This window comes from Papio anubis, chromosome 11 (assembly GCF_008728515.1).
Source record: "Papio anubis isolate 15944 chromosome 11, Panubis1.0, whole genome shotgun sequence".
NCBI lineage: Eukaryota > Metazoa > Chordata > Mammalia > Primates > Cercopithecidae > Papio > Papio anubis.
The window spans coordinates 49,086,515-49,158,603 of NC_044986.1; the positions used below are offsets into that span (position 1 = coordinate 49,086,515).

At 35.4% G+C, this 72,089-nt stretch overlaps 1 long non-coding RNA gene across 2 annotated transcripts; it reads right to left on the bottom strand.

Annotated features, from left to right (window-relative positions):
• Positions 1 to 18,584: 18,584 nt before the first annotated feature.
• On the bottom strand, positions 18,585 to 36,829 carry LOC103887616. 2 transcript variants are annotated; one of them, XR_002524355.2, is made up of 3 exons: positions 35,861 to 36,829; positions 22,143 to 22,334; positions 18,585 to 18,730 (listed from the first exon to the last, which is right to left on the bottom strand). It is a non-coding gene; the product is annotated as an uncharacterized LOC103887616 (long non-coding RNA). The 2 variants fall into 2 exon arrangements; XR_002524354.2 differs by lacking the exon at positions 35,861 to 36,829 and having other exon boundaries at positions 22,143 to 24,258.
• Positions 36,830 to 72,089: the final 35,260 nt, after the last annotated feature.

Consider the following 72,089-nt stretch of genomic DNA (forward strand, 5'->3'; position numbering starts at 1 on the left):
ATTCTCATTTTTTAACTTTTAATTGATAGGAATTGATATGAACATTTCACATTACTATATGGTATTGATAACTGTCATTTTTAATGGTTTTTTTAACTAACATTCTGCTGAAAGAAAATGCCAAAATGCAAATAGCATTTACTTATTGTTATATACTTGGATTATTTGAATTTTTAGGCATGTAAATTATGTTTTGACAAACAACTTTTTGTCCTTAATTTATTTTTTTATATTTGAATTAGAGTTAATGAAAGAAAACTCTTATCCTTTAGTATAAAGTTACTTTTCTAGTGTGTTATACTATTTTTATATGCTCACAGCAATATTTCAGAGTCATTAAAACTTAATCATTGAAAACTTGTAAACACAGAAATGACATAATGTTATTCACAATTTAGATGAAAGAAACAGTAGGCAGAGCTAGTTAGAAATTGAGTGCAGCGGCCGGGCGCGGTGGCTCAAGCCTGTAATCCCAGCACTTTGGGAGGCCGAGACGGGCGGATCACGAGGTCAGGAGATCGAGACCATCCTGGCTAACACAGTGAAACCCCGTCTCTACTAAAAATACAAAAACTTAGCCGGGCGAGGTGGCGGGCGCCTGTAGTCCCAGCTACTCGGGAGGCTGAGGCAGGAGAATGGCGTAAGCCCGGGAGGTGGAGCTTGCAGTGAGCTGAGATCCGGCCACTGCACTCCAGCCTGGGCGACAGAGCGAGACTCCGTCTCAAAAAAAAAAAAAAACAAAAAAAAAAAAAAAGAAATTGAGTGCAGCAAATAAGGCAAGAAAAATTACGTGAAAACCTAAAAATATTTAATAGCACAAGCAATTACTTATGTACACACACACACGCACACGTTTTGTTTGTTTTTTGAGGCAGATTCTCACTCCATCACCCAAGCTGGAGTGCAGTGGCGTGATCATGGCTCACTGCAGCCTCGACCTCCCAGGCTCAAGGGATCCTTCCACTTCAGCCTCCCAAGTAGCTGTGACTAAGGTGTGTGCCATCACTTTCAGCTAATTTTTTTTTTTTTTAATAAATATGGGTTGCCACAATGTTGCCCAGGCTGCTCTGGACCAATATTTGTTTTGTAAAATTTTCTTAAAATATGTTCAGCACCTAGCTCAGTGATGCTCCTCCTGCCTTGGCCTCTTAAAGTACTAGGATTACAGGTATGAATAACTGTGCCCAGCCTAAATTATATATTTTAAATACTCTGTTCTAAGAATTGTTCTAAACTCTCTGGCAGGTTCTTGAGACAAGGTCCAGATACTCTCTTCTGAATACATATAATTAAAATAGTTTATATATATAAGTGAACTTGAAATATTTAGAGCATAATGGGGAAAACTTGGTGGAAATGACTTCATTTTCAGGCTTGGTGACTAAGTGAATGATGATGTTATTTTTTTCACCCTTTTTGTTGTTCTGTTGTTGCAACATTCCCCTCCTTCCTCCATCATTTTTAGTGCCATCTCAACTAAATGACTCTTACTCGTTTTTCAGGACTAGGAAGGATGTCTGTTCATCCAGGAAACCCTCCATGACCTAACCACATTTAATACAATGCTGCTCCTTGGCGCTTTCTTATTCCCTAAACAGACAGAGGAGTGGTATCTTTTATTTACTTATTAAATTTCAGTACTAAATTATTCTGTTAGTAATATCAAGTTCTATTGTTCCTATAATTCTGAAGGAAAAGAGTGGCAGATCAGAAGAGAAGAACTGCAAGCATAAGAAAGCCAAACCACCCTGACATTCATAGGTTTCAGTCATTTCCTAAGAAGCATTTTTCCCTCAACCGTCTCTTCAATGACAAGGTCCAATATAGAATAGCAGCTTGCCAGCTTGACATGTACTTATTCTTTGCCTTCCTCACTCTCTCAGTTAACAAGTTCCTGTTATTTTGCTCTTCCATCAAGTCATAGACAATATTATTATGTGGTTGAATTAATTTAATGTCATGCAAGGTCATAAATGGCTATACAAGCGTCATCTTGTATCGATTTCTGCACCATTTGCCATGAGCTTGACTCAAAAAATTCATTTACTGCTGTTTCACTTCATTTGGAAGAATCATAACTGCTTAGATCTTTTAGAATGGATAGTCTCTTAGGAAATAGACTGAGGTGTATTTTTGAAATTCAGTGCTATAAAATGTATAAACTAAATCATCATGTAATGCTGTCTAAAAATGGTTTGTTTTCCTTGAAAAAAAACTATTCTTCATAGTTAGAAAACAAAGAAATTGTTTTATTCTACCACTTAGTTGTTTCTACATAAATTTCATAGGTGTAATATTATATGAGTATTTTGCATGTGGCCAGTGCTCTTAAGGGCTTTTCCCACAATCGTAATTTATCTCTCACTGAATTTTCTTAGTCATGACAACATTCTGAAATTATCAGAAATCTCATGAAAATAAATTTATTTCTTCATTTCTTTATGTTTTTAAAGTTTCCTCTCAAGAAGAGAAAATGTTTTATTTTTGACAATAATATGTGTACACAGCCTATATTCACATCTTTGCCATTATCTTATTTGGACACTGAGACAGTATCTTATTTTCAATCAACTCTAGATGTCAAAGTATGTGAATTCACATTCTATTGGGAAATAGAAAAGTAAAAATGTAAAAATTCTTTAGACTGAAGATTCACTTTTTTCTAACTTCTGTGTTCTTTATCTTACCAATGTCATCTTGCTCTATAAATTTTCACAAAGATATAATTATCATTATTAATTTTTCTTTGTTTTGAGGTGAAAGTTTTTTTATAGGTACTTTCAAACCTAGGAACATTGGAAAAATTTACAATATTTGCTTTGTAAAATTTTCTTAAAATGTGTTCAGCACCTAGTTCAACAATATATTCTCTATGAATTTCTTCCCAAACTGTTTAGCTAATATTAACCTCTGACTTCTCTGAAGTTCAGGATGCCAACTTCTTCCTTTGTATCATCTACATCAGGGATCTGTACAGTTCTGTAAAGGGCTCATTATTAAGGGTCTTTGGGGATTATATGATTTTGTTGTACCCATTCCAACTTAAATTGGGTGTGAAATCAGCAATATGTAAGTGCATGAGCATGATTGTGTCCCTGTAACACTTTATTTAGAAAAACAGTTGGTGGGCTGGATTTGGACAATAAGCCATAGTTTACAGACCTGTGGTTTATAGCAAACTCTAATAATGAGAATACCCCCAGTGGCTAGATGGGTAGCATGAATGCAGCAAGCCAGGTGCATTCCTTTGACAGATTACTTTGTTTTTTCTATTAAGGAAGTGGAGTTTCTATAAGAAAAATATGTGTTTTACTGATTTTTATAAATAGATGTGTTAGTCCATTTTGCATTTGTTATAAAGGAATAGTTGAAGGTGGACAATTTATTTAAAAAAGAGGTTTATTTGGATCACAGTTCTGCAGGCTCTATAAGAAGAAAAGTTCCAGCATCTGCTTCTGGTGAGGACCTCAGTAAGCTTCCAATTAGGATAGAAGGCAAAAGGGAGCTGACAAGTCATGCGGGAGGGAGCAAGAAAAGTGGGAAGTGCCACACTCTTTGAAACAATCAGCTTTTGTGTGAACTAATTGAGCAAGAATTTATTGCCACAGGGAGGGCACCAAGTCATTTATATGGGATCCACCCCTGGGATTCAAACATCTCCCACTAGGCCCCTCCTCCAACACTAGGGGTGGCATTTCAACATGATATTTGGCAGGGGAAAATATCCAAACTATATCAAGAGACTTTATTGTGTTTTCTCACATCCGATAGAAAGAGTTGACAAAAATAAGGACAATGTCACAATAGACTCTATGCTTTGATATAGGTAGAGCAGCAGGGAGTACTGAGGACTATGGAATAGAAATAATGCCATATAGGAGAGAGGCACAATGTTTCAGATATTCCAATTTTTCCAATTTAAAAAATTGCATTAAAAATTCCCCCAAACTTAAGTGTTGTAAAATAATTTTAAAAATTGTACAGGTCAAGAAAGTGTGTTTTGTATAGAACATTTCTACAGGCTGAAGTTGAACCAACTATTCACAGGATTGGTCTGACAGCACACAGCATAAAAATAGTGTGTGAGAAACAGATGCCAGTTTACTAGTTTACTATGCTCTGTCGGGGGTCATGTGTTAGATAACTGAAAAAATATGAATCCTGTTAAAAAGACTAGAAATATCAAGTATCTTATTTTCTCTTATAGACACAAACTAGTTTATCAGTTGATCACTGGCCAGAAATGTATGTCTAAAGGGTTTCTTTGATCAGAACCTATGTTATTCAATTATTGTCACTAGAGGCGGCCTTCATGGTTTTGTTTGGTAGCACTTTACCTGCTCATTCTTTAATATATACATATCAGTTATTTGAGCAGATAAGATCTAGTTGATAATCACAAGTGCTATTTATAAAAAAAAAAAAAAAAAAAAATCTCCAAACCTATCCAACTGTGGTTAATAGTGAATGTTGGTGGCCGGATGTGATGGCTCTCGCCTGTAATCCCAGAACTTTGGGAGGCTGAGGTTGGCAGATCACCTGAGGTCAGGAGTAAGAGACCAGCCTGGCCAACATGGTGAAACCCTGTCTCTACTAAAAATACAAAAATTAGTCGGGTGTGGTAGCAAGTGTCTGTAATCCCAGCTACTCGGGAGGCTAAGGCAGGAGAATCTCTTGAACCCAGGAGGCAGAGGTTGCAGTGAGCTGAGATTGCACCACTGCACTCCAGCCTGGGTGACAGAGTGAGACTCTGTCTCAAAGAAATGGGGCATAGCCATAGCATGATGTTGGGTACTGATGGTTTGACCACAGTTCAATAATTAAAGTCCCAAGATTCTCATTTTTTTGAAAAGGGACTGGGCAGGGGCTATCTTCACTTGTGCATTAGATGAGAAATAGGATGATGAGGGTTCTACTGGACATAATGAAAAGGAGAAGAGTCCTCATCTTGAATAACAGAAGACCCTAAGGATGGAGGAACATCTGTTCAAAGCTTAAGACCAAGTTGATGCAGAAAGCTAATGTAGAAAGAAGAGACAAGAAAATGACCATATTGAGTATGCTGATAGGTAGACTTGAGAGAAAAGATGGATAATAAAGTTGGGTAAAAAAAGTATTAAAAGATCAGGATTAAGGAGCAGATGAACTGTGACTAAAGATAAAACTCAAATGAGCCTAGAATTTGCCACAGATAATACACAATGATTTATTGTCTTATGGGGAAAGATACAGACATACAAATTAAAGGTAAAAATCATTCACTAGGAGCCTAGTGAATTCTGTGGCAGGGATTTAAAAATGGTTACTTCATCGGTTTCCTAAACCATTATCTCTTCAAATGTTCATGAAGAGAAACGAGCCATGCCAGAAACCCAGGCATTAGTAGCCAATCGTAATGAGGAACTCAGCACGAAGCATTCTTCACTGGGGAAAATCCTAGAAATTTCTAAGTACTTTGACATATTTGTAAGCAAGAAAGCAACACCACTGTGAGCAGTTACCAGATGCTAGTGAGGCTCCAGGAGAGCTGGAACGATGATGGCCATGTTACAGCTCCGCAGCCAAGGCAGACAAGATACAGGAATATTTTACTCTTTGAATTTAATCTAATTAAGAAAGATAAATTTTGTTCTAATTTTTTCCCCATTGTAAGAAGTTAACTACAACTCAACTTGATCCAGGGCAGATTTGGCACAGCTTTTGGATGAGTTCCTTATTTCATATGCCTAGTAGCAACATCGCTGGATGAGTTCTCAATTGTATTGCAGGAGGGATGTGTGACTGTTCCAGACTAAAGTTGGGTGCAGCTATTCATAGTTCATAAGTCTTTGGAAGGTCTAATAATTTGTGTAGAGTGAATATATTAACACAGAGAAATTCTCTGAGAGTCTTTTTATGCATTGCATTTTGTATCCATAGGTTTTTAAGTAGATTTTCTTTCCTGCCTTGTCTTCCTCTTTTCTTCTCTCAGTAGCAATAGCTATGATCCAAATATGGCAGGCACATTTCTTTGAATATGCACATTCATAAGCACAGTTAGTGATGAATGACAATATTGAATGAAGAGTTTATTTTTTTAAACGCCCACTAAAGACAGATGATTAAAAACTTCAGTACGATTTAACATAAATTTGTCAAAGCTATATTTTGAAAATACTCGTACATTTAAATAAGAAGCTCTAAAACACCACAAGAAGCCATTTAATATTTCACATAGTTGCAAATGCATATATTATTTGAGGTCAAATTAGGCCATAAAATATAATAGTTAAATTGTAAAGGAAGCATAAAATTCCATCCTAGATTGATTGTATAATATCTTAGCGGAAGACAGAGGTATGTGATCCAAGTTCTGATGAAAACAAAGATTTTTGGTTTTGATAAAGATTCTTTGCCTGGTCAAACTTAGGCTCCTGAAGCTTCTCCTAGGTCCATCTGTGCCTTTCAGGTTCAGTAAGAGCCCTGCTAAGTCATTTTAACAAGAAACTTTCCCATTGTCAATATTTGATTGGATTTTCAAACCTAGCCTTCCCCAGGTGATGTTTGGTCTCCCTGGCTTGCCTTAAGCAAGAATGCTGTTAGGTTGGTTTGACAAGAGTCCCCCAAACTAAAAGCATTGATGTTTGCTAATAGTAATTTTCTATCCACTCACCCCCTCTCCCACTACTCCCAAATCCTCTCTTCCTTGGTTATAAATTCCTACTTGCTCATGCTATATTCAAAATCGAGCCAACTCTTTCTCCCTGAATGCGAAATCTCATTGATCTCTATGCCTATTGTAATGGGGCTGAACAAAGTGTGCCTAGCCATGCTTTAACAAATATCACTGAATATATATATATATATACACACACACACACACACACATATATATACACTCTCTCTCTCTCTCTCTCTCTCTCTCTCTATATATATATATATATATATATATTTTTTTTTTTTTTGAGAGCAGAGTCTGCCTTAGCTGCTCCAGGCTGAGGCAGTAGCTGGGATCTCTGCCTCATGTAAGCCTCCCATTCTGCCCTCCTTGTCTACACCATTCTCTGCCCCTGCAGCCTCTCTCAGCCTCCCTAGTAGCTGGGACTACAGGTGCCCGCCACCACACCCAGCTAATGTTTTTGCATTTTTAGTAGAGACGAGATTTCACCGTGTTAACCAGGATGGTCTCGATCTCCTGACCTCATGATCCGCCTGTCTCGGCCTCCCAAAGTGCTGGGATTACAGGTGTGAGTCACCACACATGGCCCACTGAATATATTTTTTAACACCTGCAAGATTAACAAACAAGTGGAATCATAGTGTAGACCATTTTGAAATTATAAGAATAAATAATCTACAGAAAATCTGTGCATGATCAGAGATTATTTTTCTAGGTGTTGTAAATTGGTTTTGAATTATGCTAAGTATGTTACAGATTATTCCATTTTTTTGTTTTCCCCACTTACATCGTGCAATTAGGATACAAATTATCAGTGAAAAGGAAACCAATTTATTGTGTATTATAGAGGTATGGAAAAGATAGTGTATCATTAATCACCCATCTACCTGTTCTTTGACCTCTTGTCTAGGTAAGGAATTTCACAGAAGAAAAACTTTTTTCTAAGGGTACCTGTGGCTTGGAAGGCATTGCAAACCTATTCGTTTGACTTGTTCTCATAGAGAAAATTGTCAAGGTTGAATTCTGTCTCAAAGTATCTTCTCAGAATCAAGATATTCCCTGAAGAAGTCTCAAGGGGTAATAACCCATTTGACCCCATCCAGCAGAGATAAACCTTTTCTTGACATTAAAAGTAGGCTTTTTATTTAATGGGTAGTTTTTCTTAAGACTTGGAGCATTTCAATTACTATTTTACCTTTAAAAACACCCTTAAAAAGAAGGTTGCGAAATTTAGCAATAGTACAGGATACCCAATTAAATTATTCGTAATTGTCTGTGCATATGCTAAATATGATAAAATTAAAATATTCTATGAGCCACACCTCTATTAAAAATTATTAATGTGAAATATGTCTCTAAATTACATACGTCTTCCTTCATTTGTCTGTTGATTTCTCTCTCCTTAATAGTTCCTTAGTTTTCAAAATTTGCTTATAAAATTTTATGCAGTTACATGTGTTCCATTTACATTGTAACATATCTTCTACAGTAGTCACATTCAATTTATTTTATTCCATTGCCCATTAAGTATTTATCAATAAGGAGACATGTCAGTATTAGCATTATGAGCCAATATACTGAATATATCTTGGTTTAAAGTTAATAACACTGAAAATTGCTCTATAAATTTGATTTATTAATACATATAATACCACCTTTCATGACATAATTTGTTTTTCCATTCAGTGGAATTATAGTGCATCTGTTGATCAATGACCTTATTAAATGGTGTCCACCAACAAAAAAGAACACTGTTATCAATTTTTATCCCTATATTCTTTTACATGACACATAGAATTAAATACTCTTCCTTCCAGCATGTTATCAAATGGAATTATCATGTGCAATTTTGATAAAACTACAGTATTTCAAATAAACTCAAGTGTCTCTCAACTATATTTGTTAAAGAGAGCAAATGGATTTTTAATGAAAGAAACTGAAAAATATTGAATGGCAACACAAACACAAAAATACTTTGCTAAGTTTTAATCGTAATTCCTGAAAGAGGAGAAAAATTTTATGATAATAATGTCAATGTCAATTAAAAGGACATCAGATGTTCTTTGAGTCACATTATGCAAGATATGGAAAGGACAAACAACACCTTCCATAGAATGAATCATGCTTTGTTTCAATTGTGAATGAACATGTCTGCCTGTTTACATAAACATCCACCACAATTTTATTATCTTTACCAAAAGCAATACAAATTTTCTCATTAACTTCTAGCTCAATATGAGAGTCTCCACAAATATTTGCTATTGTTTCTGGAGTCTCATATGGATAAGATTTTGTTCACAATATCCTTATAAGAAGCCTTCTTCAGAAGAAAAAATATTGCACTACCAAAATAAATAATGACTTCTGCATTATTATTACTTGTACCCTTGAACGTGCCAGCCATTCAGATATTTAGTAGCATCTGTAATAGTAAATGGAGCTATCATCCTTTTCTGTTTCAGTACATTTCTTTCTGGCAGTTGAAAACTTGATTGCAATTTTGGAATTAAAAACATTTCTGGTAGCAGTGCATCCAAACAGTCCCTTGAGCTGAAAGGCTGATAATATTATACAGTACAGAAAGTTATTGTATCTTCTTCACCTGAATTAAACTATCACAAATTCTAATTTTGGTAAGGATGTGAAAAAGATGGTGGAATAGGAGGTTCCTTGATCACAACCCATCCCTGCAGCAATAATTTTGCAGCTATTTATAGACACACATGTTTTGTGGAGTTTGGGGATTCAGCTAGAAGGTTATAAAAACCTAGTGGAGCTCAAGACCTAGAAGGGGCTGGGTGCAGTGGATCATGCCTATAATTCTAACACTTTGGGAAGCTGAAGCAGGAGGATTGCTTGAGCTCAGGTGTTCAAGACCAGCCTGGGCAACATAGTGAGACCCTGTCCCTATGAAAAAAATTACACACACACACACACACACACACACACCCCTAGAAGGGCTCTTTTGAGAAGACAGACCTGTGCCCAAGTGGCAGGATCACCAACTGTGGTGTTAGCTCCAGATCCAGAAATGGCCCCATCCCACTGTGAACATAGTTACGGCCAGGTTTTGTCTTGGTCTTGTTACCAGAACTATCTACAAAGAAACCTGGGAGGAGTCACTCTCATTTCTGCCTCAGGTGACAGAGCTGCTGATGTCGGTACCAGTTGAGGACCCTGAAAAGGCAACTTGACTCATGCCACTTTTAGCTGAAGTTTGAGAGCAGTCCTGCCCACAAAGGGTCCAGGAGAAAGATACTCTTGTTTGAGTCCCTGAGGCATACTTGCTAATCTTGGCTCAGAGCAGATCCTAAAATATCCATATGAATGATTCCAGCCCCTCTTAGATGTGGTCTGAGAGCAGTCCTGCTTGTACGGGTACATGCCAGGAGACACATTTGTCCAGTGCTCTAGAAAGCAGGCCTGCAGACCTTGGTCCCAGCTGTGCACCCTGAAGCAACCCTGTAACTTTGTTCCAGCCCCTCTCAGCCATACTACAGCAAATACTGCCTGCCCAGGGATCCACTGAGTGACACAACATACACTCTCACAAAGTACCTGCAGGAAGACACACCTGTGTGCACACCTAGTAACAGTCCATCTGTCTGCATACCCTCATTCCAGGACCAGCCCTACTGACCAAGGTCCTATAAGCAGTTTAGTTCACTCAGTCCAGAGAGGATTCACTCCCACTTAGGCCCCCAGTAACAGTAGTGACAACCGCAGAACCTACTCTGAACCCAGCAGCAGCCATGTGACCTGATTCTAACACTACTCAATGACAGTACCAAAGGCAATCCCAGTATTCTAGAAACACGACAGAATAAAGTCTTTACCTTCCAAAAGGAGTATTTAAAGATTGAAAGGAATGTTATTTCCCTTCAAATGCACAGACATTAATGCAGGTCTATATGGATAACAAACCATCATTTGAAATTAGCCAACAAAAGGAACAAAAAGAAAATTAGAAGAAAACATATGGAACCCATGGGACACCATGAAGCATATGAATATACAAATAAGAGGAGTCCCAGAATAGAAGAGAGAAAAAGGCAAAAAAAAAAAAAAGTTATTTAATGAAATACTGGGTTAAACCTTTCTAAATTTTGAGAGTGATACAGACATCCAGTTTCATGAAGCTCAAAAGATCTGAAGCATGATAAACTCAAATAAGAATATCCTGAACACGTTATATTCATTTGTCAAAAAAAAAAAAAAAAAAAGAGTGTCTTGAAAGCTGCAAGAGAAAAGAGATTTGTCACATGCAAGGAAACCCCTATGAGGTTATCAGTAGACTTCTCAGCAGGAGCCTTGCAAGCCAAGGAGAAATGAGAGGAGGTATTTAAGAACTGAGAGAGAAAGAACTGACAACTAAGAATACTACATCTCACAGAGCTATCCTTCAAAAATGTAGATAAAGACATTCCTAGAGAAACATAATCTGAGGTAGTTCACCACAAGGAGACCTCCATTACAGAAATGCTAAAGGGACCTCTTTGAGGTGTAATAAAAAAATGCCAAGCAACAACATGAAAACATATTTAAGCATAAAACTCATTAGCAAAGGTAAATGTATACTCAAATTCAGATTACTCTAGTTCTGTAAGGGTAATATATAAATAACTGTTTACATTAGTATAAAAATTCAAAGACAAAAGTATTAAAAATCACTATAGCTATAATACTTTGTTAGTAGATACACATTATAAAATGATGTAAACTGTGATATCAATAGCATGAAATGTGGGGGAGGAGTAAAAGTGGAGTTTTACATGTGATTGAAGTTGAGTTGTTTTCAACTTGAAATAGAATGTTTTAAGTATGAAACAATTTATGTAAGCCTCAACATAGCCACCAAGACAAAAACCTCTCATAGATACACAAAGGATAAAAGAAAAAGGAATACAAACATATTATTATAAAAAAATCAAGTAACACAGAAAGACAACAAGATAGGAAGAAAGGAACAAAGGAACTACAAAACTGAAAACAACGAAATTGAAATAATATGTCTTTATCAATAACTACTTTAAATGTAAAAAAGTTATATTCTCCAATCAAAAGACACAAAGTAATTGAATAAATACATAATAATAATAATAAGATACATCAATATGCTGCCTGTAAGAGAGACTCACTTAAACTTAAGGACACACATTGGCTAAAAGTGAAAAAACAGAAAAAGATATTCCATGAAAATGGTAAGCAAAAGAGTGCAGGGATTACTACTATACATATATTTAAAAAAAAATTGACAATCAGTCAAAATTTTTCACAAGACACGAAGAAGGTCATTATATAACGACGAAATGAACAATGTATCAAGAGGAGGATATGAAAATTCTGAATATATGTGCACACAACATTTTAGCACCTAAATATATAAAACTGATATTAACAGAACTGAAGAGAAAAATAGCAATACAATAATTGTGTGGGACTTCAATATCCCACTTTCAACAATGTTTAGATTATCCAGGCAGAAAATCAATAAGGAAACTGCTTACTTGAGCAACACTGTAGACCAAATTGACTTAGCTGACTTTAAAATTCCATGAGAAAATCAAAGTATTTTCAAGAATTTTTCTTTTTTTTAAATTTTTTAAAATTATACTTTAAGTTCTAGAGTACATGTGCACAACGTGCAGGTTTGTTATGTATGTATACATGTGCTATGTTGGTGTGCTGAACCCATTAACTCATCATTTACATTAGGTAAATCTCCTAATGCTATCCCTCCCCTATTCCACCATCCTATGACAGGCCCCAGTGTGTGATGTTCCCCATCCTGTGTTCAAGCATTCTCAGTGTTCAATTCCCACCTATGAGTGAGAACATGCAGTGTTTGATTTTCTGTCCTTGTGATAGTTTGCTCCGAATGATGGTTTCCAGCTTCATCCATGTCCCTACAAAGGACATGAACTCATCCTTTTTTATGGCTGCGTAGTATTCCACGGTATATATGTGCCACATTTTCTTAATCCAGTCTATCACTGATGGACATTTGGGTTGGTTCCAAGTCTTTGCTATTGTGAATAGTGCCACAATAAACATGTGTGTGCATGTGTCTTTATAGTAGCATGATTTATAATCCTTTGGGTATATACCCAGTATTGGGATGGCTGAGTCAAATGGTATTTCTAGTTCTAGATCCTTGAGGAATCGCCACACTGTCTTCCACAATGGTTGAGCTAGTTTACAGTTTCACCAACAGTGTAAAAGTGTTCCTATTTCTCCACATCCTCTCCAGCACCTGTTGTTTCTTGACTTTTTAATGATTGCCATTCTAACTGGTGTGAGATGGTATCTCATTGTGGTTTTGATTTGCATTTCTCTGATGGCCAGTGATGATGAGCATTTTTTCATATGTCTTTTGACTGCATAAATGTCTTCTTTTGAGACGCGTCTGTTCATACCCTTTGCCTACTTTTTGATGGGGTTTGATTTTTTCTTATAAATTTCTTTACATTCTTTGTAGATTCTGGATATTAGCCCTTTGTCAGATGGGTAGATTGTAAAAATTTTCTCCCATTCTGTAAGTTACCTGTTCACTCTGATGGTAGTTTCTTTTGCTGTGCAGAAACTCTTTAGTTTAATTAGATCCCATTTGTCAATTTTGGCTTTTGTTGCTGTTGCTTTTGGTGTTTTAGACATGAAGTCCTCGCCCATGCCTATGGCCTGAATGGTATTGCCTAGGTTTTCTTCTAGGGTTTTTATGGTTTTAGGTCTAACATTTAAGTCTTTAATCCATCTTGAATTAATTTTTGTATGAGGTATAAAGAAGGGATCCAGTTTCAGCTTTCTACATATGGTTAGCCAGTTTCCCCAGCACCATTTATGAAATACGGAATCCTTTCCCCATAATCCCAATGGTGTAAAACTACATACCAATAATATGGTCAATTTAAAATTTTTAAATGTGTAAATTAAACAACACACTTGTGAGCAAGCAATGAGTTAAAGAAGAAAGCAAAAGGGAAATAAAAAATTATATCTTAAGGGAAATGAAAATGGAAACACAACATACCAAAACTTTTTTGATACAGCAATAGCAATTCAAAGAGAAAAGTTTATAGTGATAAATGCCTACATCAATAAAAAGACAGGTGGGCGCAGTGGCTCACGCCTGTAATCTCAGCACTTTGGGAGGCTGAAGCACGTGGATCATGAGGTCAGGAGATCGAGACCATCTTGGCTAACATGGTGAAACCCCGTCTCTACTAAAAAATGCAAAAAATTAGCCGGGAGTGGTGGTGGGCACCTGTAGTCCCAGCTAATCGGGAGGCTGAGGCAGGAGAATGGCGTGAACCTGGGAGACAGGGCTTGCACTGAGCCAAGATTGCGCCACTGTACTCCAGCCTGGGCAACAGAGTGAGCGAGACTCAGTCTCCAAATAAATAAATAAATAAATAGATAGATAGTTAAATAAACAACCTAATTTTATATATCAAAGAATAAAAAAAAGAACAAACTAAGCCTAAAGTCAGCAGAAGAAAGGACATAAAAAAGATCAGAGAGGAAATAAATGAAATAGGGTCTAAATAAAAGATCAATAAAATTAAGAGTTGTTTTTTGAAAAGACTTAGTTGGACTAACGAAAAATAAAAGGAGAACAGACTCAAATTAAATTATAAATAAAAGAGATATTACAACTGTTACCGCAATTGTTAAGTTTTTCTTTGAAGAAATACAAAGATTCATAAGAGACTACTGTAAACCAATAAATGAAGTTTTATGCCAACAAATTAGATAACCTAAAAGAAATGGATAAGTTGCAGAAACACACAACCTATCAAGACTGAGTCATAAAGAAATAAAAAATCTGATGAGACCAACATTAAGGATATTGAGTCTGTAATAGAAAACCTACCAACAAAGAAAAATCCATAACTAGACAGCTTCACCGGTGAATTCTACGAAGCACTTAAAGAAGAGTTAACGCCAGTCTTTCTCCAGAAAATTAAACTCTTCCAGAAAATTAAAAATGAGGGAACACTTCCAAATTTATTGTATGAGGCCTTCTTTATACCCAGACCATAATATAACATCACAGATGTTATATGTATATATGAATCATTGAGAGTTCAGAGATTAAACTCTCTTTAAAAAAAAAAAAAAAAAAATCTATTTTTGTTTGGAGCAGAGGTTGCAAAACTGTGATGCCTAAATAAAATATTGTGTATAAAAGCTCCAAAACCAAAACTTAACCTAAACTGGCAATAACTGTGACTTAAAAACTAGATCCAATTAGATCTTCACTGTGGCTATGCAACTTTTTGCTTTGTGGCCTGAAGGTTTTTACTGAGGTAACAGCCTCTTATCTCTTGCCCCTTCCCTCCACCACAAAAGCAGAAACAAACAAAAACCACCTCTACAGCTTCCTTCTTCCTGGCTGTCTTTGGCAATGCTTCTAAATCCTGAAAGCAAAAGAACCTACTGAAATACATGGGGAGGATGAAAACACAATATGCGATGTGTAAAAACCAATCTAAGAGTACCAACTCAGAAGGAAATTACAAGAAGGAAGGCTGAATAGAGCCGTCCACCCTTAAGAAATACAGAGAAAATTAAAAAATATATATATATATAGGGAGGCTATTACTCCTCTGGCCCTTCTTGCACATTATCTCCCAATTAGAAGAGTGTGGAACCAAAAATTTAAACTCTGAAAAGGTAATGGCTTTGGAGGAGGAGCTAGGGAAGTGAGTAAATTATAAAGAAGTACAGCAGTAGCTTTAGCTGTCAATAAGTTTCTTTGCTCTGGCATTGGCAATGTCAATAACAATCTTTGTTGGTGTCAGTGAATAGACATTTTTTTCAAAGAAGACAAACAAATGGCCAGAAGATCCATGAAAAGGTCCTCAATGTGCAAATCAAAATAACAATAAGATATTAACTCGCATCTGTTAAGATGGTCATTATAAAGAAATAGAAGTGATAACAAGTGTTGGCAAGGGGGTGGAGAAAAAGGAAGCCTGCCATTGTAAACTGTTTGTAGAAATGTAAACTAGTACAGACATTATATATATATATATATATATAAATAAAGTATGGGAGGTTCCTAAAAAAAAAATTAAAAAACAGAAGTACCATAGGATCTAGCAACCCCACTTCTGGGTAAATATCCAAAGGAAATGAAAGCAAAATCTCAAATAGATATCTATACCTTTCTTCCATACTCATTGAAGCATTGCTCATAATAATCAAGATATGAAAATAACTCATTGAAGCAGAGTAAAATGGTGTTTGCCAGGAAATGAGGAATGGGGAAATCTGGAGATGATTGTCAAAGGGTGTTAATTTATGACTTTTTTTGGTACTAGTTGAATAGATCAGGTATCTCTTATGCCTAGCTGTTAGTATATGCTGGTTTATATATTACTTTCCACCATTTTTGATATTGAATGATATTAAATGAACAGTTGCATATTATACAAATTGCTTCAAAATAATTTTTCCTTGTTTAATAAATGACCACCTCTTAGGTTATTTGTCCAAACATTTACACTTATTTTTTTTTTCCATTGGGGGCTCGAATATGCACAATTTTAGGAGTTCAATGTGCTATCTATTATACTACAGAGGCACCTTCAAATATATACAATTAAAAGAAAGTTAACAGTAATTACCAGAAGAAATGAAGAAATTAAATTTGCTCATCTCACAGTGTCTGGGGAAGTCTGTCACTCACAAGTCTGAACTCATAAATAAATGTAAACAGGGGTTGAACTGTCAAAATATTGGAAATATGTGAATGAATAAATAGAATTCACATCTGATGTAAAAAATGAACTTTCCATTTGCCTGCAAGGGAGACCCATTCTTGGAAGGCACAGCTTTGTTAATTTTATGTAAGGTTTTGGGAAGGTCAGTGTTCTAGAATTGTCAGATTTTCAGGAGCAGAAGTGTTTAGGGATTGACAGATATGCACCTGTGTTAGTAAGGTCTTGGGAGAAAGGCCACTCTTGATGGCTGACTTTCAGTAATGCGGTCACCGGAGCGAATTACTCATTGGCTGACTTTCAGAAGCTTGGGACTGTAACTGATTTGCTAACTTTCCAAAGTATAGTTATTATTCTGAGACTGCTGCTGATTGGCTGATTTTTGGGAGCAGATTTACTAATCTGAGGTTATCTCTAAAGATGTTTTCTTGTTCAGAACCTGGGATTTTAGCCAAAAGAATGGTCATTTTCTTTTTTGAATATGAAAAATTAGTACGTTTAATTCTTATTCCTCCATTTGGTTTTCCCACAACCAAGTTTGCAGGAGAGATCATAAGGAATTGTTCAAATTTTTATTTTCAGTGGTATGATATTCACCTAGTGTTGCCATCTTTTAAGTAATTTAAACTCTAATTACTATAGTCTAAAAATAACTCTAACTGCTGACTTTTTAAAAAAATTAACAGAACGACTGAATAGAGGGCTTTTAAAGCATTCTGACAAAGTCAATATAGGATACAGGAAAATATCATTAATTATACAGCAGGTCCTGTGTATATACAGGATGTTCTGCAACCCTACTTACAAAGTTATTTCTCTAAATAGGTTTTATGTATATATGGGAAGCACATCATAAGGGTATTCTGAATAGAAAAATACCCAAACACAGATTGACACCTGCTTCAAACTTTTGATATTAATGTCACAGTTATTTTTTTAGATTTTTAATCAGAATTTTAAGAAATGTCCTCTATTTCAGGAGATAAACACTTAAGCACCAGCAAAGTTGATGCAGAAGGTCATTAGTCTCCAAGCAATTCTAAGCTTTTTGATCCTGGATAAGAATAACAAAAAATTAACGCTGGAAGAGACCGGAGAAATTTGAGGCCCAGATAAGAAAAATAATCTCTTCTCAGGATCATATCCTTAATATTAGTGTTAGGGCTGAGTTTACATTCCTGGTGTCCTGGCTGTCATTCCAGGTTGCTTCTTCATACTGTAGTTTAGTGAATGCCATGGACTTGACAGTTAGACAGTCCTAGTTCAACACTTTCTACTTCATGAGTATGGGCAAGTTATTTAACATTCCTAAGCTTCAATTTCGTGTCAGTAAAATAGGAATAATATGTTTTCCTCATGTGGTTTGTTGTATTAATTGAGATCAATCACACGTTGTGCTTGAAACTGCTTGGTATATAATCTATATTCAATGCATTTTAGCTATCATTGTTATTTCCTCGTATCATATTACACTATTATATAAGAAATCAGCATACAATAAAGATAATGACTCCATGGCAGTTGAGTTTATGTGTGTAACCATCTTTCTATTTATGGTAGTAAGGTCTGTTACACACATTTATTTGAAAATCATCTGAATCTGAGAGTAATGATTTGCCTACTTTTGGGGAGCTATCTGGGAGATGGACAGGGTCTTACTCTGTTGCCCCAGCTGGAGTTCAGTGGCGCCATCGTGGCTCACTGCAGCCTCGACTTCCTGGGCTCAGGTGATTCTCCCAACTCAATCTCAGAGGTAGCTGGGACTATAGGCACGTGCCACCATGCCCAATTAATTTTTTATATTTTTTGTAGAAACAGGGTTTTGCCATGTTGCCCAGGCTGATCTCGAACTCCTGGGCTCAAGTGATCTGCCTGCCTCGGACTCCCAAAGTACTAGGATTACAGGCATAAGTCACAGCATCCAGCCACCTATGTATTTGTATTTATTCATTTTAATTGACACATTGCAATTGTATATATTTATGGAACACAAAAAATTTTATGCTGTGTTTTGATGCATACCTATGTTGTATAATGATCTAATCCGTTTCTGCTGCTTGTTCTGTCTAATGCACGGGTGTACAATCTCTTGGCTTCCCTGTGCCACACTGGAAGAAGAATAATTGTCTTAGGCCACACATAAAATACACTACGACTAACCATAGCTTATGAGCTACTAAAAAAAAGTCACAAAAAAACCCATAATGTTTTAAGAAAGTTTATGAATTTGTATTGGGCCGCATTCAGTGCCATCCTGAGCTACATGTGGCCCATGGACTATGGGTTGGACAAGCGACTGGACAATCCCCTAAGGTCTTGGAGTCTTCCACTGGGTTCTCAGCATTTGACTCTGCAAAGAAGAAGGGAGAGAGATCATGAATGATTGTGCAGGTTTTGCAAAGCAAGGCCTGAGAGTGGCATTGATCATTTTTGACAGTGTTCTCATGCAGAGAATACCGAGAAATGTAGTCAAGTTGTGAGCCCATGGGGTAGAGAAATAGAATTTGGAGATCATGGCCAACACCAACATAGAGACTGTAACATGCTGATTCATATGAGACAAATAGGAGGATCTGAATAACCTACAGATCATTTATTTGCTCCTAATAGCGTGAGTTAATTGGCTATGTGTCATCATTCCATAAAACAGATGAAGAAACTGAGGACATAAGTGAATTATTCAAGATTACCCACTGAGACAAGGACATAACAATTCTTTCCTAGGCGCTATGAAATTAAATCTAAGGTTCTTGATTCTATATCCATGCAAATACTTAGACTAGAACCCTAGATTAATGTTTCAGTAGAAAGATATTTAAGTTAATCAGGGTAACTAACTTGCCAGTCATTGAAAACCCTTCTTATGTTTTTAATTGTTTCAAAATTAAACTTTGATTCTACATCATTATTTTTTGGAGGCAACAAGACAGATTTTACAGGTCCATTATTTTTCAGATTATTCTTAACTGCTTTTCTAGGGCTAAAAGGATTAATTTGTATTTGTTTTTTAAATAAAATTTTAGTTTGGTAAACAAAATGTCCCATTTTTCTAAACCCCACTAGCTTTGTGAATATTCATAATGCCTTAATATTTCTTTTAAATTCTGTGCTTACTTAATTAAATAATATTTTTCTTGAGGAATTTTCTGAAAGCAGCAATACTATTCTCTAACAAATTAATGAATTTTAGGCAAGTGTTTTGTGTATGTTTAAATCTTTTAAGTTATCAATTAAGCAAAACTTAGATTATAAATAACAGCAATATTTAGTATAAAAAAGCAATACTTCCTGAAATGGGAATACTGGATATTTTTATACAGATTATCTCAATGATACTTTTAATGAATAAACTTGGTGAGCAAAAGCCTGTAGACATTATTTTAACTTCAGTTTTTATTTGATTAACATTGGATAATCAGAGGACATTTGCTTTTAGCTAATGTATATTTACTGGACTTTTTGAAAGGCACTGAGGATAAAGGCCAATAACTCAAACTCCTAGTAAGACCCATTTCATTCCTGTTAGGTGTTTTATGTTTCTGCTGAATAAATGTTTGTCATATGAGTAGACATAAATTTACCCGTTCGAATTAGCATTCACTTCCAAAGCCAGTTAACTTTCATATTGATATTGTTAAATAAAAAACAAAAAAAATTGGATGACATTTCTTACACATAGTAAGTCAGGCATTATTCAGGATAATTGCGATAGGTAAAAGGACCATTGCAACAGAATTTTTCAGTGGGAGAAAGAGATTGGGTTCAATTCCTAATACAGTATGGCCAAGTAGGAATTTATAGCCACGAAACAGGGTGGATCCACAGGTCAGTGGATAAGAAATTGTGAAGAGGAAACATCAAGGGGTAGGCATGTGGAGGTCAAAATAAAAGTGTAGAGATGAATCTCTTATATCTTATTTGACATGAAAGAATTGCAGTTTGAGCCATAGACACAGACTGGAAACTCTTTGGTATATCTGAAGAGCAAAGAGAAAGTTGGGGGTTTTATAAAAAAGGAGTAATGTTACTTGTGGTCCCAAGAGAAAGTTCATTGGTATTAGTAAAGCTTTGGTGGGGGAGGGGGGGGAGGGTGGCAAGCTCTAATTGGTGGGCAGAGGTGGTGCGCAAAATTAGTCCTAGAGTTACAGCAAATTATCTCAGCAGCTATAGATAAACAGGTTTCAGGTTAACACAGGCTATTTCAGCCATCATATGTGCAGAGAATTACATTTCTAGAGCAATGCTATGTACCCTGAGTGTTTTTTTTCCACGTGGCCTCTCAACTCTGATTTAGTTCGGTATGAGAAGAGTGACCCAATTCAGATCATCAACTGGCACAGGGTATTTTGGCTAAACTGACCTAACAAGATTGTTGCTGAAGGCTGATCCGGGAGATCAGGCATCATCTGGGGGATGATGGAGGATGAGGAAACTGATAATATAGTGAGAGTGATCAGATATCAAGGGTGGGGTGAGGGGTTCATGTTAAACTGATTTAACAGAGTTCTTGCTAAACTGTTTTTTTTTAAGGCAGTGCACAGATGGGCCTACAAGAAGGTCTAGGAGCATGACTAAGCAAAGAATCTTTGTCAGTGCTTTACAATAAAGTTTCAGTTTATACTAAGTTCTTCTTGCATTTATCCAACCAGGCTAGGCTAGTTGTCCTTTCATAAATATCACCATCCTGATTTTCTGACCTATTTTTAGGGAAGGAGTTTTCAAAATAAATTTCTTTAATATTTTTTTCAAATGACTTCTGTATTTTTTCCTTTTCTTTACTTTCCTATAGAGCTTGAAAGAGGAAAGAGGTATAGAAATCAGACCATACTCTCTATCTTTTGGTTCTTTTAAAAATTTAGATGTGTAGTAAGTCACCAAAGTTAAAAACAGCCATTCACTGTTTTAAGTAAATCTTTCTTATGTTTAACTGATTTTTTTTTTTTTTAAGGTGGAGTGCTTCAAGCCAGAAGTCTTAGTTGCCACCTTTTTTCCTACAAAGAAGTTATGTAAAGATGAAAACTACAGTATCTTTTGTATAGAATTATCACTGAAAATCCCTTTTTATGTGTTATAAGATCATCAAAAGGTGCCAAGGTTCCCAGATGAAATAGAGGATGCTCAGTTACATTTTTATTTCCTCTGAGCAGTGAATAATGTTTTAGTGTAAATAGGTGCTGACAGTTAGTTGCTGTTTATCTGAAATTCAAGTGTAACGGAGCAACCTGTATTTTTATTTGTTTAATCTGGTATCCTTAAAGCATATTAGGAAGCATATTCTCTCTTTCTCTATCTCACTTCTCAAATTTTGGAGTAAGGAGCTGGACTGACACAGTTTAGGTCATGTGTCCTTTTTGAGTTTCAAGGTCTACTGCCAGGACAAGGAGTTACTTTTTTTTTAGAGAAATAACAACTGGTCTTGGGTTAGATACGTAGACAAATAGATGAGGACCTAAACAAGTTTAGAGTTGGGTATATACAGAAGACAGCAAAATAGTTATGATGGTGTTCTGAGCTCTGTTTTCTAGCTTGTTGCTACGGCCCACTCTTGTTCGTCTTCTTGAATTTTCTAAAGTACTTTAGCATCCTTGAATTCATTATTAAAGCTGCTTCAAAATGGATACCTCTAATTTGCGACCAAAAAATCTTAACTACATTATTCTTAATGGTAATTTCAGATACTATAGAAATATTTATTATAACAATATCTGCCTAATAAGAACATTGATTGTTTTATTTTAAAATATTAGCATGTTGGAGCTTACCAGGGCTTTCAGTACACTTCCCCTCCATCCAGTCAAAGTCTGGGATTTGATAGTGCATCCAATTAGAGGAAAATAATCTTGACACTATGCAAATCTGGTAAAAAGCAAAGCTGTAGAATAAAGGATGATAAGTCCTGTTCATCCACTGCTCTTTGGTAAAGGATATGGATTCCTCTTGTCGAAGTGAAATAACTGAAAGGGTCAGAATTGAGTATAAAAGAATTTATTTAACCGCAAAGTTAGGATAGCCATATGAGAAACACAGACTCCAAAGGAATGCAGTCAATGCTTCAAACCTGAAAAGTTAAGCTCTTGCTTACATAGGCAGAAAAAAAAAAAAATTAATAAGGTTACAACATTTTCCATAGAAAGCTGGTTTATGAGTTACAGCAATTTGGCTGGCTGTTTTTTTTAACATCTTTTTTTTGGTTCAATTTAAAGAGTCTATTTCACATTCCATCTTAGACAATATGATAGTTATGAGGTCTTTATGTAAGAGAAGGAGAAAGTTAATCTATAATGAAAATCAACATTTAAGAGGGAAAGGGCCTTCCCTGGTGACCTTTAGTCTTTTATAACATTTTACAAAACAGTGTAGATAAACAAAAGGCTGATCTATAATCAGAGGAATAAAGGTTACAGCTGCCTATCACATGATTCAGGACCCATGTTTACATTCCCTTAAGGCTCAAAATAATTTGAAGTTCCAATAACTTTAATTTTTAATTACTTATTTTCATACTCTTCAGTCATTTGAAGGACATGTTTTCTTTTCTGTCTGATTGTTATTGAAAAACAATACGTCCAGACAGAAGAAATATGTTTTATACAAAATATTTGGAAACCACTATCTTATAGAGCATACTGCTCTGTCTGTTTTGTAGACACAAATGAAGAGGAAGCTAGTCCATGACTTTGTGATATACAGAAATTACCACATAGAAAACAAACTTTTAAAAAGCTTTGCCTTTTATATAGGTCATGAAATTTAAAACCTAGGTCCTCAGCAGAGTGGATTATTTCCCTAGAATATCAGAGGAAGTGAGACCATTTTTCTGGCCACTGACAAGTCGTAATTTACAGAGCTAGAGATGAGAGAGTCAGACTTTGTAGCCATTTTACATTTAATGCTCAGTTATATGAAGTTACATGCTTCAAACTTGCATACATAATATGCTATTATAGACTATTTATAGTTCATATGTTGTTTACATGAGTGAAATAAAGAAAAATCTGTCTTTCTGTATTAGTCAGTACCTTGCTGGTGGTCATAAGAAGAAACAATTAGAAGCATAGAAATACTGTAAGACCTTTGTAACTGGTGCTATTAAGAAGTCAGTTTAAAACCAATGATTTTGATTTTTATTAAGAGAAGAAATAAATCTAGTAGTTTGCATCACCTAGAGCTAAATGAATTAAATAGATTTGTTTTTAATCTGCTGTTATGAGTAAGGACATTAGATATATTTCACTTTGATGATTTTGCTAACTGCAGAAATCTTTGTTGGTATTTTACAATAGTTTCAATTTATACTAAGTTCTTCTTGCATTTATACTATACTATATGCTGTATAGTATATGTACTTCTGCACTATGAATCTGAGAGCTTTTAAAGAGTAACTTTTTAAAGTAGTGCTCTATGTAAGTATAGGGGCCAAAGGAAAAATTCTCCTTTGCTCTCTGAAGTTTCACTGAAAAATCAACTGACAAAAGGCAGATTATTAGGAGAAAAAGTATATAGATGTATTAATGTGAACATGGGGGAGAACAACAAAATGATTAACCCAACCCCACTATGGGGCCCAGATACTTATATATAGCCTTATTTCAGAGGGGGTGGGGAATATATGTAAATTTATTAAGGGGCAATACATTATTACTAGAGAGAATTAATGAATCAAGGAACAGAGTACTGTAAATACTTCTCTTTGGAAATTGAATGAGACTAAGAGACAGATATTATCTTGTGAGAGTTTATTGAGGTGTGGTTACATTCTTGGTCTTCTTTTCTCCAACAGATAATGAGATAACAGGGAGGGTGTGTTAATCTGTTCTTACACTGCTATGAAGAACTACTGAGAATGGGTAATTTATGAAGAAAAGAGATTTAACTGACTCACAGGTCCACAGGCTTAACAGGAAGCCTGACTAGGAAGCCTCAGGAAACTTACAATCATGGCGAAAGGTGAAGGGGAAGCAAACACGTTCTTCACATGGCAGCAGGAGAGAGAGTGAAGGGGGAAGTGCCACAAACTTTTAGGTCATCAGATCTCATGAGAACTTACTCATTGTCATGAGAACAGCAAGGGGGAAATCCACCACCATTATCTAATCAACTCCCGCCAGGCCCCTCCTCCAATTTGATGTGAGATTTGGGCAGGGACACACATCCAAACCGTATCAGAGGGGGAGGGAAAAAACAAAAACAAAACACTATTGTTATCCTTGTAGGGTGGAGGGCGAAGCATCTGATCTTTATGTAGATAGGGGAAAAGCCTCTTTCAGTGTCTATTGATTTTTAAGGGCCTTTAATTCAAAATACTCAGTATACCTAGGAGCCATATTTTGGTGTGAAATTCCCGATGCTCCTTCAGAAAACAACATTTTAAATTGCAAACCTTCAATAAAATTTCCAATTAAAATTCTGAACCCTAAAATTAGTGGATCACACTCAGTATGTTTATATTTCCTTCTAAATTAAAGATAATATATTCAAAGCAGCTTAATGACCACAAACTGGCTAATTTTAATTAATCATCAGCAAATTGAATGATTATATATTTTCTGTACAGTGTTTCTATCAATACAAACACAAGTCACTCTTATAGTTTTCTGTCTTTTCTAATGAAAAACGTGACTCTACTAGATTTAAATTGTTAACAACTAACATTTTCTTCCTCAAAAAAAGGTTTTCTGTACTTTAGTGTCCATTTGTTAGAAGACTGACATCAACCCTAATATGATCTTCACTCATTAATTCATTCATTCAACAAATATTTATTGAATGATACTGATACTGTGCCAGGTCCTGAATGGATATATGAAAGCAGAAAAAAAAATCAAGCAGATGCATTCTGTACAATTATTGAAGGTATTGGTGGTACTGGGATTTAGAAATGTACAACATAAATTAGCTTTTAATTTTTTAAAAAAATATGAAATCTAAGCTGTAGTTTTTATTGGCAGGGAGATTTAATAAGAAACCTATGTGAACAGCTGGGAAAATTTTCCTCAAAGTCATAGCCAGAGCTTCATATCCAAAGGATTGGCAGTGTAGAACAAATTTTGAGATAAAATAGAAAAAATAAAATATCTGGGGAACCTGCATTTTGACTGGCCAAGAAGCAGTGCCAACACAGATGGCCACTTCTGAAGGACTAAGAAATAAAAAAAAAGGGGAGAGAACTCTGTTCATTTGACCCTCTTAGCGCTCACTGTATGTGAAAAACAAATAAATATGTATCTCGGCTCAACAGTATTTTGTGCTTCCTTGACAAGGTCAAAGGATTACAGTGTTCATTGGTGGAACTTTGTGAAATTATTTACATCCCAAATCACAAGTAATTGGCCCTACTAATTGGTCTAGAGTTGCCAGATTATTTTCTGTGCACAGTAGGTGGCATATTTTTTAAGTAATGCACACAGATGAATGAGGGATTTTATTTTTATCTGGTTATGCTTCCATGCATAGGAAATCTGGCAGAATCTCTTTGAAATTCTCTTCCTGTTGAGGCAATTAGCTAAAACAACTTCAGAGACAAACGTTAGGCCATATTTATCTTTTGTGAGGTGTGATGGAGAAGCCAACAGATGTTTCAGGTCAACAGTCCTAGATATTGAAAGAATGGGCTGAGGAAGAGAGAGTCAAGTCAAAATTGTACAAGCTAGAGAGAATAATTTTCTCTGAATTCTAACCACCCCTAGGAATATTTTGAACTGTTTACTCTTCTAATTGTATATATTTAAGATAAATCCTTCAAGTTTAGATCCACTGGTAGGCATATTCTTGGCATTTAAAGAAGGCACTTGGTTATGAGAATGAACAGTGTGTGTAAGGTCATTTAAACTGATGAAATACAGTTAAATTTAGATTTAACTTTCTTTTATTTGTCACCATTTTTAGAGAAGGTATACTTTCCAAATTTAAAAATGTGTAAACTGAGTTGAACCAATTTGCTAGTGATAATAAAGGACAGTAGATTCAGGAAAATGATAGTGGTTAAAGATTCAGAATTTAAAATGACACTGCCTACCTTGAATCTGAATTATTTGACTTATTATCTGTTGTAGCCTTGGAAAAATTCTCTAACCTCTTTAAACATCTACTATTGTCATCTTAAAATACTTGAATTTATTACTATTCAGTGAGATGATGAATGAAAAGTATATACCGCAGTGTCTGCCCACAAACAGTGAAAAGGTCCTATTGGGGCATTCATCATTTGGTTCAATTCAAAGAAGTCGTGTTTCTAAATTTAGGAATTTATTGATCATCTGAATTAAGATTCTCTCTTATGAGACTACCTTTCTCATGGATACAACAACAGGTTATTATTTATTCATTTCATGTTGAGTATCACATCATTGATGATTGTTAAATCGAGAATATCATTAAATGGGAATAGTGAGAATGAGCATCCTTGCCTTGTTCTTGATCTGAGGAAATAATTTTGTCTTTCACCATTAATGTGGACTTGCCTTTTTAGTTTATTGGTCACTCTAGAGATTATAATGCACATTCTTAAGATTTGTTATGTTTCTAAAATTACTTTTTTTTTTTTTGGCAAACTGAAGGCCTGTGGAATACCCTATTAATTTTTAATCCTTTTTCTGTAAAAGTTGTTTTACAAAACTATATACTTAAAACCCCAAAATACTATTATTGTTATTTTACAGTCAATATTTATTTAGACTAATTCAGATTAATCAATATAACCTGTGTTATACCTCTACATTTCCCCGAAGAGTACTATTTAGTATTTAGTATTTTTCTTAACTTGGGTCTTTCAATATCACCTCTCTCAATTTGGATGTAAAATTCTTATAATACAGTTATCCTCATTCAGTGGTTTGAGACATCATTCTATAGTCTTCCAGCTACAATGATTTCTGTTGAGAAGTCAGCAGTTTGTGTGCTGCTATTCTGCTATTTGTGAAGTAATATGTTTATGTTTTACTTTGGTTTCACTTAATTGTTTTGTCTTTCATATTAATACATTTTCTAGAATATTTATGATTCTTATGATTTCATATGTATCTTGTGCAAGGTTTTTTGTTTTGTTTGTTTTGTGTTTTTTGAGATGGGGTCTTGCTCTGTTGCTGTGTAGGCTGGAGTGCAGTAGTGCCATCTCAGCTCACTGCAACTTCTGCCTCCTGGGTTCAAGCAATTCTCCTGCCTCAGTCTCCCTTTAAGCTGGGACTACAGGCATGTGCCACCATGCCTGGCTAATTTTTGTATTTTTAGTAGAGATGGGGTTTCACCATGTTGGCTTGGCTGGTCTCAAACTCCTCACCTCGGGTGATCCACCCGCTTTGGCCTCCCAGAGTGCTGGGATTACAGGCACGAGCCACTGTGCCTGGCCTATAATGCTTCTTGAATCTATAGTTAATATATTTAGTTGATATACTTTAACATTTATCTTCTTGCTAACTTTGTAACTAATATTCAACATTTTTTGAAAATGATTAGCAATTATGCCCAATCCCCTTTGTCTTCATTCCTTCCAATATGATAGGCCATTATTCCATGTCACGAAGTCCATTTTGTTTTTTACTTTATTTCATCTTTTTTAGACATCTCTTTCTCTTCAATCTCTGCATTTTATTTTGACTTGCTTTTCAGTTTAATATTTTTCTTTTTGTTTTATTTTTGTCTGCTGGTAATCTCATTCATTGTATATCTAATTGAGTTATTTTGTCATTTCTAGAGCTTTCATTTGGTCCTGTTTGATCATTTCTCCCTCTTGTCTTTTCAATAGTAGGGCCTTCATTCTTTGACCTCAAGGAAGTGAATTCGGCCATGTGAGCTTACAGATGACCTCAAGCCTCAGATGAAAATGCAGCCCTGGCTCTCAGCCTGTAAGACTCTGAGTGGATGACCCAGGTAAGGAGTCTTCAGACTTTTGATCTACAGTAACTTGGATAATATGTGTATGTGTTTTGAAGCTGCTAATTTTGTGGTATTTGGTTATAAAACTACTATTTAGTTATAAAGCAACAGAAGTCGCTATAAAACAGAACTATAACTATAAAGTTTAGTTATAAAGCAACTGTTTAGTTATAAAGCAAGAGAATTGATTCACCATGTCAATCATAAGTACAATTAATAAGTAGTGAAACTGAATAAATCTTAACAAGGCAGTCAAGTACTAGTAAAGAATATTTGCATTGCACAAAGGTAACTGCTTGCTAAGCCATGTTCCTTCAAGTGCTGCAGTAACCTTATGGGAGACCGTTTTAAAAAAAATCATCCATCCCGATGCATAGCTTTTTATAACTCATACAAATTCCATAGAACCCACCTATCAATAAGGAAGAACAGTACTAATATTTTAAGACAAATGGAAGGGAAGATATTGCATTTTCTAGATAAGGAAATCCACGATTTCAGGACTGTTACTATTCCTAATTCTGGAGAACAATGAGGACAGAAAAGAAATAGAGAAGTTTTAATTGCGTGACTCATCTCTTAAAAGGGAAGTACAGAATTTTTTCCCCAAATCTAATTGAAGCCACCCATAGCAGAAACATTATTGTCCCAGAAAAAGTGTTTATAATTAACAATGTTCTGCTTCTCTTTCCAGAGGCTAAAATAGCTGTATCTTTTAAGAATTATGCCTGTGGTTTTTGAAATATTGTTATTTGTAGTTTGTGTCTGGTGACCTCATTAAGTTAAATTATGTAACTTATATAAACTCCTTTTTTTTGGTCTCTCCAGACAGAAATACTGATTTATTCTTTCCCCAGATGGCATAGTAATCTCTATTTCACTTTGCTTAACATTGTATTGTATTTTTCGAGTGGATATAAATGTAAATGGAGGTAATGAATATGAGAAAAGATGTTGCCTGATTTAAAACAAAAGAAGAAATCTAGGCTTGGCATCCGTATAGAAAGAATAACACTGAAGTCACTAAAATCTAAGTGAATAACAGTTCAAAGTTGCAGAAAAGAATTGCGTTTATAGGAGGAATGCCTAGTGTGCATTGATCTTCTTAAAGACCAAAGTCTGTAACTTCTGCAACTATGCTTTGGCAAACTTCTTCCTGAAAAACGATTATTTATTAGTGAAAATAAGTTTGAAGAACCTATCACAAGAAATGGTGCTTTGATCAAACTAGTTCTTTACTCTGCAAAAGCTTTAGAAGGCTGAGTCAGACTCATGCATCGATAAAATGATTGAATACATAGATGCTAATATTAGTAGCAGCAGGATGTGATTCCAGAGACTCTCACATAATTTTTGCTAGAGCATCCTGTTAAGAAAGAATGGCTCCTACTCATGTCTGTGGAAGAATATTATCTTCCATAAAATTAAAAGATTGAATATAGGTTTGTTAACAGCTTCATTAAAGGTCTAGCACTAGCTTTAAATCCAAATAAAGACACCCTCAACTGCCTGAAAGTCACAGTAATCAGTCTCACAATGAGAAAGCAAAATATCTAATTGCATCTTTAATGAAATGAATTATGTGACCCCTTATTCATCCTTGATAATTACAAGTGCTAAGAAGGAAATCTGAACTAAGAAATAGAAACAAAAAAAGACAGTGACAAGAATATGACTTGAATACACTGCCTCCTTTTAGAAATCAGTGTTTTTGTATTCATTGGGTTGTAGGTATGTCTGGAGCTAATGGGTGTGTGTGTGTGTGTGTGTGTGTGTGTGTGTGTGTGTCGGTATGTATGTTGGTATGTATTTTTTTAAAAGGGAGCTATATCGGTGGACCTAAAATATTATAATATGTACCTCTTATTTATGTGCAATATATATTATTATATAAGAAATTTATACTTGTGCAACTTACATTATATGAGAATTCCAGAATAAATAAAGTTTAAGCAGTGTAGAAATGTGACGAACAAGAATCCCCATTGGTCATTTAATGCTTCTTTTCTTAAAAAAAAATTCTTTCTTTTTTTTTTTTCTTTTTTCTTTTCTTTTCTTCCTTTTCTTGTCACCTTCAAGTTCCTAGTGCAGCTCTAACTCATGTGTTTAAAATATGTGTAACATGCTATGTGTGGTGGCCCATGCCTGTAATCCCATTATTTTGGGAGACCAAGACAAGAGGATCACTTGAAGCCCAGGAGTTTGAGATTAGGCTTGGCACCATAGCGATACCCTGTTTGAAAAATAATAATAAAAAAAATTTAGCCAGGCATAGTGGAGCTTGGGCAATCGAGGCTGCAGTGACAGAGTGAGCAACAGAGCGAGACCCCATCTCAAAAAAATAAAACAAAATAAACAATTTGTAACAGGCTCATTAGCTTTTGTCTTTCTTTCTTTCTTTTTCTTTTCTTTTTTTTTTTTTGAGACGAAGTCTAACTCTGTCACCCACGCTGGAATACAGTGGCCTAACATCTGCTCACCACAACGTCCGCCTCCCTGGTCCAAGCGATTCTCCTACTTCAGTCACCCGAGTAGCTGGGATTACAGGCACGCACCACCGTGCCCGACTAATTTTTGTGCTTTTAGTAGAGACAGGGTTTTGCCATGTTGCCCAGGCTAGTCTTGAACACCTAACCTCAGGTGATCCACTTTGGCCTCCCAATTTTCTTCCTTGTGGATTCTACACTTTGAAAGTATATTGCTAATAATATTGCACATAATTGTTTATTAGCCTAATGCAAATTATTGTACTTCATTTTTTGAGCGTCCTAATCCTTTTATTTGTTGCATTTTCTATCTCTACACACGGTGTTTTGTTTCATTACATATTTAAAAATTTTTTCTGTGAACTTATTTTTAGGTACACTTTTTATTTATTTTTTTATTTATAGGATTCCACATGATGTTTGTTTCTGAAATATCATGCTAGGACAATTTCGACTTTGATTTTGTCCAGGGGCATCACTTGTTTGGCACAAGTTTTTAATAATGCTTTTTGACTTGGGGTTTCTTTACGACAACTGGGTAGAGTACATTTGGACTCTAAACTCTGTGGGGTATGATTTCACTTTTCCATGGGATAATTTCTTTCTACTCAGATTGGCAAGAAACATTAGATTTATTGTATACTTTTTGGGTTCATATATCAAATTATTGATTTATTCTTTATCTAGAATTATATCCATTCCAACAGTCTTTGTTTTTTCAGAGACTTAAGTTGTAACTCCATACCTCCTGTGTATCTGGGCTTTAATCTCCTCTTCCTGGAGGAGGTAAAGGTTGAAACCTAACCTTCTCAACATTACGGAGTCCAAACCTCTTTCATGGCTGCAGAAACACCAGCTCACACACCTATTGCTTTGGCTTTCATCATGATCATTGCTTTGGTACTTGAATTTTTGTTTTTTGTTTCTTTCATTTTAAGCTATAATAGTTTTTAAAAAGAAAACCACATTTTTAATTCAGCATCTATTACCACCTATCATTGGAGTTGTTAGTAAAAGGTTTTTAACATCGGTTTAGTTAATCAAATTGCTGGTAATAGAGGTCCAATTCCTCTTCTAAATGGCTGCTGCAAAGTATCTTTTGATATGGACATATATTTATTAATTTATTCACTAATTCACTTAGTGATGGGTATTTAATTTCTTTTTTTACTTTTTGCAATTTTACTTATTTTAATAAAAATAGTCATAATAAATAACATCCTGTGCCTACGTCTTTAATCATTAGTGTTTTTAAATATAAGATAATGCCTCAGTAATGACATTGTTGTTTTAATGATGATGTAATTTTAAAAATTTTAACAGATATCATTAATCATCTTTCTAAGAGCAATATAAAAATTTATCATTGCTTGAAGGATTAAGTTATTCAATAAAGATAAGTAAAAAATTAAAATATTTTTCTTAGATTTCTGATATAAAAGCTTATAATTTAATACTTCATTTTCTAAATTCTGAAGGTGACTTTCTTTTATTTAAACAGAAAATAAATTATCTAACACAAATGAAACCAAAGCACATAGATAGAACAATAAATCTGCCAACTTTGTGCATGGTTAACCAGGAATGTTGAGATTAAGTGCACTATTTCTGAGACCGGAAACAAAAAAGAGATAAATTCTCACCTCCATCTAAAACTAACTCCAAACATCAACTCATGGGTAGTTATTATTTTTGGCTTACTGGCTAAGGCTGGGACCACTGCTGCTGCCTGGCAGAATCCCTGGGGAGGCCATGGTCTGTGGTCATGTCAATGGGGTATCAATATGTGAGTTAGATCACTTTCAAGATATCAGATAGAATAATTGCTTCTATGAAATTTGACAGCTGCAGCCTTTAACATTTATATTCTCAAATAGTTTTAATTTCACTGTAGGGTGCTTGAACTACATCTCTGTCTTTGTGGACTGAAAATTTTTCCGTGAAACCAACCCAGTTTATCTGTTAAAAGAAGTTTCTGGGACTGATCTAGTTCTACTAGCTATGCCTGAAATATATTTCTCATATCCCATTATCATATCTTGTCTTACATTATACATTTTCATAGGAACTTCTTACATTAAGTGACTATGTCACAAATATTTTTGCATGGTACACCCACCTTCAAAACTTACACTAATGCACAGAACACAGGATTTGGCACATAGTGTAATATTAATAAATAGGTTGTTTAATTTTATACCAAAAATATTTTATAGGGGGAAGGCAATATAGAGTGTTCCTTAAGGTAAGGACGTTGCTGTGGTAAAAATCCTCAGAGTAACTGAATTTATGTCCTGACTTTTTCCTCAGTTTTGAAGATGATCATTTGACAGAGTAATGTCAGCAATGACAAGAAGAAAAACTTTTTTTTTTTTTTTAACGATTTTGAGCTAAATGTTGTGCTAAGTACCTTCCAAACATCATCTGTCCTAAAATCTATAGTGACCCTATGAGGTAGATGCATTTATCATTCCATTTTATATTTGAGGAAACTGAGGCTTAGAGTTTACGTAAGATACTTAAATCACATAGCTGGTAAGTAATGAAACTAGAATTTGAGTCTAGAAAATCTAAATTCAGGTCTGGATTTATAACAACTCTATAATACTGCCTCTGTATCTTCTCTTATCCTCTTGAATCTAAAATAATAATTTCAGTGTTTAGTAATCTTACCACCACCTTTTTAGACATACTGTCTTACACCATAAGAATAACATACCTAAACAATTCCAATAAACAGAAAAGCCAAAACCTATTTATTATCAATTAACTCTTGATTATCTATCAACTGACCATCAGTGGTATTAAGGTCTATTTTTTTCCCTTGTCTGGACTGAGGCAGAGCCAGTTGGGGATGGTCAAATGAAAAGGAATTCAAAGCAGTGTCACAGGTCTCTGAATTTATGTCTGGTATCAAATAATGGTAATTCTAGCATTAATACTATTGGATTAGGAACTATACTTAGTGTACAGTCAAATAATATATTTCAATAACTCTTTTCCACATGAATAAAGCAAAACCTGAGAACATTAAGTGACTTCACAAATTTGTGCAACTAGTAAGTAGGAGTTCCAATAATCAAATTTTATGCAGTATTCAATTACTTAATTCAACAAGTACTTATTAAGAACCTATCAAACGTCAAGGACATTTCTATGTAAATAAAATTGACAAGATTCCTTGCCCTTTTAGAGTTTACATTTTGTTGGAGATATCTAAGTGGATAAGTTAAATATAGTTTATGTCCACTAGCAATAAATTCTGTGAAAAAAAAAAACATATAAAATGGAAAATGAGAATAAAGAGAATTTGAAGAAAGGTGGCATGGAGGTGTGTAGGTTAAATTTTAAACAAGCTGGTCAGGAAAGTACTTGTCAATAATTGAAGGAAGTGAGAGAATGAAACGTGGGGGTCTCTGCCTGTGACAGTTTATTTTGTGTGTAAACTTGGCTAGGGTATGGTGCCAAGTTGCTTTTTTAAAAACCAGTCTAGATATTATTGTGAAATTTGTGTTTGTTTTTAGATGTGACTAACTTAAATCAGTAGACATTATGTAAAGCAGATTAACTTTTATAATGTGGATGGACCTTAGCCAATCAGTTAAAGGCCTTTAGAGAAAAGATTGTGCTCCCCTGGATGAGAAAGAATTCTGTCTCCAGACCGCAACATAGAAATTCTGCTTGTCTCCAACCTATGAACTTAAAGAAATGTCTTCAAAAACTAAGAAATATTTGTGGGAATTCTATGAAAGTATTTAACAAGAACAGCTTGTGCTGATTCAATATTATCCTTTTGCAATAAAAATGATTCCAAACCTAAACTCTAAGAATCATTCCTCTGCAAGTCCAACATTATATGTTAGCTCCAGTTTAGCATGCGAGGTAGATTTGTAGGGGATTTTCATATGGCATTATAGGGAAATTTCTCACTCACTTAGTATCAACTAGAAAGTTTTCCAAAATAAAATCAATAGTCATAAATGCTTACATATACAGTACACATTTGGTTCAATTGAATCCACATTTCCATCAAACACAGAATTCCCAGAATAAAATAAAGCAATAATACCAAGACCAGTTACACCATGGGGGCTTTAATATCTCAGAAAACTTTCAGACACATATTTCTATAATTTAATAATTATCAACATGATTTAAAATTCACATATTCATGTTGAGTATTTCTAAAATACCTTTAAATAGTATTTGTTCTTTTAAATGAATGCATTTAATACTTTGTGTTAAAAAATAATAAAATGTATATTTTACAAATCTCTAGCCCTTCTTTTGCTTAATAATATTTTCATAGGAACTGTTTTATTTGAGATGGTGCTTTATGACTATTTTGTTCTACTTCCCTGTACCTTTTAATAGTACCTCTCAGCACTAATAAATAGCCATTTCATTTGGTGTTTTTAAAATCTGATATATAAAACCTTACAACAAATTCCAGTCCTGACCCGCTCCTAATGATACCCCTAAATATTTCTATTTATTTGACGGCCAGAATTTCTTGTAATATTAATTACATAATTCTGTGTGGAAAATAGGGGAGTAGTCAGAAAAGTATCTCTGAATACCCATTGTCCTATTTTTAAAGTGGTCTATAACAGGTCTTAAACCACAAGAAATGGAAATACTTTCATTGCATAGATAGAGAGATGAGGGATTTAACAAAATCTTTTAACCAAAAGAAGATTTAAAGAAAAAAAAAGCAGAGAGAGGCTTGTCATGGCAGTTTTATAAATGCTCTGTATTTAAACATGCTAATTAGATATATACATCAAATCTGTTTTAGTATTAGCAAAGGGATTATGAATGTATAGGTTAATGAAGACATAAAAACAGCTTGTAATAAAAAAAAGGGTATAGTGAACATCTCTTATTATAGGGGTATAGACAGCATTTTGGGAAATACATGGAAGATGCAATACTGAAAGTTTCATTGTTAGAGTATGTGGTTGCAGACATAAGCAGGAAGGAGAGCACCACAGCACACCACCCCAAGGAATGTCATGTGATCATCAGGTGATGGTCAGGCAGTTGCTAAACTGTCTCTCTGAAATGATAATTTGTTGCAGCTGGCACCCTGGGAAGACAGTATTCCCAGAGAGAGAAAATACCTGGAGTTGGTGATCAGCAGTTTCCCAGTAAGATCTCAGGAGCTGGGCGAGCAGGCTCGAGCATGTGTACTGAGAGGTAAAATGAAAAATGTATGACCTTCCTCTGGAGGCATGGACTGGTACAGGAAAATCAACGCTAGAGAACACCGTGCACAACCTCAGTAAATGCAATATGCATGCAGTCACCCTCCCAAGTGCTGACTGACACTGGGCATGGGTCAGGTGAGCAACAGCCTGCCTCAAGGGAGGAGAAACGCAAATCCCAGAACCAAGCCAATTATAAAAATCCCAAGCCAAAGGCTGGGTGGGGCACTTGTATCTCTCCAGTTACCAGGTTGGCCCTTCTTCAAAATGTGTGAAATGGCCTCTGCAAAAATCATAGCTGAGGAAATTATGACAGTGAAAGAGATCAGACCTAACCAACTCATCTTGCTTCTAACCTCTAAGTTGTCTTGGTTCATTCCTGGGCATAGGTCGAACTACCCTTGGGAAGGAATTTATAGATTAATCTCTGAAAAAAAATTGATAGTAGCCCTTTCTTGAAAGAAAATAAAACCCGTTCTTGCCAGGGGATGAGCCTGCCTTCGTAGGACTAACAAATTAGCTAGAAGATTAGAGGTTATGGTTTGAGGGCCCTGCAGCCTCTGACTGCAAAAGTCTGAACCTCTCCAAATTGCTCCTGGGAATAACATCACTGCTGTAAAACCTAAAATCAGTACTTGAGATATTTTGCAAGACCCTGCATTCTGATGCAGCAGATGACACCACCCAGACCAATCATCTGGCTCAACCAATTCTGCAGTCCCACCCAGGAACAGAAGTCAGCAAGAAGAACTCACTTTAACACCTTATGATTTCATTCTCAACCCAACCAATGAGCACTCCCTACTTCCCAAGTCTATATCTGCTAAATTATCCTTAAAAACTCCAATCCCTGAGTTTTTGGGGAGACTGATTTGAGTAATGATAAAACTCTTGTCTCCCACACAGCCAGCTCTATGTGAATTACTCTTTCTCCATTGCAATTCCTCTGTCTTGATAAATTGGCTCTGTCTAGGCAGTGGGCCAGATGAACCCATTGGGTGGTTACATGTACTTTGCTTCCTTTTGCTCCTGCTCTAAAATTTGCCTCAGTCTCTGCCTCTGCCTTAAACCTATTTCTGCCCCTTGGCCGAATTCTTTCCTCTGAGAAGCAAGGACTCAAGTTTGCTGCAGACCTGTATGGATTCACTGCTGGTTACATCATCACTGAAATAAAAATTTAGTTTGTATTAGATTTAAAACATCTGCTCCGCAGAAGACACTGTTAAGAGAATCAAAACACAAATGACAGATTACAAAAAAATATTTTTGCAAAATTCAAAAATACAAAGGACATTTAAATCTGGCTCAAGCCTGTAATCCCGGCACTTTGGGAGGCCGAGGCAGGTGGATCACGAGATCAGGAGATCAAGATCATCCTGGCTAACACGGTGAAACCCCGTCTCTACTAAAGATACAAAAAAAAATTAGCCCGGTGTAGTGGCATGTGCCTGTAGTCCCAGATACTTGGTAGGCTGAGGCAGGAGAATCACTTGAACCCAGGAGGTGGAGGTTGCAGTGTGCAGAGATGGCATCACTGCACTCCAGCCTGGGAGACTGAGCAAGACTCCATTTCAAAAAAAAAAAAAGGAAGTGTTTTTCTGCACAAAAATATGCATATGGATGTATAAAGCAGCTTTTTTTCCCCCATGATCACTAAAAACTGAAAGCAACCAAGATGTATTTCAATAAGTGAATTTTTATAAACACACTGTGGTGTATCTGTAACGCCTAAGATTCTTGCCTAGCCACAGCAAAAAAAAATTGGTGTGGTGACTGACCACGGCCGGTGATAGAGACATGGACCGAGAGCGAGAAAAAAAACACGTAAGCTTTATTAATCTGAGTGAAAGTACAAAGCTTCCACAGCATGGAATGGGTCCGGAACAGGTAGCCACTGTTGGTTTTGGGTGATTGCCTTTTAAACTCTTTAAGGTGGGAGATGTGTGAGGCTGGAAGCTTGTCACAGGAACAAGAAACAAAGGCATTTTGTGCCTTTGTTTTTAAATTATTTTGTGACAAGTCTTAGATTTTGAGGAAAACTGGATTTGCAACTTAGATTTCATCTACTTTATGACCTTGCAGTGGCATGGCAAAGAAGACAGGATCTTACAGGACTTTACAAAGTATATTTACAAGGAATTGAAATTGGGAGCATAGATAAGGTCCTCTGGTCACAGGAAAATGGGCAGTTAACATTTCTTTTATTTTAGTTTCGGGGGAGGGGGAAGGGAGAGAGGGGGAGAGCACACAAGGAAACTTACAGCAAAATTTTCACTGTTTATAGCCTTCTTGGGGAGGAAAACACATGCACAAATCCCGGTGTTAGGAATATTTTAAGCATATATCTTCAACATTATTCATCCAGGACTAAGTAAGTCCTGATGCAGGAAATGAGTGAGTTTCACAGCTTTCGGGGTCCCTACTTGACCCAGGAAGCCCAGCTGGCACCTCCTCTCAGTCCTGCCTCTAAACAGGACACCCCAACTACTGTTGGAAACTGTGCGGCAGTCGTTTCGGCTACTTCCTGCTGATTAGGGGCGAAGAAGGGGCCTGCAGTTTGGTGTTCTCCAGAGGGGAGCTTTCTAGGCTAATCGAGGGACCAGTGGGTTGAACCACAGGTCGTCGGTAGAAGCCGTGAGTTGAGCTCATTTGAGGTTCCATTTGTAAGATCATTTGTAGCTTGATGGCTTCAATCCTGGAGGGAACAAATTTGACAAGGAGGTTAAAAATGCAAGGGCCAAAGGCGAGTAATAGTAGGATGGCTGTCACAGGTCCTAGAAAGGGGAGGAGCCAAGGTATCCATCGGTTAAACATATTCCAGGGTCCTGAGTGTTTAAGCTCATTTTTCCTACTTTTTATCTGTTCTTTTATTTCTTTGACATTTTCAATAATGATTCTCAACTGATTAACGGAATAGCAACATGAACTGGGAGAGTGCAGGGGAATGAAGGAGAAGGCATCTTTGAGGTCAAAACAGTGAACCATTCTGCTTCCTCTGATATTTGAGAGAGCAGTGTATAAGGGTTGGGTACAGCAGGATATAAAGGAATTAGTGCCTCACTGATGATTCTGAGGTCTTGCACTAGTCTCCACTGACCATTTGGTTTTTGTTTTCCTAGGACTGGGGAGTTGCAAGGACTGCTGCATTTTCTTACTAACCCTTGAGTTTTTAAATGTCTAACAATATCCTGTAATCCGTTGTGAGCTTCAGACCTTAAGTGATATTGCCTTTGACAAGGAAAAGTGGTGGGGTCTTTTAGCCTGATTTGAACTTGGATGGGCATTCTTTGCCCTTCCGAATTGTCCTTTCAATGCCCAGACATCAGAGCTGATTCCTTCTTCAAGGAGGGGACAACAAATGGGTAATTTGTTCCCCATATTCATGTAGATAATAGCCCCAGCTTTGACTAATATGTCCCTCCTTAATAAGGGTGTGGGACTTTAGGGCATAACAAGAAAGGCATGTGAAAAGAGCAAAGTCTCCTAATTTCAGCTGAGGAGGCAGGAGAAATACCTGGTTACAGGCTGTCCTAAGATTCCTTGGATAGCAACAGACTTTGAGGACAGTCACCTGGGGCAGGAGATTAAAACTGAGAAGTAAGTGCCAGTATCCAGGAGGAAGTCCACTTCCGGGCCCTCCATGATCAAACTTACCCGTGACTCTGTGAGGGTGATGGCATGAGCTGGTGCTTGCCCTGGGCACCCTCAGTCCTGTTGCTGAATCATCTGGTTGGGTGCTTCTGGCCTAGAGGGCCTTCATCCTCTGGGGCAGTGTGTCTTCCAGTGATTGCCTTGGCATATTGGACATGGGCAAGGGGACAGTTTATTTCTGCTTGGACAATCTTTCTTAAAGTGTCCTTGCAAAGCACACTGATAACAAGCCCTACTAGGCAATTGGCCTGCTCCTCTTTTGGTTCCCTCTGAGCCACCAAGGTCTGCCTGTCTGAGGGCCATGACTAAGTCTGCAGTCTTTCTCTTATCTTGCTTTTCCCTTTCGGCCTGTTCCTCTTGGTCCCTGTTATAGAATACTGAGGTTGACGGATTTAATAATGCCTCCAAATTTTGTTCCGGGCCTATGACACACTTTTGGAGTTTTCTCCTAATATCGGCTGCTGCTTGGGTGATACATTTATCCTTTAGAATAAATTGGCCTTCCAGGGAATCCGGAGTTAGGGAGGTGTGTTTTCTTAGGGCCTCCCTTAGCCTATCTAGAAAAGCAGAGGAGTTTTCCTCTTTTCCCTGTGTAATTGTGGATAGCATTGAGTAGTTCGGAGTCTTTTCCTAGTCTTCCTCAACCCTTCTAAAATGCAAGTTAGGAAATGCCTGTGGCTGCAATCTCCATGATCTGAGTCAGTATCCCAGTGAGGGTCTACAGTGGGGACTGCCTGTTGCCCTGTGGGGAATTTTTCCCTCTCTTCCAGGGCCTTTCAATCATTTACCTGGCTAAGGTACCACAGATCCCCTAATTGCTGGGCTGCTGTTAAAGCTGCTTCCTTTTCAGTAGGACTTAAGGTCTGATCAACAAGTAACATGATATTTCTCCATGTTAGATCAAATGACTGCCCTAATCTTTGCAGGATATCTATATAGTTATCAGGATCATGAGAGAATTTCCCCAAATCTGCCTTTATTTGTTTTAAATCTGAGAGTGAGAAAGTGGCATGCACGTAAATGGGTCTAAATTCTCTTCCTACTGTTTGTAAGGGACATAGTTTGGGTGCCTGGCTTGCAGAGTTTACATTTTCTTTCTAGTGTGACTTTAACACTTTGATGGGGCTGGATGGAAGAGAGTCAGTGGGGGAGGAGAGTGGGACTGAGGGAAGAGGCCCTGAGTATGGAGGCAATTGTGGGCCTCTGTCATTTGGGCAAAGCTTGCAGACTTGACACAGGGCAGTATTGTCACAAAGGACAAAGAAAGCCTGTACATAAGGGACTTCACTCCATTTACCTTCCTGTTTACAGAAAAGATCTAGTTGTAGAAGAATGTTATAATTAATACTTCCCTCAGGAGGCCAAGTTTCTCCATTTTGTAAGGAATACTGTGGCCAGGCAGTGGTACAGAAGAAAATCAGCTGTTGCTTTTTTAAGGTTTCAAGGTTGAATTTGTCCTAGTTATTCAGAATACATCTTAAGGAAATGTCCGGTTTTGAAGATGTGGTGCCCATCTGGAATTTTAAACACAGGGATGCCCGCACCCCTGATTAGTCCTGGGACTCATCTTCCCTTAGAGCGTCCCCTAAGGGTCAGGTCCAATTGTGCTCAAAGCGTATGGCTACTTTTCCTGAGCTCTCCGTCTACTGGATTTAACCATGCTTACCTAAGGGGTGGAAACTTCCCTTTTCCCCTGCTGTGCAGCCATTGACCACTAAACGGGGCACAAAGACTGTTTGATTTATTGTGGTCCTTCTGCCAGTGCATCCTACCTGTTCCAGAGTGTCAAGGCCTGGGTCGGAGGCACCACTGATGCTTGCATGCTGAGGCCCAATTTATGTGGGCCTGGCCACAAAACTGTCCTTCAAGCTGAAATCTCTGAATTAGCGACAGGAGGCTTAGTAAGCTTAAAGCGGGTGTGGATGTCCTCTAGGTCAGGGCTGAGAGAACAGCTGCTGTACAGAACAGCCTTCTGTCCTCACTTGCCATCAAAAGAGTAAGCCCCCACTCTCGAAGCGGTACCAGTATCCTGTGTCCCAACTGACTATATTTTCTTCCATCCAGTACCAATTATTGAATGGTTGAAACAGCAATACAACGGCTCTAAGACCCGTGCCTGTGCACCACGGATTGTACTTGAGAGGCCCCAAGGAAGGGGAAAGTTTATTTGGGCAGCAATGGAGAAAATGCCCTAAGGCTTCTACTATCCACGTGAAAATTACAGACCCGTCTTTAAATTGTCCTGATGTGGGGGACCATACACTATAGTGGGGAACTGGTCCTCCAAAAGAGCCATCAAATGGTGACAGCTGCCTAAACCTTGGAGGGCACCATGAACAGGGATCTTCTGGGCACCACCCCAAGAATTTAAGACTTCTAAACAGGGAATCTTGATCCTGCCTAGCTGGAATAACTTTGCTTATGAGGTGAGGAAAGAAGTTTAATAGGACCCAGGAAGCAGGAGTCAGAAGATGTGGCTATCTCATGCTCAGTAACCATGCAAGGGGAGCCTCTAGTGGGGCCATGGTCTCAACCAGGATATCTGGGAGAACAAGACTTCTACGGAGCACTCCCAGGTGTACTTCGGGACCACCAAGGAAAGCAAAAGAGTTAGAACTGGTTCCGGACAAACCAACGCTCCTGACCCCACGGGGTCGGGGGTTGTTAGAGAGCCCTTTCCAAGACAGCCTGACACCTGTGTCTTTAGTCAGGTGGCCGTGCTATTCACCTTTAAGTGGCTGACAGGTGCCCGGTATTTGCTTCCTAATTCTAAGGAAGTACAGGACAGAATAGCAAACGAAAGAGGTTCAATCGTACTCACTGCGTGATGATCTAGATGCCTTACCTGGAGTCTCCTGTCTGGCTCGCCAAGATGTAACGTCTAAGGTTCTTGCCTAGCCACACCAAAGAATTGGTGTAGAAGCTGACCATGGTGAGTGATAGAGACATGGACCAAGAGCAAGAAAAAGCTCTAAGCTTTATTGAGCAGAGTGAAAGTACAAAGCTTCCACAGGGTGAAAGGGGTCCTGAATGGGTAGCCACTGTTGGTTTGGGTGATTGCCTTTTAAACTCACTAAGGCAGGAGATGCGTGAGGTGGGAAGCTTGTTACAGGAGTGAGAAACAAAAAGCAGTAAATTATTTTGTGACATGTCTTAGATTTTGAGGAAAACTGGAATTATAACTTAGGTTTTATCTACTTTATGACCTTGCAGGGCATGGCAAAGGAGATAGCATCTTACAGGATTTTACAAAGTATTTTTACAAGGAATTGGAATTGGAAGTATAGATAAGGTCCGCTGGTCACAGAAAAATGGGCAGTTAACATTCCTTTTACTTTCGTTTTGGGGGAGGGGGAAAGGAGAGAGGGAGAGAAGACACAGGGAAACTTACAGCAAAATTTTCACTGTTACAGCTTCCTTGGGGAGGAAAACACATGCACAACTCCTGGTGTTAGGAATATTTTAAGCATATATCTTCAATATTATTCGTCCACGACCAAAGTAAGTCCTGATGCAGGAAATGAGTGCATTTCACAGCTTTCTGAGCCCCTACTCGGCCCAGGAAGCCCAGCTGGCACCTCCTCTCACATCCTTACCATTGAATATGATTCAACAATAGAAAGAGAAAATAGGCCACAAACAGACATGAATAAATTATATTGAAGTCAATCTGAAGAAGCTACATACTTTACTATTAAACTATGACATTTTGTAAGTGGCAAAACTATAGAAATAGTAAAAAGATTAGTGTTTTTCTAGGAGTTCTAGGAGAGTGACGGTGAGCTGAATAGGTGAAGCATAGGGGATTTTTTTTCTAGAGTGGTAAAGCTAATCTGTATGATAATGTAATAGTGTATAAACAACCCTATACTTATAATTATATATATGTGCTATGTATATAATTATATGTGCTATGATTGAACAATTAAATACATAAATGGTGAATTGTGAGAGCCAGGTTTCTCATTTTTGGAATGTTAGTTTATAGGTAAGTATTTAGTAGAAGCTAGAATAATTCATGTGATAATATAATTTTTCGAGTTAGGGGCCCACATATAAACTTATGTTTAGTTCAATAGAGATAGTTTCACATAGACATATTTATCGATATGTATGCGTACATGGGTTAGTAGTCACACATATATTTCCTTGCTCTGTCAGTTGAGAACCCCAGAGGCAATGACATTCCAGTATCAGTGACCACACCAAGTGCCTAAATCTTGGTTTTTAATATTTTCTTAAAAAAAGGAATGAGGGAATTTGTAGAGAAATGGCTGATTCCAGGATTGAGAAAGAAAAGTTATTTAAGATGACCTTGAAAGAAGAAAGTACTCAAATAAAAAATAAGCTCATAATAATGAGAGTGTGTGAAAGGAACACAGGAGCCAACCAGAAGAGCTATCAATGGCCAAAGCTGAAACAGTTTGAGGAACAAAATATGTAATTGTAGTATTCGATTATAAACAAAAGTATAAAATGAATATCCGTGAGTCCGTACTGATATAAATAATTGAGTAAGTAAATAAATGGAAGAGAAGAGGCAAATTTGTGCAGAAGAATTACAAATAACTTAGGTAGACATTATGCTGAATTAGTATTAAGTGTGGGCTGCTTGTAGTGACCTCTTTCCAATGAGTACAGTAAGGAAAAGAGATAAAAAATGAATAGCTATTCAGGGGAGAAACATGACAAACTACCTCAAGCAGGTGATCAAGGTCAACATAAACAGTGATGTCATGTCAGTATTATGTTCCATTTCTATATGATGAAATTGGTAATTTATCTTGGTCATCTTCCTCTCAAAAACCCAGAACCCTAAAGTAATCATAAGAAAAGCCAACAGACAAATCTCATGTGAAGAATATTTTATAAAATACCTGACCATGATTCTTCATAGCTATCAATGTAATCAAAAACAGGAAAGGCCTGAAAAACTGTCACAGTCAAGAGAAGACAAAGAACACACGATAGCTAAATGTAATGAAGTATCTGAGATGAGATCCTGAAACAACAACAAAAAATATATTGGGTAAAAAATAAGAAAATGTGAATGAAGTATGGATTTCAGTTAATAATGATGTGTCAATATTGGTTCATTAGCTATAACAGATGTACCACAGTAATGGAAGATGTAATGATAGGGGAAAGTGGATATGGAGAATGTGAGAACTCTCTGTACTGTCTTTGCAATTTTTTGGTAAATCTAAAATTGCTCTAAAATGAAAAGGTTTTATATTTATATAAAAAATGAGCTAGGACCCAAAGAATAAGAAGAACACAGACGATTCTAAGTACACGTTTTCAGGCAGAGAAAATAATAAGAATAAAGTATCTAGGATAAGCGTAGTTTAGCAAATTCATAATAGAAATAAAATTAATTTGGGAAGATGGAAGTAATATAAGTATCTCCAGGTATATAGATGATTATGAAGAACTTGGCATATTTAACCAAACCGCTGCAACCTTGCATGGTGTTGCCATTTCTTAACATTCATTATGGGATCTTTTGTCATAACGGACAAAACTCTAGATTCTTGATTTTGTATTTTAAGTTAATAGCATCCAAAAGTTTGATGACTCAATAAGCTGTATCTGTTATGCCAGAATGAACAGACGGTATAATGCTTCAAAAACATGATTGTTCACTTAGACAGCAATCCCTGATGGCATAATTCATACTTCAATAATTTGGCAAGTTAATTGAGGAACAACTCAGAATTAACTATTTAGAAAATTAAATTAGCATCCAAATTGACACAGCAAAGTAAATCCTAAAATAAATGAAACGCAGTGCCTGAGAGGATCATAAAAGATGCTGACAAACGGGATTATGTAACAGCTTTGCAGTTTCCTGTTATTTGGCAAGGACAACCTAGAGGGCCATTTTTATGTCTGGGTCTAATAGTAGATATGTAATATTACATGGATCAAGAAGTAGGAAACAGCATAAATGTTTGATTCAACTCATTGTAAATAAATCTCTTTATTTCCTAAGGAACAGTAAAAATTTTTACGTAATTTTAAACAGGTATAGCCTGGTGTCATTGGGTAATGTGTCACAAATATAAATTAATATTATTCTCAACAACTTTTAGTCTAATTTCATGTGTTTTCTAGAATTGACATAACACGACTTGAACTCCTGATTTAACGCATCTTATGGTCTTGCTTATAGTTGTTCACAAGTTAATTTATTTGAAAACGTGCTAAATAAAAATTCCGAAAAGGCAGAAGATGTGATTTGTAGAATCTGAGAATAATACGACATGCTTACAAGCCAACAGATATTTTTCTGATCTGGTACATAAGTTTTATTAGGTTACTGGAGTAAAATACATTTTTTCTTTGTAATTTTATGCATTTAGTGAGATTATATAATTTGTTCATTTCTATTTTTTGCCTAATATTTTAAGTATTTCACTTTTTATATATAGGTTCATATTGACATAAGAAGTAATAGTGGAATTCTAATTCTTTTTCCTACATTATTGTTCAGGTGCCTCATCACCATGAATTACTGGGCAATTCATATGTTCAAATAACCATATAATGCTTCCTTTATTATGTAATCAGTGCCCCTCTCCCATGTCTTTTCATCTGTTCAAGCACCACTTAGTTAAAGCCTTTAAACTTCAGTTCCTTTGTTGTAATAATCCAATGAAGTGGTAGCTATTTTTATAATTTTCTTACAGATGAAACAAATTAGGTATGAAAATAATAATATATCCAAATTCATACACTTACAAAGTGATGATAAAATAATTATTAATATCTCTTGAATATTAGTTATTAGATACATTAGAACATTTTTAGATATTGGAGTTTCTCTCTAATTTTTAGATATCTCAGTTTCTCTAGTTTAAATTTCTAGTTTATTTTGTTTATTTATATGACAACCACTTACCTGTCACCAGAAACTATTCTAAGCAACTTACAAATATTAACTTACAGCAATCTTATGAAATCTACACTAATTTTATTTCTAGTTACTATGAGGACACTGAGGCATAGGGAGGTAAAACAGCTTTCCGAAGGTCATGCATTCAAACTCAGGGAGGGGGACTATAGCCTGTGCTTTTAACTGTTATGTTCTGTTGCCTCTGATCCTTTGATTTGTCCAAATAATCAAGGTAATTTATATATCTAAAGATGATGAAATAAGATATGTCTCACTTATAATGCAGAGTAGTTATACTCTTCATAAATATCACGCAAGGCCAGGAGTGGTGGCTCACATACTTGTAATCCCAGCACCCTGGGAGGCCAAAGCAGGATGACTACTTGAGCCCAGGAGTTTGAGACCAGTCTGTGCAGCATAGTGAGGCCACATCTCTACAAAAAATTTTAAAAATTAGCTTGGTGTGATGGCATGTGCTTGAAGTCCCAGATACTCCAGTGGCTAAGGTGGGAGGATCACTTGAGCCTGGAAGGTGGAGGCGTGAGCCATTATCATGCCACTGGTCAACAGAACAAGGCCTTTGCTATGAAAATAAAAAAATATGCATGATAACTAAAGACATTGGTATAAATTGCTAAAAATGATATACCTATATGTCAGCAATAATTAATTATTAAAATGCAATGAAAAAGTACTCTAATAGGGGAATTTAAAACATCATAAGAGAGAAAAAGTAAAAGAAACGATCTAGAAAGAGACGAAACATATGTAAAGCATGGACGCATGCTTTTCTCACTCAAAGATAATTATATGTGAAATTAAAATTTATCTTTCCTCTCTTTTTTTCTCCAAACATGAATTAGATCTTGTATGGCTTGGAATGGAAAGACGTTCCGTAAGAAAAAAGAAAAACATTTTAGATAGCATAGTCTCCTGCGGGGGGATTCTCTAGATTAAAGTGATTTTCCCACTATTAGTTTAGATACAGAAATCTGTTTTTCTTTGAAGGGGTGCATGCAGCTGTCTCCTGAAAGTCATAAACTATCCAGAGGATCTTTTGATTTTCCATATTGAGACGTTTGGTTCAACATAGACCAACCCTCTTCTATATAATAAGGAGACACAGGGGTTAATGCTCATGTATCTCATGTGTTTCTTTTTATTTATTTATTTAAAGAAGGAGTTTTGTTCTTGTTGCCCAGGCTGGAGTGCAATGGCATGATCTCAGCTCACTGCAACCTCCACCTCCTGGATTCAAGTGATTCTCTTGCCTCAGCCTCCTGAGTAGCTGGGATTACAGGTGCCTGCTACCACGCCCTGCTAATTTTTTGTATTTTTAATAGAGATGAGGTTTCACCACTCTGGCCAGGCTGGTCTCGAACTGCGGACCTCAGGTGGTCCACCCACCCCAACCTCCCAAAGTGCTGGGATTACAGGCGTGAACCACCACGCCCAGCCCCACATGCGTTTCTTTAAAGCTAAGACTTCTTCAAGAATGGAAGGTCTGGAATGACAATGACTAAGACTAAATACTTAAAATAGTACTTTTACATATAATGTCTGTATATGTAAATACATATTTACAGGGGGAGATTGTTAGCCAATCAGCCAGTCGGATTCCTCTTTTTCCCGAGTATGAAATTGGACTATGTTTTCCAGTGTCTCTTATGTAAGCTGTGGCCACTTGCCTGGGTGATATATACCCTTAAGAACCTCTGTTTTGTCTTATCTAGCATGGGGACAAATCTCAGAGCTATGTTAGGAGCTATGAATTGAGGATAATGGAATCACATGGTAAAATGACCCTGGGTCCCTAATACACACATGGAGGAGAACTGCTCACCATTTTTGGATGCCTATTTAGAATTTAGGGAGTCAGAATGAAACTTTTTTATGTTAAATTACTGACTCCTCAGAGTCTGTCTGTTGGAGCAGCCAGAGTTACTTTCAGGGGTAGATTCTCTCATGTCTAATTGCATATTATACTATGTTATGAATCAAGAAACTTAAGCTTAGGCATTAATGAGTTGCTCATCAATGTGCTGTGTGGAAAATCTGAGATTTATAGCTAGATTTTCTGAATCCAAATTTTTGGTGTTTTTTCTGTGCCAAATTGTCAAAAGTTAGTTTCAAATATGTTTAAAAGCTCAGGTCCTAAGGCCAGAGAAGCAGTATTTGAAGAATGATTCTAACCATTACTAAGAGTATGAGCTTTCAGTTATTAAACTTTTCAAGCCTCCATTTCTCTATTTGGGGATAATAATAGTTTTCAGCATATGTTGTGAGAATTAAGAAAGATAATTCAAGTAAAAGCTTGCTAGAATGATTTAACATAATGCCAATAAATAGTGAAATAATAGCAGTCCCTTTGGGACTTGATGATGAGTTTTCTAATGTTGAAAAATTTGGGAACTTACCCTTGCTTCCTCTCCCTGTGAATACATTCTCTTTTCTTCTGTTTTTAGTCCTAGATTTTTGTATAAATCATTAGTTTTCAAACTTGGTACTATCAAAAGTTTTCTAACATTAGTACTAGCTCTTTGTATACATCGTTAGTTTTCAAACTTGGCACAAAATTATGTATTGAGCTTTTATTTTCTAAGAATCAGACACTTTACACTCAAAACTAATATCAAATTATAAATAATATACATAAACTTACTGCTTAAAAATGAAAATTTTCCTTTTGTTTCTGATTATAAGAATTTGCTATCATGATGCTAATAATAGAAGTATATCATGATATATATATAGTGTGTATGTTTTTATTTTAATTTTAATTTTTATTTTACTTTAAATGTATATGAATATAAATTTAAAAATTCACAAATTTTAACAGTCCAGTTTTTTCTTATTAAAGCAATTCCTGCAAAATTTTAAGTTATTTCTCAGATCAATTCATTATTTACAAGATATTTTACAAATAAAAAATGTATATGTATATATAATAATTACATATATGGATATATAATTGCATATTATAATGATTAATTAAATGTTATTTATAGAATATTAAAATGTATAATTACATACATTTTGTAGATATGCATATTTAAAGATAAAATATTAAAAATAAATACTAAAGTAAAATAAATATTAAAAATAAATGTTTGGTAGGAAGTCTTGTAATAGGAGAGAATGTGGAAAAAATTAAAAACTTAAAAAGAACTGTATATTTTATGCTTAAATTGCTTAAATTAAGGAAGGGCTGCAAACTGCAGACTATTACAATTTTGAGCTGATGATGACTAAGTGTTAACATAACCACATCAAAATCAAATACAGTAAAGAAAGAGAGAGTAAGGGTGAGAAGTCTGGGGATGAGTTTAAGAACAGTGACAGAGCATACCCAGAGTGTGGTGTTTGTGAGCTTTCAACATGGCATAGCATGACCAGGGCCACAAAGTACAGAAGGTGATGCCACAGCCCAAACCTCACTTCGGATACTTGCAAAATAGTGCCTGGGTGGCTCTATAAGCAAATAAATATGCAAATAATGAGCTATATCATTGGTTTCAATTAACATATGAACCTTGCATTAGATGATGTGGAAGAGATTGTTTTAAAGCAGTCAGGAAAACAACTAGATTACATTATGCTAAAATGAGATATTGCTCTGGTATAAAGTGTCTCCAACTGTTAGAGAAATGATCAATGAAGGGAGAAATTCTTGAGGAGGCAATGCAGTTTTTATTTGCTTGTTTGTTTAAGGCGTCCTTTGTTGCAAACAGAGTTCATTCTAAAATATTTGTTCCTATTGTTTTGATTAAATTTAGATCATCAGGTTACAATAAATGCTATTATTTTATTTTATTATTTGTTTTAAGTATAGTCATAGGACTGGTCTTGGGGTTAGAAATTAAAGTGAGAATGCTGATCCAGTATGCTGGAGTATTCTTAGGTTCCCCAGATCTGCAAAATATTACTTACTGGGCCATGTGTGTAAATGTGTAAGATATTTGGTATATACTCATTGCTTCCCTTGTCTTACCTGAGTGGGAAGGAACCTCAGGGAGAGGAGATGGTAGAACTCATTTTTCCTGTGTGTTAAATTTGTGAATTACCGTGTAACTTGCTGATCCTTAAAAAGATTAACACAATCAAAAGACTTAACATAGATGAAAGTAAAATCAATAAACGAACCTCAACCTTGACCAGTTCTCACTCTACCTACTATAAAGGAATGACTGCTAACAATTTGAAACATGTATCAATTTTTTTCTATGCCTTTTAATACACACATACTTTGTGTATAAATGTATGTGTATGCATATTAACACATATATATACATATTTCATAACTATTATTACATCATATATAATTATGCAACTTACATTATTTATTTTATGATATATTTTAAAGATATTTCTATCTGTAAATATAAGTCTATGCCATTCTATTTTTGCTTCTGATATAGAAGTTCATATCATGTAACTAGTCCCTTTTTAATGGGAATCTAAGTTATTTCTATATTTTTACTATTTCAAATAATGCTATTAAGAGTAGTTTGTGGGCTTGGTGTGGTGGCTCATGCCTGTAATCTCAGCACTTTGGGAGGCCCAGTGGGGCAGATAACTTGATGCCAGGAGTTTGAGACCAGCCTGACCAACATGGTAAACCCAGTCTCTCCTGAAAAAAACAGAAATTAGCCCAGCTATGATGGCACATGCCTGTAATCCCAGATACTAAGGAGGCTGCGACATGAGAATAGCTTCTGCTCAGGAGGCAGATGTTGAAATAAGGGGAGATCCTGCCATTGCACTCCAGCCTGGGTGACAGAAGGAAACTGCCTCAGAAAAACAAAAAAGTTTTTCTTTGGCAAATATGTGAGTATTCCTATAGTATAAAATCCTAGATACAGAATTGTTAGATTATAGGTCACACATGCATTTCACATTTTGAAAAATAGAATAAATTGGCTTCCAAAGAGTAATATTTATTTACATGTTATCAGTACTAGATTTTAAAAAATATTTTAAATGTGTACAAATCTAATTGCAAAAAAGTGAAATAACATGTTGTTAATTTGAAGAAGCATATATTAGAAATTACTCCTTTGTGTTTAATATTTTCAAATAATTTTGCTAGTGTTTTTTTTTTTTACTTTTGAGTTTTTAATTTAATTTTTTTAAATAAATATCTGGACTATATAACAGTTGCTCCATTTTACATTCCCACCAGCAATGTATGTGGGTTTTAATTTTTCCCCAACCTTACTAACACTTGTATTATCCTTTTCCCCCATTGTAGCCGTCCTACTAGTTGTAAAGTGGTATTTTGTGGGTTTGATTTGCATTTTTCTAATGACTAATGATGTTGGGCATCTTTTTATGTGCTTATTTTCCATTTGCATATCTTATTTGGAGAGATTTCTATTTAAATCAGTTACTCGATTTTTAATTGGGTTACTTCTTTCTTTTTAGTTTTAAATATTTTTATATATCTGGATATATGTCCCTTATTAGATATATGATTTACAAATATTTTTGGAAAGAGTTGTGAAGAACTGGTGTTGTTTCTCCTTCAAACATTTTAAAGAATTTGCCAGTGAAGACAGCACTTTGCAGGCTTTTCTTTGTAGGAAGATGTTTTAAGCTTTTCCTGTTCACCTTGTTGGTGAATAGGACTAGACTGCTGTTCTAGTGTCTTGAGGTAGCTGAACTCATGAGACCTAACACTGGGAAGATGAGATCTACAGCAGTTTAGTAGTCAGGTAGACCGACATCCTGAGGGAAAAGGACATCTCACCTCATGCAGGACCACAGGGAGATTACATTCAGGAATAGTGTAAGTAACCAGCAGCTGTAGTATCAATAGGGTGAGGTGCTCCCTGGCTTCCAAGAAAGGATGGGATTGGCTTGCTCGAACAATTCCACAGGCCAGAAGGGAACCAAAACTCAGCCCTCAGGAATAAGCAGGAAATGTGCCTGCCTCTTTGATAGTGAAAGTTGTTGGACTGGAGACTTTATCTCCAGGAGTAGAGTGAGGAGGGAAATCGCATTCATATCATTGAAGGGTCTCCAGATTTTACCAAATATCAAGGAAGCACATAGTATTGAGCCTTAATTTTAAACCTTACACTGCAGAAGTTTTGGTTACTAATTCATTTCCCTTAATGTGTGACAGGTCTGTTCAGAAATTCCATTTGTTCTTGCATCCTTTTGGGTGATTTGGGCTTTTCTAGGATATTGTCTGTTTCATCTATTTATCAAATTTGTTGTCAATTTTTTTCATAGTATTCTCATCATTATTTTTATTTCTGTAAGTTTTACAGTAATAACCCCTCATTCATTTCTGATTTTTGTAATTCAATCCTTCTCTCTCTCTTTTGCCCCTTTTTTATGGGCTGTGTAGCTAAAGGTGTGTCATTTCGTTGATTGCTTCAGAGAACTACCTTTCGGTTTCATTGTGTCCCTCTATTATTTTAATATTCTGTATTTTACTTATTTCTGCTTTTATATTTCTTTATTTGCTTTGCTTTTTTTGCATTTACTTAGCAAACATGTTTCCAGTTTCTTAAAGTAGAAGTTGTTTTTTTTTTTTTTTTGAGATCTTTCTTCTTTCTTAATATAGACTTTCACAAAAATAAGTTTCCTGTTAGTACAGCTTTTTAAAAATATTATACAAGTTTAATATGTTGCATTTTTTCTAAAGTATATTCTAACTTCTTTAATAATTGGTTCTGTGACCCATTAGTTATTTAGAATTGTGTTGTTTAATTTTCATGTTGACAGTCTTTTTCTATGAGTATGGTGAATATGTCATTGCACTGTCTTCTGAACTCCATGGTTTCTAACAACTTAAATTCCAAAAGTGTTTCTCTCCCCAAATACATTTTAAATGTTTGCAATCATCTGGATTTGAAGAGGGTTATTTACTGGAGCACGGGCTAGTGACCAGCTTGAAAAGCATTTCATTTGGTTACACAGTGGTGCAAATTGATGTTTTAAGCTGCCTTGGATGAGCTGCCCTGGATGAGCTTCTAATTAGTTGTCAGGCCTGTGATACCTAAATCGCCAAATCTTTATTTGTGCCAGAAGATGAACATGCTATTTTACGTAGTTCCCAAATATATTCAAAATGCTATTTTATTTAGTTCTGAAGTCTTTATTCCCTGGCTCCTAATATGAATAATGAATAAATCAATACATCTAAGATAAGCAAATATGTATCATTCTGCATTTTGTAACTGACTTAGCTTTGTTAATTGTGAATTATTAAATGAAAATTTGAAATGTTTTAAAAGTACAATAACTTTAATATTAAAATCAGGGTTCTTTTTTCTTTTTTATGTAAGCTACATCTAGAGAATAAAATTAGGTTTAATTCCCGTGTTTATTATTACATTTTTCCTTTAAAAATGGTAAAAATACAAATCACTTTGTGAAATAACCATGTTAGAATCATATCACTATAGAGTTATTAAAGCTATAAAACCCTTAGGAGCATGTGATAAGAAAGGAGTGTCATCAGGTAATGAATTATTTCTTTACAAAATATCCTAAAATGTCTTCAGAAAGGAAGGTTTCAATATAGGTCTTCAATTCAAGGAGGGTTTTTTTTTTTTTTTCTTTTTTTTTTTAAATACTGGTTTTTAAGTCTCTCTTAGAACATTTGTTTATTTATTATGCAACTCTAGAAAATGTTTATTTCTGGGGAATGAATGAAATGGTCTATATTTTATTCATAACTATGTCAGTACAGCAATCTCTAGGATATTTGGAAAATTTGATATGGTAACAGTAATAATCCATAGCATTTTAGTTATCAAATGAACAGAATCTTGCCATATCCTGATTGAACAGTGATACATAATAAAACTTTTTTAACATTTGAATTTTACAATAATGTCACCTGAACACTAGAGTATTAAATTAAACTGGAGTCTGTTTTTCTCTTCTTGTAAATGAGGTCACTTCTTTGGAAGCGACATTTATGTTTTATAGCCTCTTACTAGCTGTGTGACCTTGGACAACTTGTAGAACACAGAATCTCTGGAATAAAAGGGATTTTAAAGGTTATTCACAGAATGCATAAATCCTCTTTCTTGAGAACCCCTGCCGAGTAGTCATTTTGTTTCTGCTTAAATATTTTCAATAACAGGGAACTTACTATGACCAAATGAACTCAAACTGTTTTCAGACAACTCTAAGTAGTAAGAATTCTCTTTGTTCATTTTGTTCCTGTTATTCAGTTTCTTTAACATTGGAAAAGGTGATAACAACAGCTGCCTATTTAAGGATAAAATATATGTATGCAAAAAATAAAATCTACACAGTGAAGCTGGGATACAACTGTGAAATACTGTAATTGCATCCAGTGTAATAAACAACATTGTTATTCAAAAATATTTGCCTCTATTCTCTGGGAAACAATTACACTTCATCACACATGTATATTAGTCTTGGCTATCTGACTTGCTTTGGCCTATGGAATAGGAATTGAAGTGAGAGGTGTCACTTGGGGGAAGGAGCTTTAAGAGCTAGCACATGATCCTATGTTCCATTTTCCCGCTGTCCTGATGACCAGCGATGCTTCAGATAGAATGCTCCCACATGCTGGATCCAGGGATGAAGACAATATGGAGTCCAGCTCTAGTTGGTTCCAAATGCAGCTGTCACATAATTCTCTGAAATTTTGAGGGTTGTAACAAAAAAAAAATTATTCTTTGTAGATAATTTTTTTTGCAGACTTCTCATCACTGTGAGGAGATCCTCTTTTCCTTAGTCCATATGTGAACTTGATTTTCTGCACTGAAGAAGGCAAGAAAGTTCACTTTTTGGGGCTGACCACATAATATGTCAATAACTATATTATAGGGGCAAGTGGCTGTTTATTGGGTGAATTGAGTAATTTTTCTCTAAATAGTGATACTTTATTATATTATTTTGATAAAAATTCATTTGGAGTTGTTATACTTTTTCTGTACCTGAAGAGGTACAAATAAGGCTAACCTTCAGGTCTGTGTTGAAAACACGGCAATATGTGGTTCCACAATAAGGGAGCAGAACTCAGCACGGTGAGGTTAAATAACTTCCTTAGAATAAATTAGAGATACTTGGAACTGGAGATTCTACTAAAGTGACAAGACTGTTTAGAATTCACTACAGTTCTTCAAGGGCAAATATGAGATGGCTGAAAACAACATGGCTCAACTGTCCTCAGATGAATTAACAGATGAATTAACCATCCTCACCATTCATCAGACGACTTAACAGCATCTGAGGAACTCTTGAGGCTAATGTGATTGGACCTCCTGCCCATTAACATACTCCAATAATAGTGTAAACAAAGTATTTTTTGCACCATTTTGGCTTGAAGGAAGTTCAATACTAGAGAATGGTGCCAAAATCCCAAAGACATGGATCCTATAAAGACAACTTAATTGATGAAACAGCTGAGAGTACATGTAAAGATGTGGCATGGGAGCCCATCTTCCTCAGGAACCCCACAGAAGATCTAGGTTTGATGTAAATTGATTTCAAACCATAGGAGTAAGAGGTGGGACTAGTAAGAATGAGATTAACTGAAACTCTGTGAGCAAAGGTAGCTGTGTGCTTTAACTACCTTACATAGTCTCCCTTTCCTCCTTTCTTTATGCAGTCTGGCCCTTGCATTAAAAGCAACATAACAAAAACAAACACAAACAAAATAAAAAGAACAAGAGTCCTTCTCACTAAAGAAATTTAAATAACCTCTTTGGAAGAACTAGGAATATTAGCTTGGGTGTTGCCACCTTAGAGTAAATAGCTCCTCGGGTGGTGCCTGGGGTGGTAGGAGCCTGCTGACTTGTCAGCTGTCTTCCTGATCCTGGATCTAAGGTAAGCCTTCCTGTGCAGGAGAGTCCTCCCATGTGTTCTTGGACATTCCCTCTAGCTTTTCCATTCAGGGGAGAGGTATACAAGGGAAACAAAGCCACTTATACCACAGCAAGTGAAACACAAATCAGATACCTAGAATAATCTTTTTTTAAAATTTCCTTTATAACATGAAAACAGTGTGAGATCTTCAGGCATACAAGAAAGATTAAAGTTAAAATAAAACAGAATAACTTACCTTAGAAGACATATAAGACTGGCAAAACTAGAAAGAAATACATCCTAATTCCTACCCTCAGTTATTTGAGAAGATATTGCATTCATAAAAAGCATAATATGCTAAGAAAAAGTCATATATAGGATTTCTTGAAAATTAAAAATATAATTGCTAATGTTTAAACATGTTTTATATGAGTTTACATTTGAAGTTTAAGAAACTTTTCTGAACATCAGTCTAAAACACGAAGAGTTGAAAATGATGAGAAAAAGATAAAAATTTGAGAGATCTATTCTGAAAGTACAAGATTCTACCAATTAGAGATCCTCAAAGAGAGAACAAAGAAAATAAAAGTGAGGACTTAATTAAATAAGTGGCAGGATACCTCCTGGTGTTGAAGAAAGGCACACAACTTTATTTATTCATTTGTTTAGAGACAGGATCCCATTCTGTCACCCAGGCTGGAGTGCAGTGGCACAATCTGCTCACTGCAGCCTTGACCTTCAGGACACAGGCAATTCTCCCACCTGTGCCTTCAACTAGCTGGGACTACAGGTGCATGCCATCATGCCTGGCTAACTTCTGTATTTTTTGTAGAGACGGGGTTTCACCATGTTGCCTAGTCAGTCTGGTCTTGAACTCCTTGGCTCAAGTGATCTGCCCAACTCGGCCTCCCAAAGTACTGAGATTGCAGGTGTGAGCCACTGTGCCTGGCCTAGGCACACAAGTTTAGATCTAAAAGGGAATTTTCAAAAATCCAATTCTAGACTTGGTATGGTAGAGTTTCCAAACTCTAAGTGTAAAGAACATAATTCTGAAAAACTTTGAAAAAAACATCATCCACAAAAAAGAGGTAGTTCACAATATAGGATACCAGAATTTAGTGGTAGTAATCCCTTCAAAGTAATATGGGAAAATAATTTTAAACCTAAAATTATATATTCATAAACATATTAATCAAATATAAAGACTTAACAAAGCAACTTCAAGGTTTCAGAAAATGTAACTCATGTATTTTCTAAGGAAGGAACTGAGGACGAATTCCAGCAATACAAGGTAGAAAGCAAGAAGGGAAGATATGGAATCTAGGAAATAGTTATCTTGATTCAGCAGAGGAAAAAGTGGAAATTCTCAGATTATAGTGAGAGTACCATATATAACTTGTAAGAGAATAGTTATTTCATCGTTAATCTAAACATCAAAAAAGGGGATTTGGGGGCAATAGGTATATTAAAGAATGTGACAATTTCAAGAATTTAATATGATCATATGTTCTTGTCAGCAAGAAGAAAATAAAAGGCCATTGGCGTCTTGTAGGGGAGGAGAGGAAATGTGCAGTTAAGTCATTATCCAAGTCATTAAGAAGTAAAATAAAACATGGCATGATCCACTGAACAACTGGAGAAAATAAAATCCGCTTGACTTTGCACTTAGGAACGGTTCCCTTCAAATATAATAGCATAGGTTTCCTGACCTTAGACCCTTAGAAAATATTATGCAATATTAACAAACCCCTTGATACTTCAGTTATCAATATTTGTATAGATATGTTAACGTAAAGTCTTTTTATTGGTTTTAAACTTTGAAATCAGTCTTTAGTAAAAACACTTATTATATATTTGTTTACAAAAAATTCATATGTTATCAGCCTTACCAATGTAAAAAATAAAGGTGAAATGGAAAAAAACTGGGGGCAAATGGCTAGTAGAGATGGAAGGAAGGAATCAAAATACTATTATCTTATGTAATGAACAGTTATAAATTATTAAATTATTACATAGATAGCAAAAGAGAGTTTTGAGAATATTATTTAATTTTACTAAGTTAACCAAAAGAGAAATTTAAATTAGTAGTATGTTTCAAAAATAAGACCAGAGGAGGAGGAGGCTCAGATCATATAATGGATAGAAATAGAAACATTTAAAAGCATTTATCTTTGAGGAGGACCTACACTGGTTATTCTCACTCTAAAATCTTTATTCTTTTACCGTTTGATAGTCTGAATCAACAGTTTAATATATTATGCTCTTTAAAATATTTTATGTTTAGATAATGTCTTCATTGTATGGGCAGTCTTAAGAATATACAGTTTGGATTTCCCAATTGAAAATGCAATTCCAGCTCCTCAGAGGGCTGATATAGAGGATCACTTGAGGCCAGGAGTTGGAGACTAGCCTGGGCAACATAACAAGATCCCTGTCTCTTAAAAAACTTAAAATTAAAATATGTCAATTTTAATTTAAATTTAAAAATTAAAATATGTCAAGTTAAAACACTTGACAGTGGACACGATGTTACTATTATTATATTTACTATAAAATGTGAGCAGTTTGAGCTACTTGTAAAAACCTGTTCTGAGCAGAAATTACTTTGGGGATAACTAATAGTTGGCTTAGTGATACTACTTTTCATTTGCTCTTTGCGTATCTTTGGAGACGGCCATTAATAATACAGATAAATCAATGATCCTATCATTATTTTCACATCAGTGGTCAGTAACAGACATATAACACTGAAAATGGTTATAATTCTCAGGTCATTATACAAAATTGCTTAAAAAGAGAAACCCACATATTTTTAGCTTTAAGGCATGCCAATAATATATTGACTTAAAAACTGCCTTATGGTTTGAATAAAGCAGTATTTTTGGTTAGACAATTATACAAGTGTAAAGTCAAGACTTTATATCATGTATTTGAAAGCCTGCCAAGATTCGACATTTAATATTTGTCTTAACATTTGAGAAGACACTATTTTTCTTGTTAGAATTTGTGGGAGAGAAAAAAAGCTATAAAAATTTAATTTCACATAAAATTGTTTGAAATTGCCTTTCACTTGGCTACATAGATTATTGATTTTGCCTTTTATAAAATAAAAGCTTAATAAAAATTGCACAACTTTTATTTCAAGAAGAAGAAATATATATTCATACATATATGTATATATATCACATAGTCTGATACCCCTCCTTTGGAAAAATAACAAAAGTTAGTATTTACATATCAAATCTATAAGCTGTTATGATGTTCTCCTAGAGAATGAATCGTGCCATAATGAATGATTAGGTCAATTTATAATGATTGCTCTTTTGCATTTTAGGTGATTGCTATTTAATGTGGAGGACCACAATGCAGGCAGATGAAGAAAAGCTTTTTATATCAATTGATATAGGCTGAGAAAATGATGAAAGTGGCAGTATTTTAAAATTTGTGTTGCTATTGACAGTAGACAATAGAAACACACATGGGCAAATTGAAGTGTAATATCATTACAATTTTGGGGGCTATACCAATAATTTTCAAAGATTTTACTGGTTCAAGTTAGAAAGTTTCATACAACTTACTGTTTTGCTATTAGCAGAAGACTGGAGCAAAAACTAGTTTTGTCTGGAGGATTCTGAATGAAAGTTGTGGAAATTGCTTTGTTCTAAGTAAAACATACCATTATCAAAACATTATTTCAAGAATATCATCAATATTGGTTATTTATATAAGCTTTTTCAGCAAGGTTATACCTGTTTTATATGTGAAGTAGAAGAAACCATTAAAATAAAGAACTTTGGTAAATAAGAAAAAAATTTTCTCTGAAATGTTCAGAAAATTTAGTGTCTTTTAAAAAAATTGTCTTCATTGCAAATAATTACTTTTTTTGGCTCATGATCTGCCGAACACTTCATTTCTTGATTAGTTCAAGAACAGTTTTCTAATTTCAGTTACCAATAGATATTTACACATGGATCTCAAAGTCATTTACAGCATTGCTTTGTCCATACTGCTTGTTGAGCAAGAGATATTTTATATCCTCGAAACTTTTTATCAAAAGCAGAGATAGAAAGTAAGGAAGCGGAAAATTATTCCTGTGGTGTGAATGGACCAGACTACGCAGAAAATTAGCATTAATTTGTGAAAACCTCTTTTTTATTTATTCATTTTGGAAACAAATTTACATGCCATCCTCTCTTTGACTTTTAAACCAAAAATCACTGTTACAAACCAGAGGAACCAGTCCAGATTCACTGTGGCCTGAAATTAAAGTGTTGGAGAAATATAATTTAAAACAAAATCCCCTCTCACTTCAGAAAACCTCTCCACAGGGTAGAAATGGAAGAAAACAATTTTATTACTGAATAAACGTTAAAGCAGAATGTGATACACAGCACAGGCAATCCACTAAAAGATTGCAAAGACAAAAGACATCTTTCCTTTTTATATAGCAAAGCAGATATAACCTATTACATGCATGTTCTTAAGATAAACAATATCTAGTTCTCAAGAGGACTTGACAGCGCCATTTGTCACCATTCACATGGATGACTACCCCTGGTAATTGGGGTGGCCATCTGAGTTTGTTAACTTGCTTTATCCAAAGGAAAACAATACATTTCCCATATCTTTATGGCAAGAGTTAGTTTTGAGCAAGGCATTGGCCAAAGTTAGACTCCTGCCCTCCTACAGAAATTGGGAGGTAGGGTCACTGTCTTCCTTGATGATTACATTTCATGAGGTGGCTTCCAGGTCCTTGATTGAGACATTCCTGGGTCATCAATCTGGCAAGGGGCTTATTTAGCTTTAAAAATCATTTACATCAATTTCAAAGAAGCAGAGAAAGAACTTAATTAAAAGTTTTCTAAAATAAATGCTTTCAACAAGCAGCATTAAACCTCCTATCTTTAATTTTATCCACCTTTATAGCTCTTAGGGGGAAATTAAAAGGACATCATGAGCTAAAATTCTCTTCTGAATCACTAATATTGGTGTTTGCAAAAAAAAAAAAAAAAAAGCCATTGATCTTGGTAAATGAGATTTGTAGCTTAAGGATATGCTTACACACTGAGGTCTAAGCTTTGTTGTGCCTAAATTTATTCAAAGAATGAAATATTGAGAAAGCATATCTGAGATAATATTGAAAAACTTTAAGTAGATCTTTAACTGATATTTGACTGAAATTGTTTATGCTTACATAGCAGTGACAGAAATTTGGAAGATGTATTGGTACCGTTATATTTGAGTAGTCTTTGAGGTAGGGATTCCAGATTTAACAAATAAAAATTCAAGACGCCCAGTGAAAAGCGAATTTCTAATAAATTCAAATGTAATGGCCTGTCTTGTTTTATCTGTCAAATCCACTCTGAGGTGTAATGGCTGAAGCAATAAGGCATACAAATTTTAGTTAGCTAAGTACTAAAAGTGTGAATGTCAGCAAGAGGGACAGTATTCTTTCCATCTATTATCTATAAAATAGCTGAGAAATTTTAAGCTTATCAAGAGACTTGATTGTTTTCTAGGTAGAACATTAACTTGGAAGTCAGACTAATATTAGAAGTTGGTGGCAATTAATATTTATTGAATGCTGGCAAGGTACCAAGCTCAGTTGTGTTCTACAAGTATCATCTCATTTAATTCACACAGCATTTTTACGAGCTATAGAGTAATATCATCCTGTTTTACAGGTGAGGAAATGATTTTAAGATAAGCAATACTAATAATCAAAATTGTGCTTTAAATCCCAGTTTGGTCAAATTGAAGGTTGACTTTCCTAAACCGTAAACTCTGCTAGCTTCCAGATGACATAGCTTCTAGAATCTATTTCCTTTGTTTCTAAAATTTGTAGCCTTCCTTGGATGAGTCACTTAAACTCTGTTTTTCAATTTTTACATATATGAAATCTGAGTATTAAATTGGATAATTTCTTGACTAGTACAATTATGTGATTTTGTCAAGAAATTAGAATTCTGCTACTGAAGTATGGGAAATAGAGTTGTATTTAATTTGCCTTTATATAGATTTTAAGGTCAAATAGGGCACACAATTTTTTTCATACCCATGTATTTCTTCCCAATATGTACTACAGCATTTTACATAGACTCTCAGTGGATGCATGAGCAAGGGTTGGGATCATTGAGTTGTGTATTTCTTCTGGCAATATGGAATTCAAAACGTCATTCAGAAGAAAAGAAATTCTCAAGTTCCTTCTGAATTTCTAATAACATGGGAAATGAAGTAAGGATATAGGAGAGTAATATGCTGAAATGTAGTGTTGAGCCATTCAAGTTAGTTAGCAGGAACTTATGACTGGGATCCTAGAGCTCTGTATATGCATGTGAGGCTCTTTTGGCTGTCTTAAAATGATCCTGTTCCTATGTTCTGGAACGAATATTTTCTTCCACCTCCTAAAGTTTTGTTCTTTACTCCTAACTTCACTGGTCCTCATTATTCTTCAGAGCAGAGAAGAGGCACTCTTCAAAATAGGCGTAGACTTTCTCTCTCTCTTTCACTCTCTCTCCTCTCTCCCCTCACCCTCATCTCTTTCAGGCTTCCTTTTACTAAAATAACGAATTCACAGACATGCATGTAAAAATCCCAAAGTGACTCACTTAAAAAATGCCACATATAACTATATAGAAGCATAGTTTCTGAATAGGAATTATAGAAATTATGAATCAATAAGACAGGAGGAGGTACACAAAAGCAGACCAGAATATAGACCAGTCATGACACTGTGGCATAGTAATGAAAAGGTATAGTGACATTTGTATCTGACAAGAAAGTGATTCTTGTGCATTTAAACTCTGAAACTCGGGGAAGTGTAGACCTGAGATCATGTATTTCAAATGTAGAAACTTGGCACTATCAGCAGATAGGCTGGGTTTAATAAAACCTGTATGTCTAAAATTCAGAAAATTGAGCTTCAAGAGAAAATTAGAGGGACAGACAATATAACTTGCAATGCAGTGATGCATTACTAAAAAGTGAGAGCTAAAATAAATGTTATGGTAGTTAATATTAGGAAATAACACAGACTAAAATATATAAACCATAAATTACTAAAGTACCATAAATTACTAAAATTCCAAAAGGATAGGCCATGATCATGAAATGAAAAAAAAAAAGTGGGATCAGAAGAAAGGACTGTGTCTCTTCCTATGTTTTTTACATTCATAAATTTATTCTATAATTTTTAAAAGGCTAATTTGAATAAAATTAAGGTAATATAAGAAGGATTGGCAACTAGAACTAAAAATAAAGGCTTAAGCATATGATGTGGTGTACCTAAGGGAATCTTTGAATATGGTTGGTACTACTTTACTAGAAAGTAGATAAAAGCATTTATAAGAGGTTAAGTGTGAAGAAGTATGAAGAATGAGATTTATTGGCATTATGAAGAAGAGAGATACATGGAATAATTCTCAGAGCATAGAACAGCAATGGCAGAAATTGCCAAAGTTGATTTCATGAAGTTGGTGGCAAAACACTGAAAAAAATGTACATAGAATAAAATGAATTAAGGGGATTTTATAGTATACTCTTGCCTCCTATAACTTCCAGAACATGGTGGAAGCTATTTATAGAGAGATTAGGAAGTCTAGGGAAAAAAATTCATTTTTTCAGAAAACTCAGAATGTACGTATACCAGCATTTGCCAAAAGGACTGCAAAAAGTAGTGGATCTTCTAGGTCAGAATAAAATGGAGAACCTTTTTATATAGATGTAGATTTCAGGACTGTATAAGATAACTGTTGCCAGGTAATAAAATACCTCAAAATTTCACATTTTAAAGCAACAAGCATTTGTTATTGCACAGTTTTTCTGGATCAAGAGTCTAGGCATGGCTCAGCTTGTCCTCCTGTGTAGGATCTCTCTCAAGGCTCAAATCTAGTTGTCAGTTGGAGCTGCCCTCATCTAAAGTCTTGAAAAAGGAAGGATCCATTTCAAGCTCACTTACATGGGTTGTTGGCCAGCTCAGAAGATTCACTTCCAAGCTCAGTCATGTGGCCGTTGGCAGACCTAAGACCCTCCCCGTTGGCTGTTGCAGAAGACGTTATTTCTCTGCCACGTGGGCCTCTCCATAGAGCAGCTCACAACTTGACAACTGGCTTCCCTCAGAGGGACTAACAGAGAAAGCAAGATTTTGGAAGTTACATCCCATGATTCTGACATATTCTATCTGTTAAAAGCAAGTCACTAGGTACAGTCCACAGTCAGTGGGAGGAAGTTACACAAGGGTGTAAATACCAGGGTGCAGGAGTCACTGAGGCATATATTGGAGTCTGTCCAGTACAAAGACTTTGCTCTAGGCAACAATATTAGATGATAAACAGCAAGTGATGAAAAGTGGAGGTGACTGCCTGGACTCAGACTATCCAAGCATAATCATCTTTCATTCTCAAAATAAATTTTAGCTCATAAAGACTAAAAAAATTCAATGCAGAAAAACAATCTCTTCTCATTTTTTTCATAATATTAATGTCTGGCACAATTAAGGAACTGTGGTGTTTAGTGATGTTCTCTAGCTTAAATAAGATTAAATCAGCACAGATTAAACTGTAACGGCTAGAACTAAGGAATTTAACCTAATGTTCTTAACTGAACAGTAAAGAACTCCCAAGATGAGTTTCTTTACCCCCATATTCTAGTTTTTTATATTTTCTTTTGTGAAAGATGTACTTTCTTTATATATGCTACTAGAGAAGGACATTTTCCAGAAAATTTTTTATCACCTGCCTGAGCAGCTTTCCTTTATCAAAATTCAACAGGAACCATTGTATGGCATTAAATATATTGATAAACTAAGTAAAACTCTGAGTAGTTTCACATTTAGGGAAAAAAAGATAAACGTAATGGTAATGTTTATCTTATCTGCATGATTAAAAAAAAGGGGAGATTAAATACGATAGAGTAGGCAAAGCAAAATACAGAAAAAAAGTTCTGTTAAATAAATCTACCACATTATAGAACCTGATGGGATGAATGTAAAATCTATATAAAGAAGTATGTCTATCTATCATCTATCTATGTATCTATCTATCTATCTATCTATCATCTATCATCTATTTATCTACCAAATATTATATATGTTTATATGATATATATGGAAGCATACATAATGAAATTAGTACATATACATATATACATAATGCTTAAAAATACATTGTTGCTATTATTATTTTAAGAAAACTGCTATGTGTTAGATAAATTAAAAATAAGGCAAATAAAATTTTTTATTTTACCAGTTTATTCTTTAATGTTTTTTTCTTTATGAAGATCAAAATTTCTGACCTACACTATTTTCTTTTTCTCGAAAGAATGCCTTTTGATATATCTTGCAAGGCAGGTCTACTGGAATAAATTTCCTCAATTTTTGTTTGTCTGAGAAAGTCTTTATTTCTCCTTTACTTTTGAAGGATAATTTTGCATGGAACAGAATTCAATTTTTTTTCCTTCTGTCTCAATGCTTTAAATATTTTACTCCATTCTCTTCTTTCTTGCGTGGCTTGTGAGGGAAAGTCAGATATAAGTCTTAACTTTATTCCTTTACAGGTAATGTTTTTTTCTTTAGCTTTTTTCAGGATTATTTTCCTTTGATTTTCTGTGTTTATAAAATGATATGCCTAAGTATAGCTTTGGTTTTCTTTTTTTATTTTTAACCCACCTTCAGCATTTATCCTACTTTGTGTATGCTAAACTTCGTGGATTTGTGGTTTGGTGTTTGAACTTAATTTGGGAAAATTATCAGTTATTATTATCTCAAATATGATTGTATTTTTTCTCTCTTTCTTCTACTTCTGATATTCCCATTACATATATGACTACCTGTTTTAGTTGTCCTACAGTCCTTGGATATTCCATTCTGGTGGTTTTTATTCTTCATTGTTTTCCTTGCTCTTCAGTTTTTATTTTTTCATGTATATCCTAAAGCTCAGAGATACTTTCTTTAGCAGTGTTCAGTCTACTAATAACCCTATCAAAAACATTATTTTTGTTACAATGTTTTTGACCTCTTGCATTACTTTTTGGTTTGTTCTTAGAATTTCAGTCTCTCTGCTATGATTACACATCTGTTCTTTTATACTGTCTACTTTATCCATTAGAGCCTCCAGTATATTAATTGTAGTTGTTTAAATTCCCCATCTGATAATTCCAATAACCTTAGTAAAGTTCTGATGACTTCAAATTGCATTTTTTTTTTTTTTGTCTTTTAGCATGTCATGTAATTTTTTCTTGATTGACAGACGTGATGTGCTGGACAAAAGAAATAGCTGTAAAAAGGTTTTTGTGAATGCTATGGTAAAGTGTAGGGGAAAGGAAGTGTTCTAGAGTCTCAAGGTTAGATTTCAGTCTTTTAGTGGGTCTGGGCTTTTGGACTGTGAACTTCACAAGTGCTTTCAGACATTGTTCCTGGTGGAACAATGGTGGCTAGAGATGGTCTAGCATGGGCTACTTCTCCTAGATCAGTCAAGTTCTAAAAAAAACCCAGTAGGTCAGGCTCAGCTTACAGTTTCTCTTGAGGGCAGCCCATGTTAAGAAGAATAGAGTATTCTGGTGAATTTAGAAATTGTTTTTTCTTCTTCTGCCAGATACATGATTATTTTTCTCTTATATTCACTATAAGAACATGCTCAAACCACTAGAGATAAAACTCACAAAACATGGAGTACTGACTGCTTTATAACTGGATGCCCTGGAGTTTTAACCTCTTAGACTTGCCCACACGGAGCCCCTAGTGAGTCATCAATTACTGTTCGGATTTTCCTACTCTAATGTTGGTTCCTATGTAAGTTTTCACTCCTTGACTCCCTGTATTCTTCTCCAAAATCTTGGGGACAACAATTTGTGTGTCTTCACTTCTCTTAAGGATACAAGAAGAATGGTTGATTTTTCATTCTCTTCAGCTTTTTACTTGTTGTTAGGATGGAAATGGCAACTTTCAATCTCCTTACAGGTAGAACTGGAAACCGGAAGTCTGTTTCTACTATTTTTAACTTTAGAAAAGTAAGGCAAAATATTGTTAAGAAACTGTGAATATAGTAAGTATTTCCTTTTGTAAATATAATTTTGTGGGTTTTATTTGGGTTCAAGTTCATATCATGATGTCTTATTCATCCATGTACTGAGTATAACTGATATGCCATGTAAGTTTAACCATCTAAAGTCAATTTGACATTTCGAAGCAAAGCCGAGGGTTACAAAGAAACTAGTTGTCCTATTTTTATAACTTGACATTCAAACTAAAACTGTAAAATGACCTTCAGAGTCAAGAATATGCAGTACCTTGGTTTTTAATATCTCATGGGTGAAAGAGGAAGGAGCTCTGAAGATCTTTGATCTCAATTGCTCTTGAAGGAGTGGCTGCAATGAGACTCAATAATGTCTGATGTCCTGATGTATTTGAGAATTTTCCCCTAGATATTCCCTAATTATAATATAGCTAATTCCTGCTGCCTTTAACCCATTACCACTAGGCAAGGAAGGAATAGCAGAGCAATCTGGAAGTCATTAAGAATATTTGAAGATAAATGTGTTCTACTGGGGTTAAACATTTCGTTCTCCTGATAATAAAATGGCATTAGCTTCATAGGTATTCACAGTATACTATAGGGTATTTTAAAACAATTAAGAAAGGAAAAAATATTCACTTCCTTGAGTTTGTTGTTGTTATTGTTGGTCTGTTTAATCTGTAGCTTGGAAACAGAGCAGACTCAGCTGAGAAAATTAAAAATGATAGTAATATAAATTCTTTAAAACCTTAAGAATGAAAGGTGAGAGGTCAGTATGTTTCAGGATGCATTGTATAGCTACAAAGTATTACAAAGTGTCCCTGAGGTGAATCATTATTTAAAAAATAAAAACTAGTTAATTACAAATACAGTGTAATTTACCTTTAAAATATGTGTTTTATTTTGTAGGCACTATGAAAATATGCACTCAGGAGTTAAATATATGAATGAAAAAAATAAATTAGCCATCAAGGTAAAATGTCAACCATGATTAAATACAAATATTTGCCTTCCTTGTTTTTCTATATGTGTCACTAGGCAGGACTAGTGAAAAACCCACAATAAGTGCTGTGTGGTAGAACTTTAACTATTTACTGTCAACTATCACTAAATGCAAGGGGGTTCTTTGAGTTTATATTTCACTATATTTCCCTAGTTAATTTACTCTTTCACTCTGTTGGATGTTCTAGTACCTTTTCAAATCTTCAATATTTTCTCTCCATCCCTCCCCACAGGTGATGATTTATTACTTTGAATGAAGTTTTCACGATCCCGTCTCAGGCTAATGCCTCCACTTGTGTATACAGTACACTTCATTTATTTTGTGTACCCAGGAAATCAGCTCCAACTATTCTTGCTTCTCTTTTTTGCATAAACATGTTATCTTTATCATCTTTAAAAAATGGTCTTCTTTAAAAATTTATTTTATTTCAACACTTTTTGGGGAATGGGTGGTTCTTAGTTACATGGATATGTTCTTTAGTGGTGATTTCTGAGATTTTGGTGCACCCATCACTCAAGCAGTGTATACTGTACCCAATTTTATGTCTTATCACTCTCCCACCTTCCCCCAAGTCCTCAATATCCATTATATCATTCTTATGCCTTTGCATCCTTGTAGCTTAGCTCCCACTTATAAATGAACACATAAAATACTTGGTTTTCCATTCCTGAGTTACTTCACTTAGAATAATGGTCTTCAACTCCATCCAGGTTGCTGCAAAAGCCATTATTTCCATCCTTTTTATGGCTGAATGATATTCCATGCTATATAACTCTGGGTAGATACCCAGTAGTGGGATTGCTAGTCAAATGGTAGTTCTACTTATAGTCCCTTGAGGAATCTCCATACTGTTTTCTATAGTGGTTGTACTAGTTTACATTCCCACCAGCAGTGTAAATGTGTTCCCCTTTTTGCCATATCCACTCTAACATCTATTATTTTTTTTATTTTTAAATTATGTCCATTCTTACAGAAGTAAGGTTAACACCACTTATTATCAGAGAAATACAAATTAAAACCACTCAATGTGAATGGTTTTAATTCACACTCATTCACAATGAGTGGTTCTAATTTGTGTTTTTCTGATAATTAGTGATGTTAACTACTTTTTCATACGTTTGTTGGCCATTTGTATATCTTCTTTTGAGAATTTTCTATTCATATCCCTAGCCCACTTTTTGATGTGATTTTATTTTTCTGATTTGTTTTGAGTTCCTTGTAGATTCTGGATATTAGCTCTTTGTCAGATTCATAGTTTGTGAAGATTTTCTCCCACTCTGTGGGTTGTCTGCTGATTATTTCTTTTGCTGTGATGAAGCTTTTTTAGTTTAATTCATTCCTATCTATTTCTATTTGTTCTTGTTCCATCTTCTTTCGGATTCTTGGTCATGAAATCTTTGCCTAAGTCAACATCTACAAGAGTTTCTCCTATGTTATAATCTAGAAGTTTTATGCTTTCATGTCTCAGATTTAAGTGTTTGACCCACATGGAGTTGAATTTTGTATAAGGTGAGAGATGAGGATCCAGTTTCATTTTTCTACATGTGGCTTGCCAATTATTCCAGCACCATCTGTTGAATAGGTTGTCCTTTTCCCACTTTATATTTTTGTTTGCTTTGTTGAAGATCAGTTGACCATAAGCATTTGGCTTTATTTATGGGTTCTTTATTCTGTTCCATTGATCTACATGCCTATTTTTCTGTAAGTACCATTCTGTCTTGGTAACTATAGTCTTGTAGCATAGTTTGAAGTCAGCTAGTGTGCCTCCAGATTTACTCTTTTTGTTTAGCCTTGTTTTGGCTATGCAGGCACTGTTTTGGTTCCAGGTGACTTTTTAAGACTTTTTTTCAATTTCTGTGAAGAATGATAATTGTATTTTTACGGGAATTGTTGAATCTGTAGATTGCTTTTGGCAGTATGATCATTTTCACAATATTGATTCTACCCATTCATAATCATGGAATGTGTTTCCATTGTTTATGTCATCAATAGTTTTTTTTCTGCTGTTTTGTAGTTTTCCTTGTAGAGATCCTTCACCTCCCCTGTTAGGCATATTCCTAAGTATCTTATTTTTTGTGTAGCTGTTGTAAAAGGGATTGAGTTATTGATTTGATTCTTAGCTTGGTTATTGTTGATGTGTAGCAGTGCTAATGATTTGTGTACATTTATTTTGTATCCTGAAACTTTATGAATTCATTTATCAGATCCAGAAGGTTTTTGGATAAGTCTTTAGGGTTTTCTAGGTATGCAATTCTATTATCAACAAACAGTGACAGTTTGACTTTCTCTTTACTGATTTGGATGACCTTTGTTTCTTCCTCTTTTCTGATTGCTCTGGCTAGGACTTCCAGTACTATGTTAAACAGAAGTGGTAAAAGTGGGCATCCTTGTCTTGTTCTCCTTCTCAGGAGGAATGCTTACAGCTTTTTCCCATTTAGTATAATGTTGGCTGTGACAGATAAATAATTCATAAGGTTGATTATAACTCAAAGAGATACCAGAGAAAGGTGAAAACCAACTTAAAAAAATTAAAGGGCTGGGTGCGGTGGCTCACGCCTGTAATTCCAGCACTTTGAGAGGCCGAGGCGGGTGGATCACAAGGTCAAGAGATCAAGCCCATCTTGGCTAACACGGTGAAACCATGTCTCTACCAAAAAAAAAAAATTAGTCAGGAGTGGTCGTGGGCGCCTGTAGTCCCAGCTACTCAGGAGGCTGAGGCAGGAGAATGGCAGGAACCCGGGAGGTGGAGCTTGCAGTGAGCCGAGATCATGCCACTGCACTCCAGCCTAGGCGACAGAGCAAGACTCGGCCTCAAAAAAAAAAAAAAAGTTAAAGATACATTACAGGATATGAATGACAAGTCCTCCAGAGAAATAGATCTTATAAGGGAAAACAATTCATAACTTTTAGAAATGAAAGATACACTTTGAGAAATACAAAATGCACTGCAAAGTTTTAACAATAGACTAAAACAAGTAGAAGAAAGAACTTCAGAGGTCAAAGATAAGTCTTTCAAATTAAACCAATCAAAGACAAAAAAGAATAGAAAAATTAACAAAACTTCCAAGAAACATGGGATTATGTTAAATGACCAAACCTAAGATTATTTGGAAAGAGTTAAATCTCTAAGTTTTTCCAAAGTTTTAGAAATTTAAAAGATTTTCCTCTTATTTGAGGGAACAATTGAGAAAAACTTTTCTGGCCTTGCTAGAGATGTAAATATTCACATACAAGAAACTCAAAGAACACCTGGGAAATTCATTGCAAAATGATCATCACCTAGGCACATAGTCATCAGGTGATCTAAAGTCAAGATGAATGAAAGACTCTTAAGAGCTGTGAGACAAAAGCATCAGGTAACCTATAAAGGAAAACCTGTCAGATTCACAGCAGATTTCTCAGTAGAAACTTTAAAATGCTCTTGACCCCACTTCTCTTTCCTATCACTACCCCATTCCTCTGCATCTTGTTAGAACATAATTTCTCAAAAGAGGTGGCTTTGCTCACTGTCCTTATTCCTGTGATCCTCCCCATCTCTCTTTTACATGCTCTAAATAGGTTTTCAACACAACGAGCACTTCTATGAAACTGTTTGCTATATCCAGAAGTCATTTCTTACTTTCTCCTTGATTTATCAGCAAGATTTGATGCTGATGATAACTCTTTTCTTTCTAAAACTACATTTCAGGTGCTCTACCCTTACTGTTTTGACTCTGGACTCACCGGCTGCTCCTTCTTGCTGTTATCTTCCTTGTTTCTCTTCTCATTATCCTTCTAATATTA